At 45.1% G+C, this 72,089-nt stretch overlaps 1 protein-coding gene across 1 annotated transcript; it reads left to right on the top strand.

Annotated features, from left to right (window-relative positions):
* The first annotated feature begins 17,826 nt into the window (after nucleotides 1-17,826).
* Nucleotides 17,827-41,168, top strand: F2RL1 (F2R like trypsin receptor 1). Its single transcript, XM_068248899.1, has 2 exons — nucleotides 17,827-17,978; nucleotides 37,265-41,168. Exons 1-2 carry the CDS (start codon nucleotides 17,909-17,911, stop codon nucleotides 38,368-38,370), a joined length of 1,176 nt encoding a protein of 391 aa, XP_068105000.1. The 5' UTR covers nucleotides 17,827-17,908; the 3' UTR covers nucleotides 38,371-41,168.
* The last annotated feature ends 30,921 nt before the right edge of the window (nucleotides 41,169-72,089 follow it).

Below are 72,089 nucleotides of genomic sequence, written 5' to 3' on the forward strand. Positions count from 1 at the left end.
GACCGTGACTGGATCAGGCCTGAAAGAACACAGACAAAGAAACACATGCAAAACAGATGCCAACTGTCACAAACTGACAGGACAGGACTGGACACCTTTTATTTGGTGACTCTGAATGGAGTGAGCCTCTCATCCGTATTGTGTGCAAGGGGGCGGGACTAAGCACCGGAAGTGGGCGCATGGGGACTCCGGGGGTAAGTTCCACTTCATAAGCCGCCAAAGTCAGTATAACTTCGTAGAAAAACCACATGCATAACATCTTTAGTTTCTTTAAAGTGATCAAAAGCAAAGCCATACCTGCACGCTAATTTGAAGCCCCTCCCCCCCATTGCTGAACTTGAGAACAGCCCCCCTCCACATCCGGGCCGCGCAGCTCTTGCTTCTGAAGCATGGCCGGTGCGCAGAAGCACGTAGCTCGTGGCTCTGGTTTACTGCGCATGCGCAGACGGGCTGCGTCGACTATTGCGCGGCCATGCTGGAGGAAGAGCTGCGCAGCCCGGATATGATTAGCCACAATGCATTGTCATTAATCTTCTAGCTCAGCGACTAGGGACATCAGAGCAGGGAGGGAAGCCTCAATAGGATCCTGAGGCTTCCCTCTCTTTTTGGTAAGTATCTAATTCTGTGTACCTGAGCTTCAACTCAGGTAGTCTTTAACTACCACCAGAAAGTTATGCTGTACACTAAATGGCCAACATCAGAGGGCAAACTGGTATGTCTGTGTAAAACAGTGTGTTAAAATACTTACAACATGCACTTACAACAACTTACAACATGCACAACTGATCCGGTAAAGATTATTTTTCAATTGTGAATGGGAAGTGACTGTGTAACTGGACACACTTTCAATTCTAGAAGACATGACCAGGGTAGGGCCCTATTTGAGCTGACCTTATTAATTACCGTAACAGAAGCTATGACACCCAATTGGAGTTATAAGGCCACAGCTTTATTACAGTATTGACATTAAACATTAACTGAGCTGTGACAAGAAACACTGAAATAAAAAAGGGGGAGGGAAACAAAAACATATTACAATCACAAACATATTTCTATTAACAGATGGCGGGGCGCTTGAGCGCTCTGCAGGTCCCTTGACAATGCCCTCCCGTGCCGGCCACCAGCCTTCGGCTTACATTATCACATTATACATTATTGCATTATCCATTATTGCCATTATCCATTATCATTATCATATATATTCCATTATGGGATCCTTATTCGGCGCATTAATTGGTTATGCCAGCTCGGTGGGGAATACTTTCTCGATGTCCAACGATACGGCATTGTCAAGGACCCGCCTTCAGCTGTGACGAAGTCTGTAGGGATACAGCAAGTTTGCATTGTTATGGGGTGTTCCCAACACCCATCTTGTCGCTTGCTACCGACGAGCAAGCGGCAGTGGGAGGGTGGGTGGGAGAAGTTTGCTGTATCCACACGATCCCAAAAAGGAAGGCTGCTTGGCCAGCCCCCTGGTCTTATAGTGTCCTGGCCCTGGTTAGGACACTCCACCTTTCTTTCACACCTGGCGACCCTATTGTTCTTGGACAGTCCAGCTCAGAGCCCACCCGGTCACGCCCCTTCTCGCCCTAGCTTCGCCCAGCTCTCAGGTTACTTCCCCCTTACAGAGCAATTTCTTCAGTTGTAATGAGGGAAAGGAGATCCCTATTTAATGTTGTTTTAACTTTCCCACAGCAAAGCTCTGGCTCCACAACCCGTACATCTGGTGGTCAAGCCAGTTATAACATTTTCACATACATCAAGAAAACACCCCCATTAAAGGCTGAACGTCCATGAAAGATGCTATAACCAATATTTTTCTCAAAGCATTCAACCTGTGGGACTAAAATGTATCATCGTGTATTTAGTATGTCACAAGATTTTTGCAATACTTACTAAAATATTATTCTTTTCCTTAAAAATACAATGAAATCAGTACTGGCACAGATCAATGTTTCACTTTCTTAGTAAATGTAAAATATGAGACAGCATTGAAGATATTACACTTTGATACAATGTAAAGTAGTGTAGAGATTGTATAATAGTGTACATTTACTGTCCCATCAAAATAGCTCAACACACAGTTAGTATGAATGGAAGAATGTCCATTGTATTCTTGTTATGTTACTCATTAGCGTTACAAGGTCTCAGGTGTGAATGAGGAGCAGGTGTGTTAAATGTGATGTTATTGCTCTCACATCGGGGCATATTCCTTATGCCTAATGCGCTGAAACAATGGCCGTTTCTTCCTACTGCCGAGTGATAGTGCCATATCACCACCGTGATACTTCACTAGTGCGGCCACTACTACATTAATCAATAAACTAACGGCCGTGCTAGTGAAGCATCGTGGTAGCGATACATCACAATCGCGAGGCAGTGGGAAAGAATGGCCACTGCTAATGGTGGCCATACACTGGTCAATTTGCCATCAGATTCGACCAACAGATAGATCTCTCTCTGATCGAATCTGATCAGAGAGGGATCGTATGGCTACCTTTACTGAAAACAGATTGTGAACCGATTTCAGCCTGAAACCGATCACAATCTGTGGAGCTGCCGCTGCTGCCGCCATCCCCCCCCCCCCCCCCCCCCTGCATACATTACCTGTTCCGGCCAGCGCGAGTCCCCGCTGTCACTTCTCCACTCCGGGCTCCAGACCATTCCTGCAGCTACTGAACTTCCTGTCCAGGGGAAGTTTAAACAGTAGAGGGCGCTCTACTGTTTAAACTTCCTGCTGGGACAGGAAGTTCTGTGTAGCTGCAGCCGGTCCGGAACCCAGCGCGGAAAGAAGACAGTGGGGACCAGGGGACTCGCGGCGGCCGGAACAGGTAATGTATACCCGCTGTATTGCGTCGGTCGTTGGGCATTCGAACGCCGCTATCGACGCACTCCTGACCCGCCGGAGATAGAGAACAATCTTCCGCAAGGACGGATCGACGGGAACGATCGATTTCGGACGGAAATCGATCGTTCTGTCAGCGGTGTGCGCAGCGATTTTACAGCCGATTCGATCACTGTGATCGAATCGGCCATATATCGGTGGGAAAATCGTTAGGTGTATGGGCCCCTTAAGGAGCGCACGCTATGTTACCAGTAGGACAAGTAGCATGAGCGCAGGATAATTAAGTCACAGTAATTTTACATACAAGCGTAAGGGCATTTAACTTGTGCTGTTTCAATGCGTTAGGCATAATGAATCTGCCCCATTGTTTTCTTAATTTTTTTTCTCCTTGTAGAAATCTTCTGTTCATCTTCATCTTCTGTTTAAATTGAACCTGTGGGGTCCTCCAGCCTCATGAGCACCGTGGCCTCACTTGCTGTCCTCCTCGGCCCCTCCGTTAAGCCGCTATGACTCCCGGTAATCTCGGCCGCACACACAGCCCTGTCCACGCTCCTGTCCACTGGAGCATTATGCGCCTGCGCAGAAGTAATGAGTAGGCGATGAACGCTCCAGGGGACGGAAGCACAATGGGGCACGCGCAGCCGAGCTGTACATGTACACAAGCCCTTGACTGGCGGTGACTTAATGACTGAGTCGTACTGCCAGAACGTAGAGCTGAAGAGGAAGGTGAGGGAAGCCACGGTGCTCATGGGGCTGGAGGAAGCCCCAGGTAAGTATAAATAAACGCCAGTGTACCATCTCTGGTACACTTTAACCTCCCTGTCAGTTCATTGCTTTCTGGATTTATGGGTCTAAAAGTGGTACATTTTTTCAAGAATTTTAGGCCTCCAATTCTTAAATCATAACCCACCTAAATACAGTATATCAGAATAAAGGTCTTTAGACATCCTGCGTATAATAAAAGGCTAGAACACAAAAATGTTGAAAAAGTGAAACTGTACAAATAATGGCACCAGACTATACAGTATGTATATTTATATATATACCTAATACACCATAAAAAATTGTGGCTCTACATAAAGATGGCCTAGGCTATAAGAAGGTTACTAACACACTGAAACTGAGCTGCAGCATGATGTCACACATTACCCCTTCTCTATCTATGCCTAACAAAAAGCACTGAATCAGTTGCGTTCATTTATAACTGAAAGGATAACTGATGTGCAAGGTAATGGCTATGTTTCGCTATGGCCTCTTTCTAAAAAACACTAAAGCTTCTCACAATGCTGTGATATGGAACAACTGATAAGTTAAAACGCATCAGTTTTGTAGCGTACAGTTTAATAGAGGTTTAAGCCCCTCCACCCTCTCAGCAACTAATATTAATTTTCCCCCATAATTAGTTTGCAGTCCACCACCACTATCTATCATCGCTATCCTTTGCCTTCCTCCCTTTAACTAGCTATAGCACCAGCTAGCAGTACTACTTAGCAAATTACCACCATTACCGCCGATAAACGGGGTAGTAGCCGTACTTCATAATAAGGCTTGGTTCCCACTTGCTGCTGCGTGGCCAGCAGGAACGGACAGTGTAGTGTCTGCTCCAGCGTTCCAGTGTGATCCGGCTGCAGTCGCAGAGACGTTACCCCCATATTCTATATGGGAAACACATCTGCCTGTCCAGCATTACCAGCAGAACTGCACAGAAGTACACAGATCCATTGTAGTGTGACAAGTGTGAAAGGCTTCCATTTATAAAATAGGAGCCCTTCACTGTCAGTTTTGCAATGAGCAGGGAACGGACAAAAAATGTCCATTCTCTACTTAAGTTGGAACACAGCCTTAGGCTGCATTTCCACTTGTGCGGTGCGAATCGCCGCGGTAAAAATTCGAATTTCGCATGCGGGTCTATGCGGATTTTCACGCGAATTTGCATGCAAATTTGCATGGATGACGATATATGCGAATTTAACCATGGCAGTGCTGGTGTGATTTTCCATTGTTTCTATGAGAATTCGCATGAAAATACGCATGAAAATTCGCATACCCAAACCGCATGCGCATTTCCTATTAAATACATTGGCCTCAATTCACTAAGATCATGCTGGAGATAAGGCAAGAGAAAACTTACCTCCATACAGTGAGAGTTATCTTATCTCTGTAGTTAAGTTACCCCCTCTGTAGTTAAGTTACATCCTCTTTAGTTATTTTCACATGTGGTTAATTAACAGCCTGTCTTTAACTTTAGAATTCTGGAGTTATTTTAAGGCTAGAGGAGTTAACTTTAGGTTTGCCTGAGGTAAAATGTTTCCTGAATACTACATACCTTATCACCATGGTGATAACTCTAGAAACTTTATTAAAGACAGGAGATACGCTTAGTGAATTGAGGCCATTGGCCTCAATTCACTAAGATCATGCTGGAGATAAGGCAAGAGAAAACTTACCATAACACAGTGAGAGAGTTATCTTATCTATTCATTCCTTAAGTTACCTCCTCTGTAGTTATTTTCACACACAGTTAATTAACAGCCTGTCTTTAACTTTAGAATTCTGGAGTTATTTTAAGAATTAAAGAGTTAACTTAAAGACAGAAGAGTTAACTTTGTTTGCCTGAGGTAAAATGTTTCCTGAATACTACATGCCTCTTCACTATGGGGATAACTCTAGAAACGTTATTAAAGACAGGAGATAAGTTTAGTGAATTGAGGCCATTGTATGCGATTCGCATAGCGGTATGCGGTATGCGAATTCTGATGGCTCTGCCATGCGAATTTTTTCTGCACAGAAAAACGCAAAGGAATCCTGACAAGTGGAAACAGTCCCATTCACTTGTATTGCTATGCGAATTTGCATGCGAAAAACGCATGCGAATTCGCTATAGTGGAAATGGGCCCTTAAAGTACTCCTGAAACTTATTTTACTGCTTGTTTTTTTTTTTTTTAAAAGCCACCTTTACAGCAATGTCGCTGACCCGGAAGTACACCAGAAGTACTTCCAGGTAAGCACCACTGCTGTTAAGATGCACCAGCATATACAAGAGGATACTGCAGCAGGACGGCAGAGCTGAAAGAATTGAAGAGGGGGCGATGTGAGTAGGTGAGTTGTGCTGTAGCCTTTTTTTTTACCCGCCATCAACAATTAAGCAGGGGGGGGGGGGCATTGCAAGCGGGTGTGATCAGGTGAGGAAGGGGTGTTCTTAGGAGGAGAACTGCCACTTCCTCCCTGCCCATATATGACGTTCTTTATGAGTCAAAAATTTCCACTGAGTAGAACGGGAACAAGAGGGGCACTAGACCAAAATAATGGTGCTGAGACATATGTCACAGCACTACATATACAAAGATATATATAAAATGCAAACCCCCCTCAATTTAGGGGTACGGTAATCACAGCTGCTCCTACATAACGTCACTAATAGCCACAACTTCCACAGCTAATAATGAGCTTTCAAATATTGCTTAAACGGCAATTCTGCATTTGAAAACACTCAGCATCATGGAGTGACTTTCAACCTCATTACTTTGTACAATGTATGCGATAACTTGCGCATCATTTAATCCCTATATAGTAGTAAATAGTAGAAATAAAGCATAGTGATTGGAGAAACTGAGAAATATTACTTATAAAAAACAAACAAACTTAGAGACTCATCTTAAATTTGATGACAGCAACAAATTCCAAAATAGGTCACAGGCATATTTACCATTGCGTTGCAGAACCTTATCTTTTAATACCTCTGTAAACACTTGGGAACCAATTGCTCTAGTTTGAACAATGGAATGTTGTTCCACTCATGCCTGATTCTTTGCTCACCCCACTGGTTACAAATAAAATGAAGAAACCTCTTTAAAGCTAGGTACACGCCATACAATTTTCTGTTAGAAAGATGGTTCGATAGATAATTTCTGTGATGTTCGATCTTATTTTCGATCGTTTTTGTGGTTGATTTCTCATAGACGTGAATGGAAATCGATAGGAAAAGATAAGAGAGTCGAGTGGAAAATCGATGGGGCAGAAAATCGAATAGAAAATTGTATGGTGTGTACCTAGCATAAGGTTGGTCAAACATTCAAATCATTGGTTTAGACCCTGGATATCAATAGATTTGCACTTGCACACCATATCCCACAACTTCAGAAAAGCAGGATCTAATAGACTGGTCATCCCCAGCCTCCATCTCAAAACCGTTGGAGCTAGAGCCTTCTGTCATGCTGCTTTTACCCTTTCAAACCCCTAACCACATTTAGTAGACAGCTCCACGAGTAGCTTTGTACTACTGTGCAGGTGTGGATCATACTCGTGCATGAGCAGTATGGCACTTACAGGACCGTGGCCATGAGAGCATATTCGGAAGCTCTTGCCGGAGAGGGGTAAAGGGTCCCAGCGCTGTTTCGGTGGGGACGAGGACGATGGTGGAAGCCTTTGGAATATCCAGAGGCTTCCCTCTGCTGAAGTATCTATTGTTTCTGTTATAATCAGTTTCAGGTTCACTTTAAATTCATACTGAAAGGAAATGCATTTAGTCTGGCATTTATGGACATACAGCTTTGTCCTCTGTGACATACTCTACACTGCCACAAATTAGCGAGACACCTGCACTGGAAATAAAGTTCAGTGACAGTGATGCCAACTCATCCCTTTAATTACCGACACATCTAAGTTATACAGGTTCTGGAGCTACTAACATAATCAGTGCCTTAACTGCATCTACCTAGCCACGAAACCTGTATAATTCATATGTGTCAGTAATTTAAGGGATGAGTTGGCAACACTGCTCAGTGATAGACCAGTTATAGATTTCCTAGTGAAACACTCAAATATTGGTTCACGATCCCTGAGTACCACACCTTAAGCTCCGTAAACACATGGGGATCATCGTATGATCTGTCACCCAAAAGGATTGTATACTGATCCCTGAGAGGGAGGCCAGGTGCGGTGGCAGCATCAGGACACGATGGACACGAGTAGAGAGGTCATGAGGGGTGTCAGCGTCGGGGCATGATGGAGACGAGTAGAGAGGTCAGGCGCGGTGGCAGCTTCAGGACATGATGGCCACGAGTAGAGAGGTCAGGAAGGGTGGCAGCATCAGGGCACGATGGACACAAGTAGAGAGGTTAGAAGGGGTGGCAGCGTCAGGGCATGATGGACATGAGTAGAGAGGCCAGGAGGGGTGGCAGCATCAGGGCATGATGGACATGAGTAGAGAGGTCAGGAAGGGTGGCAGCATCAGGGCATGATGGACACAAGTAGAGAGGTTAGAAGGGGTGGCAGCGTCAGGGCATGATGGACATGAGTAGAGAGGCCAGGAGGGGTGGCAGCATCAGGGCATGATGGACATGAGTAGAGAGGTCAGGAGGGGTGGCATCGTCAGGGCATGATGGAGATGAGTAGAGAGGTCAGGAGGGGTGGCAGCGTCAGGGCATGATGGACACGAGTAGAGAGGTCAGGAAGGGTGGCAGCATCAGGGCACGATGGACACAAGTAGAGAGGTTAGAAGGGGTGGCAGCGTCAGGGCATGATGGACATGAGTAGAGAGGCCAGGAGGGGTGGCAGCATCAGGGCATGATGGACATGGGTAGAGAGGCCAGGACAGGAGGGGTGGCAGTGTCTGGGCACGATGGACATGAGTAAAGAAGTCACGCGGGGTGGCAGCGTCAGGACATGATGGACAAGAGTAAAGAGGCCAGGAGGGGTGGCAGCGTCAGGGCATGATGGGCACAAGTAGAGAGGCCAGGAGGGGTGGCAGCGTCAGGGCATGATGGACATGAGTAGAGAGGCCAGAAGAGGTGGCAGTGTCAGGACACGATGGACACAAGTAGAGAGGCCAGGAGGGATGGTAGCGTCAGGAGACAATGGACACAAGTAGAGAGGACAGGAGGGGTGGCAGCGTCAGGACACAATGGACACAAGTAGAGAGGACAGGAGGGGTGGCAGCGTCAGAACATGATGGGCATTAGTAGAGAGGCCAGGAGGGATGGCAGTGTCAGGACATGATGGGCACAAGTAAAGAGGCCAGGAGGGGTGGCAGCGTCAGGACATGATGGGCACAAGTAGAGACTGAGGCCAGGAGGGGTGGCAGCGTCAGGGCCTGGTGGTAGTGTTGGGCGAACAGTGTTCGCCACTGTTCGGGTTCTGCAGAACATCACCCTGTTCGGGTGATGTTCGAGTTCTGCCGAACACCTGATGGTGTTCGGCCAAACCGTTCGGCCACATGGCCGAACTAAGAGCACATGGCCGAACGTTCCCCGAACGTCCGGCTAGCGCTGTGATTGGCCGAACGGGTCACGTGGTTCGGACCCGAACGCGCTCTGATTGGCCGAACTGTCACGTGGTTCGGGTAAATAAATACCACGTCATATCTCCGCCATTTGTCTGTGGGTTTAGCTTTGGGTAGGCAGGCAGGGTAGTTCGCGCTCCAGCCACGCTAGCCAGGGTCCCCCCAGTCATTGTGTCGCTGCTGGGAATAGTAGTACACCGCTCGCTCAGCCACACTATATAGCATTCTGTTTACTGCCACTCTGTGTACCTCGCTCAGCCACACTATATAGCATTCTGTTTACTGCCACTCTGTGTCTGCTGGGAATAGTAGTACACCGCTCGCTCAGCCACACTATATAGCATTGTGTTTACTGCCACTCTGTGTACCTCGCTCAGCCACACTATATAGCATTCTGTTTACTGCCACTCTGTGTCTGCTGGGAATAGTAGTACACCGCTCGCTCAGCCACACTATATAGCATTCTGTTTACTGCCACTCTGTGTACCTCGCTCAGCCACACTATATAGCATTCTGTTTACTGCCACTCTGTGTCTGCTGGGAATAGTAGTACACCGCTCGCTCAGCCACACTATATAGCAATCTGTTTACTGCCACTCTTTGTACCTCGCTCAGCCACACTATATAGCATTCTGTTTACTGCCACTCTGTGTCTGCTGGGAATAGTAGTACACCGCTCGGTCAGCCACACTATATAGCATTCTGTTTACTGCCACTCTGTGTACCTCGCTCAGCCACACTATATAGCATTCTGTTTACTGCCACTCTGTGTACCTCGCTCAGCCACACTATATAGCATTCTGTTTACTGCCACTCTGTGTCTGCTGGGAATAGTAGTACACCGCTCGCTCAGCCACACTATATAGCATTCTGTTTACTGCCACTCTGTGTACCTCGCTCAGCCACACTATATAGCATTCTGTTTACTGCCACTCTGTGTCTGCTGGGAATAGTAGTACACCGCTCACTCAGCCACACTATATAGCATTCTGTCTACTGCCATTCTGTGTACCTCGCTCAGCCACACTATATAGCATTCTGTTTACTGCCACTCTGTGTCTGCTGGGAATAGTAGTACACCGCTCGCTCAGCCACACTATATAGCATTCTGTTTACTGCCACTCTATGTACCTCGCTCAGCCACACTATATAGCATTCTGTTTACTGCCACTCTGTGTCTGCTGGGAATAGTAGTACACCGCTCGCTCAGCCACACTATATAGCATTCTGTTTACTGCCACTCTGTGTCTGCTGGGAATAGTAGTACACCGCTCGCTCAGCCACACTATATAGCATTGTGTTTACTGCCACTCTGTGTACCTTGCTCAGCCACACTATATAGCATTGTGTTTACTGCCACTTTGTGTCTGCTGGGAATAGTAGTACACCGCTCGCTCAGCCACACTATATAGCATTGTGTTTACTGCCACTCTGTGTACCTCGCTCAGCCACACTATATAGCATTGTGTTTACTGCCACTCTGTGTCTGCTGGGAACAGTAGAACACCGCTCGCTCAGCCACACTATATAGCATTGTGTTTACTGCCACTCTGTGCACCTTGCTCAGCCACACTATATAGCATTGTGTTTACTGCCACTCTGTGTCTGCTGGGAACAGTAGTACACCGCTCGCTCAGCCACACTATATAGCATTGTGTTTACTGCCACTCTGTGTCTGCTGGGAACAGTAGAACACCGCTCGCTCAGCCACACTATATAGCATTGTGTTTACTGCCACTCTGTGTACACCGCTCACCCAGCACACTATATAGCATTGTGTTTACTGCCACTCTGTGTCTGCTGGGAACAGTAGTACACCACTCGCTCAGCCACACTATATAGCATTGTGTTTACTGCCACTCTGTGTACCTTGCTCAGCCACACTATATAGCATTGTGTTTACTGCCACTCTGTGTCTGCTGGGAACAGTAGTACACCGCTCACCCGCCACTGTATAGCATTGTGCTCTGTGTCGCTGCTGGGAATAGTGGTACACCGCTCACCCACCACTGTAAAGCATTTCTGTACTGCCACTGTACTGCTGCCAGTCAGCGTGTACTTTAAGGATAAGTGAAATGAGGAAGAAATCCGGTGAAAGAGGGAGGGGCAAGGGAAGAGGTGTTTCCCCTGACGGTTCACGTACAGGCCACAGGGGAGCACCCAAGAAAACCCACTCAATACCGCCCATGTTGTCCAGGACAACAACCCTCACAAATCCAAAAGAACAGGACTAGATAATAACTTGGATGACCTCTCAAGCGTCCAGCAGTGGGTTAAGCAGCACCAGCACATCACACACGAGGTCCGAGTCCTCAGCCAGTTACAAGGAGCCAGTGGGCACAAAGCTGACACAACTGGTAGCGACACCACGCACACAACTGCCAGATAACCAGTCCGATGAATTACCTCAGGACACAATGGGGTATTCGCAGGAGCTATTCCCAGCCCAACAAACTTCCACCTTTCAAAGGTCAATGGAGGAACAGCCAGAAATGTTGTGCCCGGATTCACAACCATTAACTGTGGGAAATGCACCGCGCACTGAAATGCAAGGCGAGTCCGAGGACTTTGAAACCCAAATCCCAGAGCAAGTTGGGCAGGAGGGGTTGCAATTGCAGGAGGTCGGCCGACAAGATCTGGAAGACGACGTTGGAGTGAGCTGCGCAGAGGTTGTTCTGGGGAGCTCTACTCCACGGCGGCGGCCCCCCACAATGATATATGACGAGTTTGAGGAGATGGAAGAGGAGGGTATGGACAATGTGGACATAGACCCAGATTTTGTTTGTGAACGAGAACATCGCCGTCGTCGCAGCAGCACAGATGAGTCTGTTGAAGAACCCACTGCTGCACGAGTTCGCCTTGTGCCACAAGGTAGGCGGCACGCAATTTCAGGCACCACAAGCGTGGAAGTTCAAGTGAGAGGCAAAAGAGGCGCAAACAGAAATCGCCAGCAAGGCAGGTGCTCCAAAGTCTGGGCTTTCTTTGAAGACTGCACTAAGGATGGTACTATGGCGATTTGCAAGGTGTGCAAGACCCGCCTGAGCAGGGGGAAAAGTATTAACAACCTCTCCACCACCAGCATGAGCCGCCACATGCTATCCAAACATCCCACTCTGTGGTCAAACGCGGCAGGACAGGTTACCAGCAACACTGCCTCCCTTGGGGTCACCAGACTCACCACCAGACCCGCCTCAGCAGCAGCAGTAGCCCAGCCATTGCGTGGTTCACAACATTCACAAACATCAGACGCTGACACTGTCACTTTCCGGAGTAATGCTCTTGAGCTCTCCCAGTGTTCATCAAACACAACAACCAACAGCCCTTCAGTGTGCAGCCCTACGGTTCAGTTGTCTGTCTCGGAGATGTTTGATCGCAAGAGGAAATTGCCAGCAAATCACCCCCGGGCCGTGGCAGTAACAGCCAGCATAGCCAAGCTTCTGGCCTGTGAAATGCTGCCATATCGAGTGGTGGAGACAAACAGCTTCAAGGGCATGATGTCAGTGGCCATCCCACGTTACGTGGTTCCCAGCCGCTACCACTTTGCGCGTTTTGCAGTGCCTGAGTTGCATGAGCACGTGGTCAGCAAAATAACCTGAAGCTTGAAGAATGCCGTTGCCTGCAAGGTTCACCTCACCACTGACACCTGGACGAGTGCGTTCGGCCAGGGTCGATACATCTCCCTTACCGCGCACTGGGTGAACCTTGTGGAGCCTGGCAGCGATTCCTCATCTGCTATGGCGCGGGTGTTGCCCACCTCGCAAACAGCTGCACCGCCGTCCCTCCCACTGGATAACAACAGCAGCACCTACCTCTCTGACTCCTTCTCCTGCAACGCATCTCAAAGCTGTACCTCATCCGGAAACGCTAACCCAGCACCAGCAGCAGTAGGATCGTGGAAGCAGTGCAGCACAGCTGTTGGCATGCATCAGCAAGCGTTTCTGAAGCTGATCGGCCTTGGGGATAAGCAGCACACAGGGGAGGAAATTTGGAGGGGAATAAAGGAACAGACGGATTTGTGGCTGGCACCGCTGGACCTGAAACCGGGCATGGTTGTGTGTGATAATGGGAGTAATCTCATTCGCGCTTTAAGGTTGGCTAAGCTGACACACATCCCTTGCCTGGCGCACGTGATGAATCTAGTAGTTCAGCGGTTCCTGAGGACATACCCAGGCGTGGCCGATCTTCTGTTGAAGGTGCGACGAGTGGCCAAACATTGTAGAAATTCCAAGCTTCTGTGGATCCGATTGGGCCAACATGTTGGACCTCTGCCAAGTCCTCCAAAATTTTGAGCAGTCCACGTTGTTTGTGAGCAGTGACAACTCTTCAGTCAGCATTACCATACCACTGCTGTGTTTACTGAAGAGGTCAATGTTGAAAATCAAGGAAACAGCTGTCATGATGCAACTGGGGGAATCTGAAGGAGAAAACGATCAGCGTGATGGTACCAACATCAGGCCATCCGCCTCAGGAAACGCTGGCCCCAGCAGCTATGACGAAGAAGAGGAGGAGGAACAGCTGGAGTTGGAGCAGGAATTTCATGCCACCACTGACGAGGGCCAGAACGGTGCACGTTGGACTTCCACAATTCAGCGCGAATGGTCAGCAGAAGCAGACCAGGAAGAAGGTGACAACTATGATGCATCACAACAACTATCACAACGCTCACAAGAGGATGATGAGGATACTGGCAGGACTCTGGCACACATGGCTCAATTCATGCTAGACTGCATTGAACGCGACCCACGCATTGTGCGCATTATGGACAACACCAATTACTGGGTTTATACCCTTCTGGATCCACGGTACAAACACAATGTTCCAAAACTGCTTGAAGAAAGAGTCAGACAGGTCAAAATGGAAGAATAGCAGCAGGCCCTTGTGGAGACTTTAGAGAGGAGACTGACATCCTCCCCCTCCTCTAGCCAGTTGTACGCCAACAGACTGACTTCCGCAAACCCAGGACGACCAGGAGGGCAGCAAACAACACAAGCCGCAGCTAGTGCCCAAAAGGGAATAGTATCGGCAGTGTCCTTGGAGTGGAAAAATATTCTGACACCCATGCAGCAGCCCACAGAACAGCAAGCGTGCGCATCCACCTCCAACACCGATCGCCTGGAGAAGATGGTCAAGGACTACATGTCAGATGGCGTAGCTGTGTTGAACAATCCATCTGCACCCTTCAACTATTGGGTATCGAAGCTAGACACCTGGCACGAACTGGCAATGTACGCAATAGAGGTGCTGGCTTGCCCGGCAGCCAGCGTTATGTCGGAACGCTGTTTCAGTGCTGCCGGAGGCATCGTCACAGATCGGCGTATCCGCCTCTCCACAGAAAATGCAGACCGTCTGACTCAAATTAAAATGAATCAATCCTGGATTGGAAACGACTACGCAACACTCCAGGACCCCAACCAAGTAACATGACCAATGAACATCTGTGATGGTTTAGCGTTGCCGGTCCCTTGTTACGGAACCTCTCATCTGTATTACATTTATGACTGCATGGTGGCAAAAAGCATTGCTATATCCGCACGCTATTTGTCCTCATGCAAGGCCTGGGATGTTGTGTCTCAAAAAGCGTGGCCTTCTCCTCCTGCGCCTCCTCCTGTTCCATCACGTGTGCTGCTGCTGGGTTAGCGTTTCCGGTCCCTGTTTATTGAACCTCTCATCTGTATTACATTTATGACTGCATGGCGGCAAAAAGCATTGCTATATCCGCACGCTTTTTGTCCTCATGCAAGGCCTGGCATGTTGTGTCTCAAAAAGCGTGGCCTTCTCCTCCTGCGCCTCCTCCTGTTCCATCACGTGTGCTGCTGCTGGGTTAGCGTTGCCGGTCCCTGTTTATTGAACCTCTCATCTGTATTACATTTATGACTGCATGGCGGCAAAAAGCATTGCTATATCCGCACGCTTTTTGTCCTCATGCAAGGCCTGGGATGTTGTGTCTCAAAAAGCGTGGCCTTCTCCTCCTGCGCCTCCTCCTGTTCCATCACGTGTGCTGCTGCTGGGTTAGCGTTTCCAGTCCCTGTTTATTGAACCTCTCATCTGTATTACATTTATGACTGCATGGCGGCAAAAAGCATTGCTATATCCGCACGCTTTTTGTCCTCATGCAAGGCCTGGGTTGCGTCTCAAAAAGCGTGGCCTTCTCCTCCTGCGCCTCCTCCTGTTCCATCACGTGTGCTGCTGCTGCTGCTGGGTTAGCGTTTCCAGTCCCTGTTTATTGAACCTCTCATCTGTATTACATTTATGACTGCATGGCGGCAAAAAGCATTGCTATATCCGCACGCTTTTTGTCCTCATGCAAGGCCTGGGATGTTGTGTCTCAAAAAGCGTGGCCTTCTCCTCCTGCGCCTCCTCCTGTTCCATCACGTGGGCTGCTGCTGGGTTAGCGTTTCCGGTCACTGTTTATTGAACCTCTCATCTGTATTACATTTATGACTGCATGGCGGCAAAAAGCATTGCTATATCCGCACGCTATTTGTCCTCATGCAAGGCCTGGGTTGTTGTGTCTCAAAAAGCATGGCCTTCTCCTCCTGCGCCTCCTCCTCCTGTTCCATCACGTGTGCTGCTGCTGGTGCTGGGTTAGCGTTACCGGTCCCTTTTCCTGGAACCTCTTCTCTGTATTACATTTATGACTGCATGGCGACAAAAAGCATGTTACCTGTGCAAAGAAACATGACATTTTCCACATTTAAAAGACAGTTTTTCCTTTGAAACTTTACAATCAATTTTCTCAAAAACTATAAGCTCTTTTTCAAATATTTTTTTTTCCTCTTGTACCCACTCCCAAGGTGCACATATCCTGCAAATTTAGGGTATGTAGCATGTAAGGAAGCTTTACAAAGCACGAAAGTTCAGGTCCCCATTGACTTCCATTATGTTCGGAGTTCGGCGCGAACACCCGAACATCGCGGCGATGTTCGGCGAACGTTCGCGAACCCGAACATCTAGGTTTTTGCCCAACACTACCTGATGGACATGAGTAGAGAGGCCAGAAGGGGTGGCAGTGTCAGGACACGATGGACACAAGTAGAGAGGCCAGGAGGGGTGGCAGCGTCAGGACACGATGGACACAAGTAGAGAGGCCAGGAGGGGTGGCAGCGTCAGGAAACGATGGACACAAGTAGAGAGGCCAGGAGGGGTGGCAGCGTCAGGACACGATGGACACAAGTAGAGAGGCCAGGAGGGGTGGCAGCGTCAGGACACGATGGACACAAGTAGAGAGGCCAGGAGGGGTGGCAGCGTCAGGACACGATGGACACAAGTAGAGAGGCCAGGAGGGATGGCAGTGTCAGGACACTATGGACACAAGTAGAGAAGCCAGGAGGGATGGTAGCGTTAGGACATGATGGGCACAAGTAGAGAGGCCAGGAGGGATGGCAGAGTCAGGACATGATGGGCATGAGTAGAGAGGCCAGCAGGGATGGAAGCGTCAGGAAATGATGGGCATGAGTAGAGAGGCCAGGAGGGATGGCAGCGTCAGGACATGATGGGCACAAGTAGAGAGGCCAGAAGAAGTGGCAGAGTCAGGACATGATGGACATGAGTAGAGAGGCCAGGAGGGATGGCAGCGTCAGGACTTGATGGGCATGAGTAGAGAGGCCAGGAGGGGTGGCAGAGTCAGGACACGATGGGCAATAGTAGAGAGGCCAGGAGGGGTGGCAGAGTCAAGATATGATGGAGTAGAGAGACTGGCAGGGGTGGCACAGTCAAGATATGATGGACAAACTGATGTGTCCTGTAATCAGGGGCGTAACTAGAGGGAAGCAGCACCTGCGCTCGCCGCAGGGCCCAGAGCTGTGAGTGGGGACGCAATACTAACTTTTCCTTCCTCCAATACAGGGAACTATACTTCAGATCAGGTGTGTCTGTGGCTACACTTGATATGGGTGCCCACACTTGTTTTATGAACCTTGTGAGATGGGCCCCAAGGCCGTGAAGGGCAGAAAGGCAAGGCAAATGAACATAGGGGGATCAAAGTTTTGCTGGAGGGCCCAATGAATTGTAGTTACGCCATACCTCCCAACTTTTTGAGATGAGAAAAAACGGGACATTTCACCCACGCCCCTGCCACACCCCTGATCACGCCCCCGACACACCCCTAGTCACGCATACCATAAAGATTTCATAAGAAAAATATATTAATAATATATGGTTCATTTTCCTTCGTATTAACATTTTAAAATTAGTAATATATCAATTTAAAGGATGGGAATAAGTTTAGAGTCAAACACATCTTTTTTAGTAGAGAAATATACATATTTACATAGAAAGAGGGACAAAGTCGTAAAGGAGGGACAAATGAGGTGGAAAGAGGGACAGGGTTCCCAAAAAGGGACTTCAAAAAGAGGGACAGTTGGGAGCTATGGTTACATCACTGCCTGTAATAATGCCTTCATACAAATGCTAGCCATCAGGGAATGCTCTCCCTCTCCCCATACCCCAGGTAATAACAAGCCTCAACCACACAGCAACTCTCCCTGTATAAGTTTCTCCACATCACCAGTGACCTCATTACCAGTACATGACATATCAGTGACCTGGAAACCCTCTACATACTTGTACAGTGACGTCAGGCACTCGCTGAACGTTATAGGTGTGGGACGTGATTGGCGTTAGTCCCGCCCTCCGCAGGTACTGGTTTCTGTGAAACCTGTGAAGAGGCGTGGCTCGGGCTCGTGACGTCAGGCAGCAGAGTATCCCGCAGCGGGGAGAGTTGCTGTTAGTTGTGAGCTGTGTTGCTTGGCTGGAGGAGAGTGAGGAATACTCGGCGGGACGCTATGGGGGGCCGGGGGCTCCTGCTGTGCGCGCTGCTGCTGCTGGCGTCCGTCTGCTTACCGGCTGTCATAGGTAAGAGTTATCACTGACCTCTCCGCTGTACTACAGATACCAGCATGCTGGCAGCCATAGGGAACGGGACGGCTGTGTTGTTAGACTTGTTGGGACACACCCTGGGGGCGCACAGAAGTCTGGCTGCTGCTGTCTCCAATGTCATGGTGCGTTACCTGTGCGTTCCCGGGTGGCTGAGCTGCTAATTGCACACAAAAGTCACAGGTTTGCGCTGTATCAGCCTGTATGCTTGCCAATTGCCATACACTTTTATAGATTTCCCCACAATGTTAAAGGACTTCCGAGGCCAAAAACCAAATGTAGTTTCCTTACCTGGGGCTTCTTCCAGCCCCTAGAAGTCATTTGTGCCCCTCCCCGCAGCGCCATTCATCTTTGGGGTCCTGCTGGGAGCCTGTAAGGATTGCGGACAGCGTCTTCTACGCATGTACGAGCGCCTGCGTGTGTACTGCTCCTGATGCCGTGCACAGGTGCTCCTAATGCTGGAGGTACTTATCCGTTAGCCGGGCGCATCCGGCAGGTGGCGCAAATTACTATTTCCCCTCCAGGCCGACATGGATAGTAGGGAAAGATGTAACTGGTGGAGTTTTGTCGCCACCTGCCGGATGCGCCCGGCTAACGGATAAGTACCCAGCTGGATTCTCCCGCTCGATTCCGCATTTAATTCTCTTATCTTCTGCTCGTTTTTCTGATCTTTTTCCATTTGCTTCAATCTGGAATCGAGCGGTGAAACGATCGGGCGGGAGATTGGACATGTCAAATTATCTATAGAGCAATCTTAATGGATCAAAATCGAGCCGTGTATTCCCAGCATTAAACTGAGCATAGACGGTACATTTTTTTTTTTTCTTATCAATCGAGCCGCTGATGGCTCGATTGATAATTTCCGACGTGTCCGATCACCGCGTGGATTGATTCCCGGCTCGATCCGTGAGGACGAGCGGTGACGCACCGGTATCGAGCCGCTGGCTCGATTCCGGCGCATAAACGTACCGTCTATGCCCAGTGTTAGAGGCTGCCAGCGTGACCAGAGCTGTGGCGAGGAACCCAAATGACTTCTAGGGGCTGGGAGAAACCCCACGTAAGTAAAACTTAATTTAGTTTTTGGCCTCGTAAGTCCTTTAAGGTGCCTACTAATTATACAATTTTGATTGTACAATATTACCAAATCGATGTAGTAGAAGGATAGACTGCATGTGAATGGATACTTTGTTGTCCCTCCTATTACATAGAAGTGGTAAGATTATATCATTAGTGCACTCCTTTAGAATGATAGTATCCTTTCTAAAAAGAACCGATTTAGAAGGAATTAATTCCTACCTCGCACTGTATTTCAATGTCCAATAGGCTCCTGCAGGAAATCCATTGAAAATTGTTCTGCAACATTGCAGTTTGATGCAGTGTAGCGTTATGGGCCACACAGTGTAGCGTTATGGGCCATCGATCTACCAATGCGCTCGCCCCTGTTTACTTTTGACCAATCTTTTTAAATGATCAAAATTGGATCTAACTTACATTTTGGGAATCGATTCTCAGCAGATAAACCGCATCTGCAGGGAAATGAATGGTAATATTGATGAGCGTATGGGTACTATTACACTGCAATGGGCTCTATTCTCAAAGAGCCAAATTTTCCGCAAAATTTTACTGCCAGCGGTAAACTCTGCATTTTTTCCACATTCACTAATATTTTCCGCATGCGGGAAAATAGATGCGGAAACAGCCATTATTCATGCGGGAATGATGCGGTAAAAAGGTTGCATGAAAAAGTGTTTAAAAAAAAAAAGTTAAAGTCCAGCAAGCACAGCCCTTAAGCCTCCACACTGGGATGCGGAATATATCACCTACTACTTGTAGGTGATAAAAAAATCGGTAATTAACAACTAAATGATGCGCCTGAACATTTTTGAGAATTAATCTTTTATTGCGGAAAATACCAACTTTTGCGGAAATTTTTCCGCATGAATCCCGCACTTTTACCACACTTTTTCCGCATGCGGAAAAAACATGCGGAACATCTTGAGAATTCCAACTTGACGGTATTTTGGGTGCAAACTTCCCGCATGTACTTTACCGCATGCGGGAAGTCTTTGAGAATAGAGCCCAATGAGTTATTATGGAGCACTTCATGGGCACGCAGAAGCACAGTGTATCTATTGAACAGGCTATGGTTAACTGGCTTATTTGGCTGCTAAGTATTTGTAGGCAAAACTTGGGTGCCTATTTGTAAGGTTCCTCCTGACCAGTCCTAGGGTTGCTTCACTCTCCCACCAATCCAGCATATTGAACTGGCTGGATTGAACTTGCCAGTGGCAGATGATAAAGACCACCTCAGCCAAGAATCTTGAGTGAATCTAGTGTGTCTACAGCAGTTTCCTGACATCTGTTAAAGATCTGACATGCACATTGCTTTCCTTACTTACCACGTCTGGTTGTAAATGGAGGATAGTAACGCATATGTACAGCAATGGCTATGTGCTGTCACCCCGTTTCTGCTGGGCAACAGCAGTCTCCCAGTGTGTCTAGCGAGGCGCTAGAATTTTGTATTCCAAAACAATCGTTCATGATCTTCTTGGGTGAGAATTTGGCGCTAGTATAGCTTAGGAGACCCATCAGGAAACCTGGTATGGAACAGTTCTTCAATCACAGCGCCCAGCATGAAGCTTTGTGACTGGCTGTATAGTGTGGGCGTAGTTTATTACAACCTATACAAAACCTAGCAGTTCCAGAGGGTGCTGTCCACCCAATCACGTTGGCTAAATTGCCCTATGAGGTTTCCTGCTGGGTCCCCTATGCTAGCGCTCAAAATCTTGTATCAGTACAGATGTTCAGTGATGTGTAGATAACCTTGTTGGTGATCTGTCTTGCTGCTTAAAGGATACCACAACTGACATGTGGCATAATGAGATAGACATGGGCATGTACAGTGCCTAGCACACAAATAACTATGCTGTGTTCCTTTTTTTTCTTTCTCTGCCTGAAACAGGTAAATATCAGGTATGTAAGTGGCTGACTCAGTCCTGACTCAGACAGGAAGTGACTACAGTGTGACCCTCACTGATAAGAATGTCCCCCTTTTTTATCTCTTTCTTGCTCTCAGAAGCCATTTTCTTCTAGGAAAGGGTTTTATAGTTGGAATTTCTTATCAGTGAAGGTCACACTGTAGTCACTTCCTGTCTGAGTCAGGACTGAGTCAGCCACTTACATACCTGATATTTACCTCTTTCAGGCAGAGAAAGAAAAAAAGGAACACAGCATAGTTATTTGTGTGCTAGGCACTGTACATACCCATGTCTATCTCATTATGCCACATGTCAGTTGTGGTATCCTTTAAGGGCTCGTTTCCACTATCGCGAATCTGCATGCGTCCAACGCATGCAGATTCGCACAAGTAATGCAAGTGGATGGGCCTGTTTCCACTGTAGCGTTGTTGAGGTGCGTTTTTTTCAGCGGTAAAAAAACGCACAAAAGAGCCAACGAATTCGCCTGCGAGTGGAATGCATGCGAATCGCCGCTAATGTATTTAATAGGAAATTCGCATGCGGCTATGGTATGCGAATTTTCATGCGAATTCGCATAGGTACCAATGTAATTCAAACAGGCAGTGACATGGTTAATTTCGCATATACCCTCACCTATGCGAATTCGCGGCAAAAACCGCGCAAAAATTCGCATCCGCATGCTAATTCATGGAATTTCAACAGCGGTGGAATCCAGGCGATTCTGCACCGCAATAGTGGAAACGAGCCCTCACTAATGGCTGACTTCTGCTGTTGGGCTACAGTTGCTGCAGTAGTGTGTCCTGCTCATTCTCCCCTCTCCATGAAATAGAACAAGCTGCTGGTAGTGGTCTAATCTATTTATTAAGCTACCTTTTTATATGTGTAATATGTGATGTTTTATAATGTGTATATACTTTAGCACTTTAGTTACCCCTGACGAAGTTTCCAATTAGGTAAACAAAACATGTAGGGTTGTGTGTTGGGTTGTTAATATACATGCATTGTGAGTTTGGAGGGGAGTCTGACCTTTATCCCCAACCCAATGTATCACTTTTTGCACTAAGGGGTAGTATAATCTGTTTGAACTATTTATTTTAACCCCGAATTTATTAAAAGCTACGTTTTATTGACAATAACCAATCTCCGAAAAAGGTTTATCTAGTGTTTTTTTATTTATTTTTTTAAATAGAACAAGCTGCTCAGAAGTCACAGAGCTTGCTGTACAATAATCAAACTGTCACTCATCAGAATGACAAATATTGGTCATCTGTACAGGTTTTAAAGTAACTTTATCACTGTTTTTAACTGTGGGGAAAAAGCCAGATACACGTGCTGGATTAAACTCTACTGTTAAGTCCCTTCTTGGCTGAGAATCCAGCGTATACAGTAATGGTGTTCATACACGGTACAATAAAAACATTACATTCCCCCCCCCCCCCATATTTGACCAAAACAATCGAATGAAAGTAGAAAAGAATCCTTTTTTTCCCCACCAAGAAAAACAAACGATTCTTTTTTTTTTTTTTTTTTCTTATAAAAAAAATCTTATCTGACATGTAGGAAAAATCTTTAGATAATTTTGTTCGATTCTGTTAGATCAAATACAATCAAAAAAAAGAAACAATTGTACCACGTATGGGCACCATAAGACTCGGATTTCACATAAATTCTGACTGACCGACAAGCACATTGTTCTTCTCTTCATCCTGAAAAATGCTCCATTGTGGCTGTGCGGCATTCCTCTGTTATTGTCTGTACAGCACTCGTCCCCAATTTGTCGCCCAGGGCAACAAGTCCTAATCGTTGTTGGCTATAGTAGTTGTACACCTGTACAAGGCTTTAAAGTGAACCTGAGGTGAGTTATATGGAGGCTGCCATATTTATACCAGTTGCCTGGCTGTCCTGATACACTGCCTCTTATACTTTCAGTCATAGACCCTGAACAAGCATGCGGCAGATCAGGCGTTTCTGACATTGTCAATATTAGCTGCATACTTGTGTCTGTACTCCAGCAGGGCTGCCAGGAAACTAGTATTGTTTAAAAGGAAATACATATGGCAGCATCCATATCTCTCACCTCCTGAAACTGTAGTTTGTGATTGATTGTTCTATGTGACACAAGTCTCCCCTGATTTCGGTGTCTTCCACTTTTACAGTCTGCTGCGTTTAAAAGTCCTCTTTCTCCAGTAACTCTTCTTTCATTCGGGAGGCTGAACTGCGTGTTTGTCTGGCAGTTCCACCTCCAGCTGCAGGTGCCTCTGGGCTGAAATGTGACTCCATGAGGAATGCCACCTCTCCAACGTCCATGCCAAGCGCAAGCAAGTGCCTGGCTGGTGTATAGGGCAGCTGACAGCCGGAGCATTCACTGACTTCAGCCTCCCTTATGATGGAGGCCTAGCCGCCTAGTCAGGTTCAGCTCTGTCATTTCTTCATGATCTTACAAGGGAATATTTACAACTTGTTTTTTTTTTTTTTTTTCCTAAAAACTATAGAAGTGGAAAAGCAGTTATTATTCTTAAAAGAGGGATAAGGGAGCTCAGAGCAAAGAGTATTACAAATTTATTAAACGTTATAACAATGTAAACAAACAAGCATCCGTAAAAATCCCCCCTAAAATCAAAGCACAATAGCTAGGCATCCAGCATGAGTCCCAAATAGGCAGAGCAGGGACAAGGTCCTCCAGCACCCAAGGCTGAGACACCAAAGTGCGCCCCTCCATCCCTGCCACCCCAGCCATCCCACACTGATTGCTATTGGGCTAAGAGGCGCCACAGGGCCCACAACCTCCTCAACACCTTAATATGTAGTTATCTGGCTTGCAGTCACTGCTATGTATCCCCTCTTCTTATTTCTTTCTGCTTCATACACAATTAGGAATGACAGCTGAATGAATTGTGCGCCCCCTTTCTATACTGCGCCCTGAGGCTGGAGCCTCTCCAGCCTATGCCTCGGCCCGGCCCTGCTAATAGGAGTGCACTTCCTATGAATACCAGGATCTTTGCATGCATAGAGATTATCTTCAGGCCCAACTTATGCGTATACAGTGATCACCGCTGCTCTGCTTAGAGTAAGCGAATCTTCCGATTCCCCCCGTGTGCTGTATATGCACGCCTCTGTGTTGCCACTTACGCAACCATTACTGACACTATTTGCGTGTCAAACCTCCCCAGCATCAGCCTGTATATCATAGGCAAATGTCTTATTGTAGCGGTTCACTCACGTGAGCAGCCTCAGAGGACCGGCTGCCAAACGATTCCTCACTTCCCGATGGGGTCAGTGGTGTGGCGGCTCTCTCCTCCATTTGACCGCTGAGTGCGGCGCTATGTAACATTCGGCGACCCGACCATAGGAGCTGTGACGCTAGGAGGAAGGTTGCGGAGGCACGGGGGGAATAACAACGCCTTCCAGCCGCGGCGGCGTCACTTAGCACGTGACGCGTTTCATCCAATCAGGATTTCATCAGACATATTTGTAGGTTTCAGGTTGATATCCCGTGCTTGATGTTTGTTGTCTTAGCAGTTATTATTATTATCCTTTAGTATTTATATAGCACTGACAGCGCTGTACAGCGTATTTAGTCTTGTCATTTAACTGTCCCTCAGAGGTGCTCACAATCTCAGTTGGAGGGATCAAAGACGATGGCATAAATCTCTACTGAGATAAGTATGTGACTTTTAGGCTAAGGGCCCGTTTCCACTAGTGCCACGCGCGGCTGCACTTCCTGGTCTGCGGGGACCCTGACGAATCCCATAAGTCATGCCATGCACGGGTATGGGATTCGCAGCCTCCCGCACGGAAACTGATGGCAATGTCGGCGGAATCGCTAAGGTAAGTTCAAAGTGGGACATTGTGACGTAATAGAGGCAAACCTGTAAGGGAAAAAAATCTCCCCTGGGGGAACCTCTGGATCCTAAAGAGGCTTCTCCCATCGTCCTCTGCAAACCCCTTCTGCCACTGGGACCCCAGGACAAAAAAAATCAATCCCCATCTCTGCTGCACACAGTAGCAGCTTCCGGCTTGGGCTCTGGTGGAAACAGCTGAGCCAGATCAGTACTGCGAGGCAGTAGAGCAGCCCTGATCATGCTTGGCTATTTCCTCTGGAGCACATCTGAAAGCCGTTACTGCACCTGTGTGCACCACTGACGAGCCTTGTTGGCGGATTTTTCATGGTTCCCAGCGCTGCATCAGGGGTGCTAAGGAGGAAAAGGAAAGCCTCATTTAGGATCCTGAGGTAAGTACCTGAACTATTGCACAGGACAGAAGGAAAACCTAAAGAAATGTGCCCTGCATGTATTTAACCAGTTTAACTTGTCTAATTCCCCCTCATTTGTGTCTAATCGCAAATTATAATCTGATCTCTCCTGTGTCACATGACTGCCTATGGCAGATAAGACCATTTGAAAGCGCAGGCTGTTAACAATATGCCGGCTTCCATGTATCAGGAAGTAGAAACCGTACAGATTTTCGGATTTGTATCAGCTGTAACAAATATTTTTTTTTTTTGGTTTAAAGGTTATTATGCTGTTGTGTATCTTAGAGCAAAAAGGACACTTGAGTTCAAGTCCACTTTAAGGCAGATAGTCTCTCTGCAATAGGATGTCTCTGTGACTTTCATAGTGCGTCCGGTTTGATGTGATCCAACAGACTAGTTTCCCAGCGCAATGCATGCATAACGTATACAGGTTCACTTTAACACACTGGGAATAATAGCATTTTATGTTGAGGACAGGGATAGTGATGAACATTGGTCCAGTGTTAGGCATGGAGGTTTTATTCAATAAACTGTTGCCAAGATCTCTGTGCTTAGTTTCACTCGTGGCTATACTAAATGTACCCCTGAAGTTGGAGGGCTGGTTTAGAGTGTGGGCGATTGTGCTGAGCTTGCCGATCGCCAAAGTACTAGTGAAGGGTCAGCCTGTGAGGGTGTGCACATGCTCACATAGCGTTTCCATTTTTAGATAACAGAAATCTCGCTGTTTGTACAATTATTATTTTTTATTTTCAGAACAATTCTGCTTAAAGGAATGTTAGGAAAAAAAAAAACACTTAAAAATCGCTATGCAAAATCGCAATTGCTTAGTGTGAATTTGGCTTAAATACCAACCACAAAACTTAATTAGATGTGATGCCTACTGATTAACATGAGCTGACAGCCCTAATGCTTTTTTTTTCTACATTGCACAAAAATGCCCATAGGGTGAATGGAGTCTCCTTATCAGCTCTTTGCCATTATTTACTGCACTGACAGTGCCAACACTGAGAGTCAGAGCCAAGCTGCTATTGCCAGGGCAACATGTACACACTGCAGCCTTCTGAGCTTCCTTTGTAATTTGTACATGAAGGAAATGATTGTCAGAAGGGCAAGTTCTGCTGATGGCACAGACCTGGGTTGTGTATTGTGAAACTCCTGGTTAGAACCTGTGCCAGTAGTGTTCATATCCAGGTGACTAAGCCAAGTTCAGACTCTAATAAAGCAAGGCATACAAGGGTCCCTAACAGCCAACTCTGCAAGCTGAATCATACGACCCATATCAGAAATTGATCGGCTGCGACACCACATTGCACTCTCAGCAGAAATCTATGAAACATCGGTTAGACCACAAGCGTTGTCACTTAATGGAGGTCAGCATGATGCGGCCCTCTATTGATTCCATGCCCACTCACCGCATGTTTGATCTCACTTTCTATTGCTAACAGCCCAAAATTGATTAAACGTTAATCAGATATGTTGGGGGCAATACATTTCCAGCAGATTTAATCAAAATGATTATATTGACCTGAAAAATCATGCGAGTACCTAGTTTAAAGTGTACCTGAGATAATGGTAAAAGTGTTATACATACCTGGGGCTTCCTCCGGCCCCCTCTGTGCAGATCACTCCTACGCCAGAGCGATCTGCACGGAACTCTGTAACAGGAACTCTTGACAGACAATTAAAGGTGTTGGGGAAAGCTGCATGATGGGGGATGAAGCTTGAGGCCAAAAACAGGCGTAGCGCGGTATTCCCCATCTGGCACTGGGCCAAGCAGTGATGCACACTTGCGGTCACTTCCTGCTTCGGGGTATTTGAAAGTGCACAGACCCGTATTGTAAAAAATATGCTTCCAAGCATATGCACCACAACGTCGCGTTGGTAATTTTAAAAACAAAATCCCCGAGGCGCCATAGACTAACATGACTTCCGGGCTGACACAGATCGCCGCAGAAGCCGTGCAGTTCTGGACCTGCGTCGGGGATGTGGCAAAAACGTTACTTGCACCGCGCTGTACCATGGCAGTATTAAAGTCTCCTCCATAGGTAAGAATACCGAACTGACCCAGTGTGACAGGGCCCTAAAGGATCATCACAGGTCTGCTGAGGTCACTTAATGAGCCACCATGCCAGTTCTTTAAAGCAGACCTGAACTCTGAACGTTTTAGATTTTTAGAAGTATTAGAGCAGAAAGGAAGTTCTGAGTTCAGGTCCACTTCAAAATGTGACAAAGAGGAGATGTTCCACTGAATATAACTGGTAATCCGATGAATTTAGTAATGGGAGGGTCTGGGAACGCATGGAGACTGATGCCAGATGATTCCCAGTAAATAAAAATGACAGCATTTATAGTTATGACGATGTCAGGTGTGCTACCTGAAAAATAGGGCATTGTTCTGTCATACAGGACAGAGGTGAGCCTCTCTCAGGGAATGTTATTACTGTGGATTATAAACGCTTCATTCACTAAGAATATAAGAGCCTGTTTGTTTCAGACCATGTGATTAGGTGAGAAATACCTTTTTTTTTCTCCTGAAAATCTTTTACATCCACTTTTGCAGATACTGCTGTGCTCTGTCCTGTGGGTTGTGGGCAGGTAGCAGCATGAAATCAGAGGGAGTGTAAGATTCTTATTTGTACTCAGACCCCACAGTCTTATAAAATTATAGTATTTAGAACTTTGTACATTTGCTATGATATTTGATAGTATGGTAATTTTAGACTGCTGGACTCTTTACTGGAGACAAATGTTCTTAACTTTTTCTACCATTGACTATTAACCACAGGTGTTGCACGCAAGTCCTCAAGGATACAGTGGTTTGCAAAAGTATTCAGCCCCCTTGAAGTTTTCCACATTTTGTCATATTACATGTTATTGAGGACTGGAGTTTAAAGAGGAGCTGTTAGGTATAAGGTCTCAGAGAAAAAAAACACATATATCAGTAGCTAAAGATTGGCTGTACTTACATTACATATGCATTTCACTGTCCACGTTTGCAAATACTATATAAAAATTCTGTGAAATCCAGAGAATGATGCTCCTGACAGCTCATGGCAGGTTCCGTGTTTGTCTGTCTCCTCAGAAAACGTACAATACTACTGTGCAGTGAATATTAATTAGCCATTTGGCTAGGAACAATAGTGGACTCCTGCAGTGTACTCTGCCCGAGATTTATTAGTGCTGTGCGCTGCTGCTGTTGTAACTTGACCCTGTAACTTCTCACTAGCAGCCGAAGAGGAGGACCCAAGCAGCCCCAGAATGCTTTGTAGTATGTTATGCGGCCTGTCGTCCTTTTTAAGAGCTTGGGTCTAACATCCTTGCTGTTCAGCACACATCAAAAGTAAGAGAGATTTTTTACTTCAGTATTGCCTTTTTGGCTTCCTTCTAAACTGTTTAACACAGGAGAATAGAGGTTTAAATTAGCTTTTGCAGCATGACAGTTACTCTTTAACAACCCTGATTCCAGGGATGTGGAGTCTGTCCAAAAATCATCCGACTCCTCAGTTTATGAAACTCCAGTCAGACCCGAACTAGTGGAACAGATTACTTTGAGATGTACAGTTTGTCCCAGGGAAACAAACAACCCAACCATTAAAAAAATCGAATTGTAGATTGGGCTAACACTTCCATGCTGAAGGAGAAGATGCTGAGAACAGTCTGTCTAGCTCTGTGGGACAGTTTCAGTTGGTGGTATGGTGATTTAAAGAGAACCTGTACTGAGTAAAATTATTTAAAATAAACACATGAGGTAACTTCAAATGAACATTACATAGTTACCTTGCCATCAGTTCCTCTCAGAAGCTCACCATTTTCTTCTGACAATAATCCCTTCCAGTTCTGACAACATTTTGTCAGAACTGAAATATATCAGTTGCTGTCAGTTATATAACAGTTGCTGTCAGTTACAGCTGAGAGGATAACTGATGTGTCCATGTATCCCTATGGCTCAAGTTGGCAATGTTACAGTTTAACTGTGTGCTGGCCAGGAAGCTGTTATGGGGTGATGGCCATTTTCAAAATGGAGGACGGAGAATTCCATTGATCACAGTGGACAAACAGGATGCAGGAGAGGAAAAATAGATTGAAGAGTAGACTACACAGGAGGTAAGTATGACTTGTGTATGTTTATTTTGACTTTTAATTTTCAGTTCAGGTTTTCTTTAAGGACCAAACCTACATTTCCCTATCTCATTCATGATGAATGCTGATAGCTCCTGTTTCGTGTGCTATTATTTTTTTTTTTTTTTTTTTTTTTTTTTTTTCAAAATCTTTTCCCTATAAGTGAATTCAGACCTGGTTTTGCATCTTCCGGCATTGCATGAATCTCAGCCACTCCCCAGGTTTATGCTGTCGTCAATCATCGTGTGGTTTATTTTTAACTCGGCATCATTGGGCTTATCTGTTGCACAGTAAATACAAAGTTCACGTGTGCTGTTATATGTAATAGTTGGCAGCTCAACAGATTGTTCTGCTCTTAACATGCTGAACTCCGTCATCTATTCAGTTGACGGCAGGTGACATGTTTGTAGAGGATGACATTATCTACACTCGATCAGATCATACATGGGCACAGACTGCTTTACACCTGCCATGTCTGTGGCCACAAGATGGAGCGGTGGTAGCCATGTGTCATGCTGCTTATTAAAATACAGGCATTTACAGCAGCTCTGGAAAACCTTCCATGTGTTGCACCTGTGTGGAGTGTGATAGGTGTTAGGGTGGGGAGGGGCCTTATGCTGTATTGCATTTTGGTTTCTCCAGTGGTGCTGGGTCACATTGTAACTTAATTGGATAGATTTTGATACACTGCTGGTGGTCAGTTGCAGGATGCACATCACGGGCTACAATTGTTGCTTCCAATGAACGAGGTTCCCTGATCCAACCTTCTACTTACGGGAAGTCAAGCGATTGTGGTACTTTGCATGGGAGTTGTCGGAGATCTTAAAGATTTGATCTGCCGTGACGGTCATTATCGCTGCGCGTGCCTGTACCCACGACGTGAGAGCTCGGAAACGAATGCTCTTTGCTCAAAAAATTGCGTATCATGGGAAAAATCGTCGTAAGAATTTGCGTAGTGGGTAAACTACCTTTAGTCCTGACTGGTCCCAAAAGTCAAATGCTCTGACTATGGGCTTCATTGGACCCGCCTTGTAGAGCTACTCTGGTTGCATCTCCATTTTCTTCTCTGCTGACAGCTGCTCATGCCTCCCCTTTTGCTTCTGGCAGCTCATTCAAATAGTTCTGCACTTTCACTCTATTATCTGTGCCAATTTAAGAGTAGGGTGATGTATTTGGGGGAAGGAGCTGGCACGCATTCCTTCTATGGGCACAAATAGAAGATGCGCTGCAGCTTCCATGGCTACAGCAGTCTAGAATAGCCTGGAACATCCTGCCACTGGTCACCACTACGTTTTGGATGTTTTGTTATTTTATTTCATTCCGGCCAGAAAACTCTTGAGAGCTGCACGCTTAGAAGGCCACCCCTAGTGTGGTATTCCTCGCCAAGTACTGGTTAGGTACTTGCTCCAGCCAGTACTTAACTAATCCTGCAAACCAATAGTTGCATGATGCTATGTTTTTTTTTTTTTTTTTTTTTTTTTTTTGTTTTCTCCCAATACTATCTATAGATTCAGGTATTTCAGATTGCTTGCCGCTTATGTTGGGTTACACCCCACAGACTGTTTAATTGTAGCTGTCTTGGGCCCTCTGGCAGTGTTTCCATGCTGTAGATTTTCACTTCCTGCTGTAAACTGGATATTCTGGTTTTATTTTGAATAAAACATTGATATTCAGAATAAGATACTGTTTATGGTCTGTAAGCTCAGTCGAACACACTGTAGATTATCTTTCAACTTCTCTGTGGTTCTATTCATTTCTTAGCTATAATGTGAATGACTTCCTGACCTGTGCAGAGTCTGCTTCGTTCCGAAAATGAATTATAGGGCACACGCCTGCCTGTCCCCAAAACTTATTCTAAACCGATGGCCAGGAGACAAAGTGGTAATGTGCAATAAGTGATGAAACTCCTCTAGCGCTTGACGGCCTGTTAATAGGGCCTGTCCACACTCCGTTCCCAAGGAGTGCAAATAATAAGTTACACGATTGAAGATTCTGGGGCTCTTTCTGCTCCCAAAAGTCCAGGGTTCCCAGCTCACCCTGACTGAAACCTTCAGAGAAATGCATAAGAACTATCACAGATGGAACTCTGTAGTGCCCTGGCTGGGTTCTTACCACTCCTAGTGGTGTCACCTGCAGGCAGTGTACAGTTCCTTCGGTTCCACGTCGCAGCATACCGCCATAGTACACGTGGCTCCTGCCGGGTCCAGCATCTCTCCTGGCGTCCTGCTGTTAGCTCAGCCTGCTTTCTGGTTACAGCAGTCAGATAATACAATACAATACAATACAATACCATTTGTAAAGTGCTATTCTCCCATAGGACTCTAAGCGCATATACAGTATGTCTCAGATCCATACAGAGTTGCAGGCTAGATTGTTACAAATCTGGTGGCACACCATAAAAATATGGGGAAAGAGTAGTGTTGCTAGATAACACCAAGGGGTAGCTCTGGAGGGTCTTGCAGAGGTTCAGAATAGGACCTAGGCTTTTGTATATACAACTGCTTTACACTTGGGTTTGAGGATTAAAGTGAACCTAAAGGCAACCAAAAAAATGAGATGAACTCACCTGGGGCTTCCCTCAGCCCCCTGCAGACGATCGGTGCCCTCGCAGCTCCGGTCCGATGCTTCTGGACCTGCCGGCGACGACTTCCGGTTTGGCCGTCACCGGCCGACAGGCATGGGAACGCGAGTGATTCTTCGCGTTCCCAGCCTGTATATCGCCCCCTATGCTGCTATTGCGGCCTCCTGGCCGCAATAGCAGCATATGGGCGATATACAGGCTGGGAACGCGAAGAATCGCTCGCGTTCCCATGCCTGTCGGCCGGTGACGGCCAAACCGGAAGTGTTCGCCGGCAGGTCCTGGGCCATCGGAGCGGAGCTGTGAGGGCACCGATCGTCTGCAGGGGGCTGAGGAAAGCCCCAGGTGAGTTAATCTCATATATTTTTTTTTTTTTTTTTTTTTTTTTTAACTTTAGGTTATCTTTAATAACAAAATTGCTGGTAAGCCTGAACTGGGCCGAGGGACACAATAGGGTCCCCTTCCACTGAGTCTATTCGCCCTAGCAGTGGAACCGCAAGTAATTTTTTTTGTGACAATCAAGGGAAGTTGGAGATCTTTTGGTTGGTAATTTAGAGAAGGTATCGTTGTATGCTGACGACCTCCTACTCTGTCTCAGAAAAGATCTGTTCTTTTCTAAATTCATATATAGTAGTAGAAATCATCCTAATACGTTTTGCTAGAATCTGGAACAAATGGACCAATATTAGATAACAGGCAAAGTCCCTTTGGGCGCTGGCGAGCCAATCTAGCTCTATAGGGCATTTAGGCCTCTCTTGTGGAGCATGGATGTATGTTTATATAGGGAGTCATGGATCTGGGTGCTCGGAGTAAATGCAAGTTTATAGGACAAATAAAGTGAGAAGAATATGGAAGCAGCCATATTTATTTCCTTTTAAACAATACCAATTGCCTGGCATCCCTGCTGGTCTATTTGGCTGCCGTAGTGTCTGCATCACACCAGAAAAAAAAGCATGCAGCTAATCTTGACAAATCTGTGCTTGTTCAGGGTCTATGGCTAAAAGTATTAGAGGCAGAGGATCAACAGGATAGCCAGGCAACTGGTATTGCTTAAAAGAAATAAATATGGCAACCTCCATATCTCTCTTGCTAGAGTTGTCCTTTAGGTTTAGGTTGCTGGCCGGTTTTGTAGCACTTATGGGGAGGAAGAGCTATAGTCTAGACTTCAAATGACCGAATCTTGGGTTTGCTGGGCCATGTTGCACACGGTGGTTCAGTGACTGGTCTGCACTGGATGGATTTGCCAAGCTTTCAGACCAAGAGGGTTATGTCAAAGCCAGGGTACTATGCCACAGAAGATTCCTATTTTGTTGTGGGGTTAGGCTCTTCAGGTCTTCTGCTTGCACAATAGATTTCATAACAACTTGCCCACCAGTGGTGTCTTCTTTTGTCCTTTTTCATATACCCCACCCCTTGTTTGTTGTTTTTTTTTTTTTTTTTTTTTGGGGGGGGGGGGGGGGGGGTTACTGTATCTCAGCTTTTCAGTAAGCCAGCACCTATTCAGTAGGAGACTTTGGGCAAGACAGTAACACAGCTACTGCCTATAGAACTCATCCTAGTGGCTACAGCTCTGGTGCTTTGAGTCCGCCAGGAGAAAATCGTGTTCTGTGTCTTGTCTTATTTTCCTTGTTGTTTTAGCTGATTCAGGACCACCACATGTTAGAACTATGCCACACTTGTGGCTGCCTAAGGGCCCATTTCCATTAGCACGATCTGATGAGTTGATCGCGTCCGAAATGAAACCAATGCAAGTCAATGGAGCAGTTTCCATTGTTTGTTTGTTTTCCGATGTGATGTGACTCGTAGGCAATTATATACTGCCGCATCTGGAATTCCAGAAGTGCCTGCGGCTCTGTGCAATGCAATCATCACATTTTGCTATTGGAAAAGACAGCTGAGTTCCGTATATTGGTCAGGAGAAGTTTTCAATGGCTCCTGACCCACCTGATCACAGTGAACCAATCGCAATGATCTGAAAATAGTGCAATGAAAAAGAGGCTCTGGTCCTTAAAGGACAACTGAAGCTAGAAGAATATGGAGGCTGCCATATGTATTTCCTTTTAAACAATACCAGTTGCCTAGAAGCCCTGCTGATCGATTTGGCTGCAGTAGTATCTGAATAGCACCAGAAACAAGCATGCAGCTAATCTTCTCAGATCTGACAATATCAGAAACTTGTGCATATGCTTGTTCAGGGTCTATGTTTAAAAGTATTAGAGGCAGAGCCATCAGCAGGATAACTGGGATTGTTTAAAAGGAAATATGGCAGCCTCCATATCCCTCTCCTTACAGTTGGCCTTTAAAGGGGTCAGAGCCTGCAGTACTAGTCAGAGCCTGCAGTACTAAAGTGGTTAACTACCATTATGGGTTATGTGATGGAGATGTATGTCAATATATGGAAAATTAAATAAAAATGAATACATAGTGAACGTACTACCCACCTCAACACACAGTTCACATCATGTGACAGATGCACCTTTCTGGTGTATTGAGTGTTGTGGTTTTTTTTGTTTGTTTTTATGTGCCAGGAAAAGATTCCACCCGTATATTGCTGCGCCTGTCGTGTCTCCACAGGCCTTTGTCATGATTGGGATGTCTCACATTCCAGGAGTTGGATGCAGCGCAGTCAGTAACCACTATGGCAGAGTAGTTGTGTAACACAACCCTTCACTTGTTGCTAGACTCCTCACTAAGAGTTAGTCAGAGAAGAAACCGACAGTCATCCGTAGTCACGTCTGTGAACCGCGCTCACCTACATATACATTTCACAACTCTATTTATATGCTTTATGGGAATTTCCAGTGTTGTTGCAAAGCAGTCATTTCAGTTGAACTCTCTCTTGATTTCAGGTATTAAGACAAGAAAAGACAAATAACATTTATATTGCGCTTTTCTCCTGGCGGGCTCAAAGCGCCAGAGCTGCAGCCACTAGGAAGCGCTCTATAGGCAGTAGCAGTGTTAGGGAGACTTACCTAAGGTCTCCTACTGAATAAGTGCTGGCTTACTGAACAGCCAGAGCCAAGATTCGAACCCTGGTCTCCTGTCAGAAGCAGAGCCCTTAACCATTACACCATTAACCCTTTCCACTCTGAGTTCTTTCCTAAAGGAAGTCGTTTCTGCTCAGTAGTTGTTTTTTTTTTTTTTTTTTTTTTAAGAAATGCGCTCTCCCTTACTCTTACTCTCTCTCTCATTTTAACATGGAACTTAACACCGTAACATGGTATATCTTATTTTAAAGAACACATTATAACGTTTAATTTGATACCTTATACAGCACCACGGAATATGTTGGCGCTTTATAAATTAATAATAATAACTTATTTGGACAATTTGGCATCTTCTATTGGCTGGTAGCAGAGGAGAAAGCCAAAGTATGGTAAATTGAAAAAAAAAGTTTCCTGGGTGTTATCCCGGCCTGCGTGAGCAAGTTTCGCAATAGGTGGTTTTATGCCCGCCACCCGGGGTCTTACTGTCCCTACACGCAATGCAATTTTTGGTATTTCAATCGGGCATATTAGCAATAAAATACTGGCTACTATTTACACCCTCCCCCAGTCCATTCCATAGGATGCCATTCATTCTCTGTGCAACTTTGCAGGCAATCTGCAAGGAATCTGCAAGGAATCTGCATGGAATCTGCAGATTCAAATCAGGAACCATTTTTTATTTAAAAAAAAAAAACAGAAGTGGAATTTACACGTAAATGTCACTTCCTGCCGGCTTGGATCTTGGATTTCCGGTTTGGAGCTGGGGGGCACTGACTGTGTGGGCATGTAGATTTACATGCCCACTAAGGTGAGGAGCAAGATCGGGGTTTTCAGGGGGGTCAAGGTGCGCTGCAAACAGCGCTTGAACAAATGTCCCGGGACATACGAGTGCAACGTGGAATTCGCGATGTCCAACATATGAGCGCAAAGGGCTAACAATTTTTGTTTTGTTTATTTTGTATGTGTGTATAGCACAGGGTTGTCAAACTCAAATACAAAGTGGGCAAAATTGTACATTGGGACCTAGTCACGGGCAAACTTCAATGCCTGCTGGTTACCTTCCTCCCTAATAAGGTTCCCAGGTGTGCAAACTTCAATGCCTGCTGGTTACCTTCCTCCCTAATAAGGTTCCCAGGTGTCAAATAGCCCTCTCCAACCCCTGTACAGTTCCAGGGTGTCTAGAGGCCCCCACCCTCCCCTATACAGTTTTCTGGTGTTTAGTGCTTCCCCCCCCCCCCACCCCATATGGCTTCCCTGGTGTTGTAGGGCTTCACCTCCAATAGAGCTTCCCTTGTGGTCTAGAGTGGGCCAAACATAATGCAAAGTGGGGAAAAAACTTTAATGGCTCAGAGGTACAGATTTGGCCCACGGGCTGGAGTTTGACAGGTGTGGTATAGAAGATAAGGATTGCTGCTTGCCTAAGCAGATGCCAAGGGAATCAATGAAAGCCTATGAGAGCAGATAGTGCCTATGCTCACTAGGCTGGTCCCTGTGTTCGGTTTTCTAATTTTCCTCCCCTGCCACCATCACATTCATTTCCACCGCTGCTCGGTCTACTGCAGGGGAAAAGCACCAGTATACAGATCCGGGCCCCATCCGAAGCATCAGGCTACTATTCCATGGCAACAGACCAATGGGAAACATTCCTTTCCCAGCGAGAATTCTCATTGGTTCACTGAGTAATGGACTGTTGACAATCCTTCCCGGTGTACAGGGAGGACTCCCATTGTTTTTTTGCAATCCTATGGGAGCCTGATTCTTTTCCTGGGGTTCCTGTCTGTATGTCGGCACTACTCCCGTAAAGTGAAGTAGCTAGGCCAGCAGCGACGGTGGAACTTAATGTGACAGCGGGAGGAGAACCGGATGGCTGACGATGCAAGCAGACCGGATGCACAATGGAAGGTTATGCAAATGACGCATGTGGATGTGATGGAAAATGGCATATCCTTAGCAGAGCCTCCTTGAAAGGAGATCACATGATCAGTGCATGTGACCTACTAAAGCCCAAAGCAATGGCTTCCTATAGCTAAATCTTCCTCACAGCCAGACGGCTATCTTGTTAGGAGAAAGTCGGCAACAACCACCTCCCATATTTTCCATGACTTGTAATTTAGTCACACTGCACATGAAGCTTTTAACAAAAGAAAGCTTCCAACCTTATTCCTTTGTATATGCATGGCAGAAGTGAAATTGTGGAAACTAGGTACAGACATTTACCTAAATGGCAGTTGTGGTAAATCTCATTTTGTGGTTTTTGTTTTCTCTTTTGCAAGGATGTTTTTCCATCTGAAAATAAGTTGTGGTCTCTACAAGATTTGTTATAACACTTTTTCTTTCTTTTTACTACATAGGTGAAAATACAACCAGTAAAAAATCGGGAAGAAATTTGATCGGGAAGGAAGAAGGGATTATCAATGGCACTGGCATAATTGGATATTCGGTGGACGACTTTGCAAAACGTGTTCTTACTGGTGGACTTACCAGGGTCTTCCTCCCTGTGATCTACATCATTGTGTTTATAGTTGGGTTGCCTAGTAACGCCATTGCATTATGGGTGTTCTTTTTCCGCACCAAGAAGAAGCACCCAGCTGTGATTTATATGGCCAACTTGGCACTGGCTGATTTATTATTCATCATCTGGATTCCACTCAAGATTTCTTATCATCTGAATGGCAACAACTGGATTTATGGAGAAGGCTTATGCAAAGTGCTTGTTGGATTTTTCTATGGAAACATGTACTGTTCAATCCTATTCATCACGTGTCTCAGCGTTCAAAGATACTGGGTCATTGTGAATCCTATTTCTGTCTCCCGGAAAAAAACGAAAATTGCCTTTTTTGTGTCCGGCTCAATATGGGTTGTGATAATTCTCTGCACCGTACCACTGTACTTGTACAATCAAGCGATCTACATTACCAATCTCAACATCACCACCTGTCATGATGTCCTGCCACGCAACGTTGTAGTTTTTGATATGTTCAACTACTTCCTATCTCTTGCCATTGGGCTTTTCTTCTTCCCAGCTATTCTCATGTCCGTTGCCTACGCACTTATTATAAAAACTCTAAACGCTTCCATCACTGATGAGAGCATCGGTAAAAAGAGACGGAGAGCCATCATGCTCATCGTCACCGTACTGGTCATGTCCCTGGTGTGTTTCCTACCCAGCAACATTATGCTGTTGGTAAACTATGCTACTATCAAAAACACTGGAGTTGGCGATGGCTATGCTTTCTACATTACTACCCTTTGCCTTTCGGCGCTGAACAGCTGCATTGATCCCTTCATTTACTACTTTGTGTCCAAGGACTTCAGAGACAACGTTAAAAACACCTTCTTATGCAGAAGCGTCAGGACTGTGGAGAGGTCAAAGATCTCCTTCAGCTCCATGAAGTATTCCAGAAAGATCAACTCCTATACTTCCAGTTCCAATAGCACAAAAACGAGCTCATGCTAGGAAGTATTACACAATCTAAAGACACTGGAACAAAAACAGTCTTGAAGGCGTTAGAAGAATGTGCTTTGTTTCTTTCTGTGTGAGCATGCTGGCCCATCCTTCACAGAAACGTTGATCGGAGGCTCATCCAACACAGAAACTGGATGGAGGCCCATCCAACACAGGAACAGTGAACATTTTATAAACCAGAGGCCCTTCCAACACAGAAATTGTGGCTGGAGGCCCATCCAACACAGGAACATTTTATAAACCGGAGGCCCATGTATCACAAAAACTGGACAATTGTATACATTTTGGCCCATCCAGCACAGAATTGGTGTACACTTCATTCCAGACCACAAGCATTCTAGTGTTTAAAAACTTTAAATGTTCATTCTAGTGCATCAAGTCTCAGCTTTAGTGTAAATGCTTTAATAATTGTGTTCTGTGAATATATTTAAAGTAAATCTGTCTCAGACTTGACATAACTAGAGGCTATTTGTAAATACTGTGTACTAAAGAAATTGCTAAAGTGAAAATGAGTTGAGCTCCTGAGTTTCTGGTGAAGCCACCACCCATCACATTTAAAGGGAACTTAAAGTGAGAGGGATATGGAAGCTGCCTTGTAAACCGTATCAGTTGCCTGGCTTTACTGCAGAGTTCTTGGCTTCAGTGGTGTCTGACTGAAGTCAGAATCTGCCTGCTTGTTCATGGTCTATGGCAAAAAGTATAAGAGGCGGAGGATCAGCAAGACTGCTAGGCAACTGGTATTTGTTTTAAAAGGAAATGCGTATGGCAGCCTCTCACTTCATGCTCCATTTAAGGATTTGTATTGAAACTCCAGTGAAGAAAGTGATTACGGCAACTAGGCATGGGTCAATGGGATGCAAATCTGAGAGAATGCAGGATTTTGTATGCAGCTTGAAAATGGACCAATCAAATCCAGCCAACGTGGAAATCTATTGATCCTTTTTTCAAGCTGCATACATATGCATATACAATTTGCATAACCTTGCATCAACTGAGAATTATTTGCATCTCATTGACCATTCCCAGTAGCAGTGTTGACTTGTATATTAAACTTTTTTTTTTTTTATGATCTTTTGTGATTAGGTTGTTGACCAGGTGCATAACGTGTATTCTAAGTACCCTTTGATATTTCATTGCAGTAGTGTCTCACAATGCGACTTTTCTTTTATATAATCAATGCAGTAGTCTTTCCCACTTCCCCAAACCAAATCCCAACAACTGTAGCACTATACTGTATTGTACCGTACATACTGCGAATGGGCCCTGACTGGTGTGGTGAATGGACCCATGCAGTGTACTGTGCTACACTGCACACATTGTGAATGAGTCCTGATATGCAGTGTACTGTGCTGTACTGCACGCAGTGTGAATGAGCCCACGCATTGTACTGTGCTGTACTGCATGCAGTGAGAATGAGCCCACTCATTGTACTGTGCTGTATTGCACGCAGTGAGAATGAGCCCACGCATTGTACTGTGCTGTATTGCACGCGGTGAGAATGAGCCCACCCATTGTACTGTGCTGTATTGCACGCAGTGAGAATGAGCCCACGCATTGTACTGTGATGTACTGCATGCAGTGAGAATGAGCCCACTCATTGTACTGTGCTGTATTGCACGCAGTGAGAATGAGCCCACGCATTGTACTGTGCTGTACTGCATGCAGTGAGAATGAGCCCACTCATTGTACTGTGCTGTATTGCACGCAGTGAGAATGAGCCCACGCATTGTACTGTGCTGTATTGCACGCGGTGAGAATGAGCCCACCCATTGTACTGTGCTGTACTGCATGCAGTGAGAATGAGCCCACTCATTGTACTGTGCTGTATTGCACGCGGTGAGAATGAGCCCACCCATTGTACTGTGCTGTATTGCGCGCAGTGAGAATGAGCCCACGCATTGTACTGTGCTGTACTGCATGCAGTGAGAATGAGCCCACTCATTGTACTGTGCTGTACTGCATGCAGTGAGAATGAGCCCACGCATTGTACTGTGCTGTATTGCACGCAGTGAGAATGAGCCCACGCATTGTACTGTGCTGTATTGCATGCAGTGAGAATGAGCCCACGCATTGTACTGTGCTGTATTGCACGCAGTGAGAATGAGCCCACGCATTGTACTGTGCTGTACTGCATGCAGTGAGAATAAGCCCACGCATTGTACTGTGCTGTATTGCACGCAGTGAGAATGAGCCCACCCATTGTACTGTGCTGTATTGCACGCAGTGAGAATGAGCCCACACATTGTACTGTGCTGTACTGCATGCAGTGAGAATGAGCCCACGCATTGTACTGTGCTGTATTGCACGCAGTGAGAATGAGCCCACGCATTGTACTGTGCTGTATTGCACGCAGTGAGAATGAGCCCACGCATTGTACTGTGCTGTATTGCACGCAGTGAGAATGAGCCCACCCATTGTACTGTGCTGTATTGCACGCAGTGAGAATGAGCCCACACATTGTACTGTGCTGTATTGCACGCAGTGAGAATGAGCCCACGCATTGTACTGTGCTGTATTGCACGCAGTGAGAATGAGCCCACGCATTGTACTGTGCTGTACTGCATGCAGTGAGAATGAGCCCACGCATTGTACTGTGCTGTACTGCATGCAGTGAGAATGAGGCCACGCATTGTACTGTGCTGTATTGCACGCAGTGAGAATGAGCCCACGCATTGTACTGTGCTGTATTGCACGCAGTGAGAATGAGCCCACGCATTGTACTGTGCTGTATTGCACGCAGTGAGAATGAGCCCACGCATTGTACTGTGCTGTATTGCACGCAGTGAGAATGAGCCCACGCATTGTACTGTGCTGTATTGCACGCAGTGAGAATGAGCCCACGCATTGTACTGTGCTGTATTGCACGCAGTGAGAATGAGCCCACGCATTGTACTGTGCTGTATTGCACGCAGTGAGAATGAGCACACGCATTGTACTGTGCTGTATTGCACGCAGTGAGAATGAGGCCACGCATTGTACTGTGCTGTATTGCACGCAGTGAGAATGAGCCCACGCATTGTACTGTGCTGTATTGCACGCAGTGAGAATGAGCCCACGCATTGTACTGTGCTGTATTGCACGCAGTGAGAATGAGCACACGCATTGTACTGTGCTGTATTGCACGCAGTGAGAATGAGGCCACGCATTGTACTGTGCTGTATTGCACGCAGTGAGAATGAGCCCACCCATTGTACTGTGCTGTACTGCATGCAGGTTGAATGATTCCTGATAGGCAGTGTACTGTACGTAGTGTGAATGAGCCACGATTATCCATCATTGAGATGAACCCGTAATGAAGTGAACAGTATCTGGCAAGTACGGTATCTAATGCACTGCTTCAGCTGTAACACCAGTGCTGGTCCCCTGTGGCGATCCAGTCATTCTCTCATGGCAAAACAGTTCTGGAAACAGTCCCAGTGTTTATCATTCGAAGTCAGGCAGCAGTTTGAGAAAGTTTATTTCGTTATACAAATGTGTCCTGCCTGAATAGTGAGCATTATTACAGTTCATTCGGAGATTTCAGCAGTTTCGTACCCTGTGCAGTTCTGGATTAATTACTCATCCTTGTAACTAACTGTGAATTTTCTGTATGTTTTAGCAGTAATATTTTCAGCACTGTTTAACATATGTATATTTTTGTATTTAGCATGCATATGATTTTTTTTTAAGACTATAAAATATTTTAAAGTTCATTTTTGTGTTGAAGATTTATTCACATATAGCAACTGTGCCATTTATTTGTAATGGTTTCATAAAGTATGGACCCAGTAATGGGCTGTTATAGTGGAGCTCCGGGTAAAAGAGCCATTGAGTTTGCTTTGCCCTAGTAAGCCATTTTTTATTGCACAATAAAGAGCCACATATATTCTGCTATTCTTGTCATCCTGTAGCCTATGAAAACTTCAAAATGTCCCACTCCATTTGTTACTGGTATCCAGACTGGACTGCAGTTAGCCATAGACTTCTCCAGCATCACTGTACACCGCACTTGGGGAGGGCTAGAGAGGTTTGGTGTAGGACACTGTACGGAAGAGCCTGCTGCACACTGAATAGGGACTGTCTGCAAAACTTTCTATGATTCCTTATCAGTGGCTAAGCAGATGCTGTCATTAGAAGAATTGTGCAGAGAGAAGAGTTTTTTTCTGGCCTTAGTTGTCAGTCTCTCAGGAAGCTTCTCAGGAAAAAAAGAAACTTCTCCCCCATGGGGCCCCCCTACAGCTGCATCCCTTGCAGGGCATGCAAGGTTGCAATTTAAAGGATGCTTGAAGTGAGAGGGATATGGAGGCTGCCACATTTATTTATTTTCAAACAATGCAAATTGCCTGGCTGTCCTGCTGATCCTCTGCCTCGAATAGCTTTAGCCGTAGCCATTAAAAAAGCATGCAGTTTGACTGGATTTGCCACATGCTTGTTTCAGGTGTGTAATTCAGACACTACTAATTGTGCATGCAAGGTAAATCTTTTATTGAAACACATCTGTATCTCATCTGTAATTACATGAATGGAATGCCCAATACACATGATGCACACAGGAATCTGGCGATTATTTCTAACTTGTCCAATCGGCTCCTGAACAATAAAGTGCTCGATTGTTAGGAACTTATACAGTAATTGGAAAATCGATCGCTTTATCGATCTGGTGCACTTTGTACATGTACACAAGATACAAATTGCATCTTGTGTACTCAGAATTATGTTCCATATTATGGCATTCCTAAGATCATCAACATGTTTTGAAAGCTTTAATGTTTTTGTTTGTTTGATTTTATTTCTTGACTTGGTCAACAAATGGTTTGAACGTTATACCTTTTCTTTCTTGATGCCAGAGAATAGACTGCGTTATGTGCTGAGCAATCCAGGTGTCTCTTGGATAACAGAGTTTTAAGATAAAATATGGAAAATGTTCTGGAAAGAGCACATAATTACTCATTAAACACTCAAAGTATTTATTTAAACTGATAACGTAGGAGAAGTATTTATAGATGACACATTAGCTTTCTTAAACATCTGCCAGCTGTCTAGCTTAGTGTTTACGTCAAACATCACTTAGAAATTACAACAAATTATGAGTAAGAAAAGGAAGAACAGGCGTTGTTGGGCCATTTTCTGCATTTGGTAATGTTTGCTTTCCACCTGAGGCCTGGAACCCACTACAAATCGCTATCGCTTATCGCAATCGCTAGTGTTTTGTATGAGCGTTTTGTAAGCAATTTCATGAGCGTTTTCTGACGATTGTTAGCGATTGGTAGCGATTTTAAAAAGTGTAAGCGTTTTGCCAGCGATTGTGTAGCAATTAGTGTTTTTTAATTTGGATTGGTCCTTTCAATTAATTTACATTTTTTTACGGTGTGCAGTAATTTCAAAACGTTAGCAAAATCGCTCTGTATAGGTTTTGACAAGTGATTACGTAAGCGTTTATATACTTTACATTGCAGAAACGCTTACGCTAAACAGTAAAAATGCTGCATGTCCTGCGTTTGCGATTTTGGTAATCGCAATGGCTCCAGTGGAATTTGGCCCATCCATTAACATTAGCTGAGCGTTTAGGGAAATCGCTAGCTTCCCTAAACGCTCACAAAATCTCTCTAGTGGGTTTCACCACTTAGGCCAGAAACCCACTAGGAGCGATTTTCTAATCGCTAGTGATTTGAAAAAGCTCTTGCTAATGGAATGCTATGACGAATTTTTATAAAATCACATCGCTCAAGTGGGATAACACCCATAGCATTACATTAACAAGCGTTTTCAAATCAAAAAGCTCTCAGAAAATTGCTCCTAGTGGGTTTCTTTGCATTTCATTGACCATCCTTGATCAATGTTTATGTAATATTGTATTGTCGCCTTTAGGCCTGGAACCCACTAGCAGTACATTACTAAGCTATAATTAAGCGCTTGTGATTTGAAAAAATGCTCTTGCTAATGATGTAGTGTGATCCCACTAGAGCTGTGTCATTTTATAAAAATTCCCCATAGCCTTGCATTAGCAAGAGCTTTTTCAAATCGATAGCGCTTAGAAAAGGCTCCTAGTGGGTTTGAGCCCTTAGGCAAGGTTCACAGTGGCCGGTGCAGTTTCTGCAACAGCGGGAATGCAATGCAAAAAAGCAGCGCCGCACATTATCTACGCATTGCGTTGCATACAATGAAATACAGTGAAGCATTAAGTCAATAGAAAGTATGCTTCTCTGTCACTGTTAACTCACATGTTTTGTGGTAAGTTTGTTACGATGGCGTTATACCACAATGCACCCGCGGTCCTGTGAACATGGCATAGGTGGTGCATTGCAGTGCACCAAGCCATGTTACAATGCAGCCGTTGCGAGGTGAAGATAACATATGCAGATTTATGTACCTCAGCTCTAAACCCCCCCCCCCCCCCCCCCCCCAGTCACACACCATACTATTTTTTTTTTTTTTTTAAATTTCTTTCCAACTTTGCAATCAATTTTTCTGACTGATTATAGCATTTCTAAATTCTGACCAATGTACCACACACTCATGTTCAATTTTTCCCCAATTATGAAAAAAAATGATTGAAAACTCAGAGATTTGGTTGGGTTTTTCATAAAAATTGATCAGAAAAAGCAGCCACCCAGTATGCTCCCGGCAATGAGAGCGTAATTGAGGATACGTGCGACCAGGACTGTGCTGTTGATGGCCACTGTTCCTGCACAGCCCTGGCCGTGCGCGTCCTTGATCACACTCTCATTGCCAGGAGCATCCTGGGTCACGCAGGCGCAGTGGGTCAGCGAAAATGAAACTGGGTGGCTGCGGGGGACTGGAGGATCGGTATGTCACGGCGCTGGGCGGCCGCAGGGGGCTGGCAGAAGCCCCAGGTAGGGTGAACTGGATTTTTTTTTCATAGACTTTAGGTTTCCTTTAAAGAGACCCTGTAACAAAAAAAAAAAAAAAAACAAAAAAAAAAAAAAACCACGGGGGATCCTTACCTCGGGAGGGGAAAGCAGCCTCAGGGTCCTAATGAGGCTTCCTTGTCCTCTAAATCTTGGGGGAATCCAGCTCTGGCTCAGCTAAAAGTCCCTCGACAAAGCCTGACAAGGACTGCGCAGACGTGGCAATATTTACCTACTGCGATCCAGCGGTAGGTAAATAAAACTGCTATAATAATAAAGACCCCAATGTAAAATGCTTTGAATAATTGATAATCAAATTATTTACACATCAGTTTCATGACAGAAAAGACAGCGCTGCAGACCCAGAGGCACTTCCGGCCCTGCTTCTAGCCCAGTGCTGAGAGTGGGAGAAAGTCAATTGCTCAGTGCTTTATTGCTATTTGTTCTCAAGGGCGAGGCAGCAGAATGACCCATGTTCCCTTTACTAGTAATGGATGTAATAAACGCTAAAAGCCAGGTGGTGATCTATTCAAATACATTCATTGAAACCCAAATGCTTGTGCATTTATATCTGATACTGAATAAGGAAAACAATGACTATGTATTAATTTTACCTACGGTAAATGATAAACCTGTCACTGGGAAAGGGCATTTGGAACAATACTTCCACAGGAAGGCTCGACTTCTGATGACCTGAGAGGCATTTTCACAGTGATGCACCTAGCCAACAGTAAATATGTTGCCACCTGTGAAGAATGTACATTATCTCACTAAAGTGAGGTACTGTAAATATTTTTGTAAAAACTTTGGTACTTGTGTATTATCCCGTCTAGCCGGACAGCTCGTCCGTTAGACAGGCTTAAAAAGTGTGCACTCTGTTTCTTTAGCAGCTGATTCGTCACAAATCCGCTACTCTGGTACACTGTGCAGCGAGAAAAGCTGTGCAGAACATCCATTACACACAAGTGATGAAAATATCCATCCACTGCACACTTTTTAAGCCTGTCTAACGGACGAGCTGTCCGGCTAGACGGGATAATACACAAGTACCGTTAAAACTTTTGTCAGTTTCCTGTTTGTGAACCTTGTTGCAATGTGGGAAATAACTGTTTACAGCGGTTTCCAACTGCCAAAAACCATGCAGCAGCTACATCACCTGCCAACAGTAAAATGTTAACTGGAGTTCCTTTTTAAAGAGAACCTGTACTGAGTAAAAAATTTTAAAATAAACACATGAGGTAACTTCAAATGAACATTACATAGTTACCTTGCCATCAGTTCCTCTCAGAAGCTCACCATTTTCTTCTGACAATAATCCCTTCCAGTTCTGACAACATTTTGTCAGAACTGAAATATATCAGTTGCTGTCAGTTACAGCTGAGAGGAGAACTGATGTGTCCATGTTTCCCTATGGCTCAAGTGGGCGATGTTACAGTTTAACAGTGTGCTGACCAGGAAGCTGTTACGGGGTAATAGCCATTTTCAAAATGGAGGGCGGAGAATTACATTGATCACAGTGGACAAACAGGATGCAGGAGAGGAAAAATAGATTGAGGAGTAGACTACACAGGAGGTAAGTAGGACTTGTGTATGTTTATTTTGACTTTTAATGTTCAGTTCAGGTTTTCTTTAAAGAAACCTGAACTGAAAATTAAGTCAAAATAAGCATACACAAGTCATACTTACCTCCTGTGTAGTCTACTCCTCAATCTCTTTCTCCTCTCCTGCGTCCTATTTGTCCACTGTGATCAAGGGAATTCTCCGTCCTCCATTTTGAAAAGGGCCGTTACCCCTTAACCGCTTTCTGGTCAGCACACTGTTAAACTGTTACATCGTCCACTTGAGCCATAGGGAAACATGGACATTACCAGGCATATCAGTTGTCCACTCAGATATAACTGACAGCAACTGATATATTTCAGTTCTGACAAAATGTTATCAGAACTGGAAGGGATTATTGTCAGAAGAAAATAGTGAGCTTCTGAGAGGAACTGATGGCAAGGTAACTATTAAATGTTCATTTGAACTTGCCTCGTGTTTATTTTAAATAACTTTACTCAGTACAGGTTCCCTTTAAGTTTGCTGTCCCATCAAAATAACTCAACACACAAACTGTTGAGTGTAACTGTCCAAACTGCTGACAACAAAAGTGAGTAGCCCTTTAACCATTTCAGCCCGCGGGTATTTTTCACCTTATGGACGAGAGAAATTTTCACCTGTCAAAGAAAAATATGGAAAAAATTCATTATTTTTCAGTTTTCAGCCATCATAGTTTTAAAATAATTCACGCTACCATATTTAAAATCCACACATTTTATTTGGCCATTTGTCCCAGGTATTGCAACGTTAAAACTTTATTCCTAGTACAATGTATGCTGACAATATTTTATTTGGAAATAAAGGTGCATCTTTTCTGTTTTACATCCATCACTAATTTTTAGGCCAATATTTAATAATTATATGCCCTCTTGTCATAGATATTATTTTTTTTTCCCCCTAAAGTCAGTAGGTGTATTTTACTATTTGGCCACAAGATGTTCCTGCTGAGCAAAAATCCTATTAGCGTACTTTGTATGCCAATAGGATACAATGTATCATTACATTGCAACTAGTGACGTAGGCTTCCATCGCAAGCCTCTGATCATAGTGGCGGTGGGGAGATTATGGATGGAAATATTGTTTCCATTCGTTTATTTAATGACCAGCGGCGGAAACCGGCGTAAATCATTGGCGGGAGAGTGCGGCGGCTCTATGTAAAGAAATGTAAATGTTCTTGGCGGACATACTCGAATTGGCACAGGGGACTTTTGTCCTCTGCAGCCAATCCCCCCCCCCCCCCCCCCCCTGCTAGCAGCAGCACGATCGTGGGCATCTGCCCGCACGACCGCCTGCCGACCACACAAACTGCAGGGTCGTGACTCTAGCTGCTGCCACTGCGGACGTGAAGCTCACGTCTGCGCGGCTCAAATGGTTAAGAATGTCAAAATTCTGCCTCCCCAGGGTCATGCTACTAGTTAGTGTTACAAGGCAGAGCCGGATAATCCACAAGGCAATTCTAGGCAGCTGCCTAGGGCCTGGACAAGATACTAGGGGCCCAATGGATGCTAGCCACCACCATATCTAACTAAAAAAAAAACAGGAGACCATCAACGCTGGGCAAAAAGAGCTATCTTGCCTAGGGCCTCATTTCATCTTAATCCTTTTCTGTTACAAGGGGCCATATCCTATTGCTGAATTCGCCAGCGCTAACTCTAAATGAGTTGTAGAATACACTTTGATGTGTCTTATAGCTTGGACCCATGTCATGTTAAAAAAAAAAAAAAAAAAAAAGTAGGGACAAAACTGAATTCGTAATTTGAAAAAACTTAATTTTCAAAATTATGATCAAAATTTTGGGAAAACTACTAGAGCCTCTTTGGCCCTTTTCTTAAAGTGTATCTGAGATGGTACACTGGGCTTTATTTATACTTGCCTAGAGCTTCCTCCAGCCCCATGAGCACCGTGGCTTCCTTCGCCTTCCTCTTCGTCCCCTCCGGTCTGGTGCTTTGACTCCAGGGCCCATATGCAATTCACTTTTTCTCCTTCATTTTCTCCTAGGAGATAATTTTTCATCTTCTATTTACGTAAAATAACTTTTTTCAGCATTTTGCAATTGATAAAGTATTCTACAAATTATTTTGAGCATTTTTTTGCGTGAGGGTGGTTTTAAAGGTTTGAAAATACCACCTAAGAGAAAACTAAGGAGAAAAAGTTAATTGCATATGGGCCCTGGTCTTCAGTAGGGGGGACACAGAGGCATGTCATGAGGCAGAGAACATGCCTGTGTCCCATCTGCCAAAATTATACACAAGTTGGTAACTTACAAAACACCAACTTTTGTTCTCCACCAAAATTATTCAGCAGATATTACAAAACTGCATTCTATAGCACTACGCAGGATACAAAAACTAAAGGTACTGCCATATTCATTGCAAAGGATACCCCTTTTACCCTTGTAGAGGAGTTTGGAGACAAGTCTGGACGCTTTAATTTGATTAAAGGCCTACTTCTAAATCAAAAAGTCATAATAGGAGCATTTTACGCCCCAAATTCTCAGCAGATAACTTTTCTCCAGAACTTTCTCTCCAGGCTAAACGCCTTTGCAGAAGGCAGTATTATTCTGGGGGGAGATTTAAACATGGTCTTGGAGCCCTCTCTGGTTTCGTCTTCCCAGAAGTCTCCTCTCGAATAAAATTCTACGTAAATGTAAGGTGCTTTTACATGATATGCAGCTGGTGGATGCGTGGAGACTCCATAATCCTGCACAAAGGGACTATACCTTTTTCTCCTTCCCGCATAATTCCTATACCAGAATAGACTGTTTTTATATCACACAATTTACGATCGACCTCGGCCTCCCCTGGCATAGGTAATATAACTTTATCAGACCATGCTCCGGTCTGGATTGAACTGAATTGGGGGGACACCAGATCTAGACCTCCCACTTGGCGAATTAATAACTCCCTGATACAGGATAAGCAAATCTTCCAAAAACTTAAACGGGAGCTGGAAGAGTTTTTTCAGGTGAATGTGACTGAGGACATGTCCCCAATGACCATATGGGAAACACAGAAATGTTACGCACGTGGTATATTGATACGAGAAGATGCCAGGCGTAAAAGGGAAAGGGAAAAAGATATACAAGACTCCCTGTCACTTATTAATGATTTGGAATCTAAGCATAAGGGGGACATGGCCTCATCCACGTTGTCGGCCTTATCAGAGGCTAGAGAACGCCTTAGATCTCTACTGTTTCATAGAGCCAAATTTGCTGCAGAGAGATGCAGACGCACATTCTATGAATGGGGAAATAAGTGTGGGTCCCTGTTGGCAAGGGCTCTGAGGTCCCAGCAATCCAGCAGCTACATTTCCTGTATTAAGGATAAATCCTCTACTCTGCATCATGATTCTAAAAACATCTCAAGAATATTCAAAGAGTACTATTCTGGTCTATATAATCTCACCTCCTCGGCACTCAATCTCTCCACGGACAGCAAGCGAGACAAGATCAAATCCTGAGGGATTCTCAAATGCCTCGGCTGTCACAAATTGATACTAAATCATTGGAGGAGCCTTTCACGGGGGATGAGTTGGAGATGGCTCTTTCTCAAATGCCTGCAGGCAAAGTGCCAGGCCCAGACAGGTATTCCTCAGAATACTATAAAAAGTTCAGACATCTGCTTTCACCTCACCTTTTGAGAGCCTTTAACACAATCACAGAGCCTCCACTTGATCAGCACTAGTTTTCCTCTCAGATGCTAGAATCCCACATCACTGTCCTACATAAAGAAGGCAAGGATCCGGCACAATGTCAAAGCTACCGGCCAATTTCCCTCCTAAATGTGGATCTTAAGCTGTACTCTAAAATACTAGCCAATAGACTAGCCCCCTTACTCCCTAAGCTCATCCATTTAGGCCAAGTGGGCTTTGTCCCAGGCCGTGAGGCTAGGGATAATACTATCCGCATTGGTACATTGAGGAAAACGCTGTGCACCTTTCTCTTGGTCAGCCTTTATTGGGATCTTCTGCCAACAGCCAGCATACATGACACAAGAAACAAAGATTGCCAAACCTGGGTCCACAGAGGTGCGGAGGTGAGTAGGGGAGAGGTGACCAGGGGTTGAATGGACGGCACTACAGCCGTTTCACGCCGTCTGGCGCTTGCTCACGTGCATACGCCCAGGACGTATGCACGTGAGCAAGCGCCAGACGGCGTGAAACGGCTGTAGTGCTGTCCATTCAACCCCTGGTCACCTCTCCCCTACTCACCTCTGCACCTCCGTGGACCCAGGTTTGGCAATCTTTGTTTCTTGTGTCATGTATGCTGGCTGTTGGCAGAAGATCCCAATAAAGGCTGACCAAGAGAAAGGTGCACAGCGTTTTCCTCAATGTACCAATGTGCTTTAGTTTGTGCTCTGCACTAATCATAGCTTGCTGCACTTCTCTTTGCTGGGACTGTTACTCCATGAACACAGGTGCAGTTATATGGGGTGAATTTGCTGCAGATACATAGGAGCTTGCCCTACCCCCCACCTATTCAGTTGAGTGCCAAGTGATTTTCCTTTCTCAAGTGTACCATAATACTATCCGCACCCTTGATATTTTGCACTGGGTGAGGTCTCGGTCCACTCCCACTCTTCTTCTTTCTACCGATGCCGAAAAAGCATTTGATAGGGTGGACTGGGACTTCATTGAAGGCACTCTCCGCCATATTGATCTGGGTATTATGATGCGTAAAAGGATCCTTGCCTTATATTCCTGTCCCAATGCAAAGGTGAAGGCCAATGGAGTCCTCTCGGACTCATTCAACATTCTAAACGGCACCCATCAGGGTTGCCCACTTTCCCCTCTGATATTCGCACTCTCCCTCGAACCATTTTTATGCACAATCCGTAATAATGTAGATATCAAAGGAGTTGAACTTCCGAGATCCCATCATAAGGTTGCTGCTTACGCAGATGATATGCTATTTTATCTCTCCAATCCCCACATATCTCTCCTCAACCTTCTGCTGGAATTCCGGAAATATGGGTCTCTTTCGAATATGTCAATTAACTATGACAAGAGTGAAGAGATGGGAATCCTCCTCCCTGGCCCTGTAAAAGCTAACATCCAGGATAACTTCCCTTTTCGTTGGCCTTCTAGTTATATGAAATACTTGGGGGTTCACATCACTCCAGACCCAAAAGATCTGGTCGCTAACAATTTCCTCCCAGCTCTAGAAAGAATTAAACAGGATCTTCAAAACTGGAATAAACCACAGTTTTCCTGGTTTGGAAGGTCTAATATTGTAAAGATGACAATCATGCCCCAGTTGCTCTATCTGTTTCAGGCCCTACCCATCTTTATTCCAACCTCATTTTTTAAAGAAATCTCTCAGACCTTCTCTAGATTTATTTGGAACGGCCGTAAATCCAGATTAAAATACCAGATTCAGACGGCCCCTAAGGAATTGGGGGGGGTGGCCGTTCAGAATTCTAGACTCTACTATACAGCTGCCATCTTAATACGCATTATTGATTGATATCGGCATGGGGACCATAAGAGATGGGTTGGGATGGAGGGAAAGCTTATAAAAGATAACTTAGTCGTTATTCCCTGGGCCTTTAGGAATGGGAAAATCCCAGACCCCGCTGCCTCGTTAATTGCACATACCGTTAACACTTTTACTAAATATAGACACCTTCCTCAGATATCGCCCTGGCCCTCTCCCCTTCTTCCTATCCTAGATAACCCCTCCTTCCCACCAGGCCTTTCTTCAAAGAGTTATCCAAGTTGGAGGGGAGGACTTGTTCTGCGTGCCCATCATTTGCTTGTGAATGGGGACTGGGCCCGCCTCCCAACATTGGAGCAAATCCTCGGTACACAGAAACTAGACCATTGGAGTTGGACACAGTTTAGACATTTCCTTCTGTCCCAAGGTACCAAATCTAGCTTTACAAGACCCCTTACCATCTTTGAGCGAACATTTCTTAGTGAGGGCCAGATAAAAGGAATGATCTTATTAATGTATTCTTTGTTAAACGACCCTCCCGATCCTTCGGCCCCATTTCGAAATAATTGGGAACAAGACTTGGGGACTACATTTACTACAAAACAATGGGACAAAATTTTGATATTTGCCCATAAATCATCTATCTCTTCTAGGTCTCAAGAATCCGGATATAAAATCCTAACAAGGTGGTATTTGACTCCAGCCCGATTACACACCATGTTCCCTAACTCGTCTAATTTCTGTTGGAGATGTGGACAGGACATAGGCACTCTGCTTCACATATTTTGGTACTGCCCTAAACTCACTCAATTCTGGTCTGAAGTTAGAAGTATTATGCATGACCTGACTGATTTCACTCCTCCTGATAATCCAGCTTTCTTTCTGCTCCATCATAACTCGTGGTCCATCAGAAGATATAAGAAAACCTTAACTAGGCATCTGGTTAATACAGCTAGAGCTTTAGTTGCTAGGCACTGGAAATCAGTGCAACCGCCCACAATCAGAGAATGGCTCAGTTTGATGGGGCAGACACAGCAAATGGAGGACTTAACAGCAACGATACATGACAGGCATGAGCAATACTGGAAAACCTGGTTTGGCTGGTTTGAATTTAAAGAAACGCAGCGTTACCGCTCACTCATGATTAGCTAACGGATTTGGGAACAGTTTTAATTTGACAGAATTGGAGGCCTATCCCAGCCTTTGCCCTTTCTCCTGGCGTGTGGGGAATGCTTGCCCTTGTGCTGGGGCTCCCCTTGGCCTGCCCCTGGGTCCTCGTCATGTCTTCCCACAACTTTAGCCTTTTTGCTTCTCTTTCTTTCATCTCTTTCTTGTTTGTCCCTGTCATATAACTGCCTTGTCATGAGGGGGGAAGCCTGTTTTTGTTGCAGAGGTCTGTGTATTGTTAGCAGTTATGGTTTTCCTGGTGTATGTTCCCTTATGGGCCCAGGAAGGCCGTCCTTCCAGAAACTTTTAACAGACCTACTGTACTGATCTGATAACTAGCCTTTTACAAATTTTATTTGTTAATCAGGCAACCTCCTGCTGCATCTGTACACATGTTCGCCTCTTTGACTCTTATGTTTATGGAGCCATTCTGGCTAATGGCTCTTTATATAAGCTTATAATGTGTAGCCATTGGACTTTTCTATGCTAGTCATTCACTTGTCTTGATGTGTAATGATATGATATATATGACACGTGTGTCCTATGTTTATGTAAATTCTCTGTCCTTATTTTTCTTTTCGAAAATAAAAGAATCTTTAAAAAAAAAAAAAAGGTACTTATCCGTTAGCCGGGCGCATCCGGCAGGTGGCGACAAAACTCCACCAGAGTTACATCTTTCCCTACTATCCATGTCGGCCTGGAGGGGGAATAGTAATTAGCGCCACCTGCCGGATGCGCCCGGCTAACGGATAAGTACCAAAAAAACACCAACTTTTGAATAGCTCTAGTTGTTAGCTTAGCTGTTAGCAAAGACTAACAATACATACAATAAAGCCTAGGCCGCACAAAAAAATAAAATCTATGACCACATAAGACCCTTCATGTCGCACAGCAGTGGTGGTTGAATCACACACCTGAAACAAGCATGCAGCTAATCCAGTCTGACATCAGTGAGAGCACCTGATCTGCATGCTTGTTGAGGGGCTGTGGCTAAAAGTATTAGATACACAGGATCAGCAGGGGAGTCAGGCAACTGGTATTATTTTAAAAGGAAAAATCCATATCCTTCTCAGTTTAGGTGCCCTTTAAGGTTTTATGACCCAGGCAATGGTTGCAGTGATTGCTAATGAATATCAGGTAATGCTGCTTTTTTGCTTTTTTTTTTTCCAAACTCAGTCAGGTGGGTTTCCTCCAACAGATCTAAAAAAATATTCTTTGGTGGAGCTCTCTTTATGTTGGACATTGATTGCCTCATTGCTTGGTTGCTTCATTTTCTTTGTCTCTCTTCTTTTTCTTTAGGGTCCGTTTCCACTATTGCGTTGCGGAATCGCCGGCGAATCACCGCAGTCAAAATCGCATGCGGATGCGATTCCGCATGCGTTTTTTGCCACGATTTCGCATAAGTTAGGGTAATGCGATTTTAACCATGTCACTGCCTGTGTGAATTAACATGGGTACCTATGCGAAATCGCATGCGAATTCGCGGTAAAAACGCATGGGGAAACCGCATGCGATTTCCCTATTAAATACATTGCGTGCGATTCGCCTGCATTCCACACGCAAGCGAATTCTGAGGGCTCTTCCGTGCAGAAAAATCCTGCACAGAAAAACGCACAGCAAAACTGACAAGTGGAAACAGGCCCATCCACTTGTATTGGCTGTGCGAATCCACATGCGGGCAACGCATGCGGATTCGCAATAGTGGAAATGGGCCCTAAATTTATTATTGCTATATCTTACAGATAAGTTCAGTTTCAGATTTTAGATGAGGTTATCAGGCAAAAAAAAAGAATGTATCAGTGACATGATAGTATTGACCTAAAAAATAAAAATAATAATTAGGTACCATCTCACTAGTTCTATGTGATCTTGGTTGGTACATCCATCCTCTCAACCATTTAATCTCCTTGTTTCATACGTACATACATATTTGCTGTCTGCATCATTCTCCCTTGTCATGCCATTCTCTTATTTCATACATTTATTTATTATTTATTTATTTATTGTATTTATAAAGCGCCAACATATTACGTAGCGCTGGACATTAGTTACGGTTACAGACAATATTTAGGGGTGACATACAGCAATATGACAATACAGTAATACAAGAAAAACCAGATCATGCAGCACAGTAAGAGTACAAGGTAATGCTTAGTCACTGGAGTGGAGCATGGAGATTAGGCAAGTTAGGTTCACTCAGATGCATAGCATGGGTGCACAGTAATGGAGGTGCATGATCAGGTAGGACACAAAAGGAGGACCCTGCCCGAAGGCTTACAATCTAGAGGGAGAGGTAGGGACACGAAAGGTAGGGGACCAGAGTTCAGCTGTGGGTTTAGAGCAATTGTGAGGGGTGGTAGGCCAGAGTGAAAAGGTGAGTTTTGAGGGCCTTCTTGAAGATGTTGAAGGAGGGGTGCTGCCCTTACGGGTGGAGGTAGGGAGTTCCATAGTGTTGGAGCAGCTCTTGAGAAGTCCTGGAGGCGTGCATGGGAGTGGGTTATGCGGGGGGCGTACACACATGCATATTGTCAACCTCATTCTCCCCTGTCATACACCCTACGCTTTATCCCTCAAGAAACATATTTTTTTCCATGTTTCTTTCATGTTCTCACTTTTCCTGGTTCTGTCTGCTTCTTCCTTATAATTGTCCATATTTTTCCATCCTTCTGCAGTCATGCCGTTTGCAATAATTGTACCGATTTCTTTGAGTATGTTTGTAAAATTGTTGGCTGTTGGTGAGATAGAGACAAAAAGTACCGTATAGATCAGGGATGTCATACCGGTCCTACGAGAGCCGAGGTCCTCACACATTTTTGATACAGCTCAAATTAATTGATGGGTCTGAATCAGGAAAGGTGTGGTCTGTCAGGTAGAACACATTCCTCTCTTTCTCAGTCCATCCTAAACACTGGCATGGATCTGGCCCTTCAGGCCTGGAGTTTGACACCTGTGGTATAGATAAAGGAGTCAGAGTGAATTTTCTTTCTCCATATATTTTACCAAATTCTATTATTTCTTCCCAAAATGTATATATAATTGGTCAGCTCCACCACATATGGATTTCTGTGCCACTTTATTTTCCACGTTTCCGGCAGGTATTTAAATGTTTAGTAAATTTTGCTGCTCTTTAACCATAAATATTGTCATAAATATTTTATAAAACATTATTGCAGCCACAATTAAAAATGTTCAAAATTTCCAAAAATAAATTTAGTTTTTAATTTTAAAAAAGGCAGAATATTTCTCCTCTTCCACCCATTAACTCAAGTGAGTGGCCAGCTAGAAAATACCAGCAGTTGTGAACCCTTTAGTCTGTGCCTTAACCAAACCTCTTGTGGAGTATGTTCCTCCCCCTTGCGGTGCACTGTTGACCCAAACTTGAGAAACAAGGAACTTCTCTCCACCTCTGTGATCTCCAAAAAGTACCAGTTCATTTAGTTTGAAGCTTATAATCCCACCTGGTCACCACCTTAATAAGTTCATTTCTGACCCCACACTTAATCCTACAAACTGTTAACTGTATGCATCCATACCATGTAAAATATGAACTGAAACACTTACCTAACTTTTACTTTAAAGGTCCGTACACACGCCGGACTTTAGGCAACGACGGGTCCGTCGTTGCCTCCCGCTGGGTGGGCGTGCCAGCGACAGTCCGGCGTGTGTACGCTCTGTCGTCAGACTGATACGGCTGTTCCTGAGCGATCCGCCGGGCGGATCGCTCAGAAACAGCCGTATCAGTCCGCCGACAGACTGTACACACGCCGGACTGTCGCTGGCACGCCCACCCAGCGGGAGGTGACGACGGACTCGTCGTTGCCTAAAGTCCGGCGTGTGTACGGACCTTAACTTTAACTTTAATTATTAATACCCGTTGCAATCATCAAGGTCTATTTACCATATTCTTGGCATTCTTTTCTTCATGTGTGTTTTTTAGTCCAAATAAAATGAAAGTATACAGGCAGTGCAAGCTCGGGGCTGTCATTTCTGCCTTCATGGAAGAATATTACACAGAAGAAGAAAAGTAGAATTTAAAAATAGAAGCTATTTAAAACAAAACTTGTACTAGTACATGTGTTTTAGGTAATTAAATCATTTTTATGTGGTGAGGGTGTTTTTAATTTACTTTTTAACCCTTTGTACTGAATAAGCAGAGAGTCGGACAACTTTTACTTGCTAACTTATATGGTATAGCAGGGTTAGTGATCTGTTCAACTTCACCAGATTGTACTATGAGAACCCCATTCATTCACTCCACCTCCTTTTTTTATTTTTATTTATTTATTTTTTTAAGGTGCCATGGAGACGGGGAAGAACCTCCTTTAATCAACTTCACCTCCAAGGGTTTTTTCCCTTAAAAAACCAGAGCAATTTTCACCTGTCCGCACACCTTCCATTCTTTCACCTATAACTGTATTACTACTTATCACAACAAAACAAACTATATTTTGTTTTGTTTTGTTTTTTGCCACCATTTAGGTTTTCTTTGGGGGAGGGGTACTTTTTGCTAAGAATTACTTTATTCTAAAGGTGGCCATACACTGGTCGATTTGCCGTCAGATCGACCAACAGATAGATCCCTCTCTGATCGAATCTGATCAGAGAGGGGTCGTATGGCTGCCTTTACTGCACACAGATTGTGAATCGATTTCAGCATGAAATCGATTCACCATCTGTGAACCTGCCGCTGCTGCCGCCACCCCCCAGGCCCCCGCACACATTACCTGATCTGGCCAGCGTGAGTCCCCTGGTCTCCGCTGTCTTCTTCTTCACCCTGGGCTCCAGCTTCACTGTACTTCCTGTCCGGGGAAGTTTAAACAGTAGAGGGCGCTCTACTGTTTAAACTTCCTGCCAGGACAGGAAGAAGTGAAGCCTGCCGGACCCGGAGCCCAGTGCGGAGAAGAAGCAGCGGTGACAGCGGGAACTCGCGCCGGGCGGATCAGGTAATGTATTGTCGCTAGCGTCGGTCATTGGTCGTCGGTCACCCGACCCGCCAGCGATCAAGCAAAATCTGATGGAAATCGATCGTTCGGTCAGCGTTTACACAACGATTTCACAGCCGATTTGATCACAGTGATCGAATCGGCTGTATATCGGCGGGAAAATCGGTAAGTGTATGGGCCCCTTAAATGTGTTGTAACAGGAAAAAAAAAAGGTAACAATTCAGCCATTATAGTTTTAAAATAATACATGCTACGGTAATCAAAACCTACACATTTTATTTGCCCATTTGTCCCAGTTATGGCACCATTTAAAAAATTTTCCCTAGTACATCGTATGTCACCAATATTTTATTTGGTAATAAAGGTGCATTTTTTCAGTTTAGCATCCATCCCTAATTACAAGCCCATAATTTATAAAGTAACAGTAATATACCCTCCTGACATACATATCAAAAAAGTTCAGTCCCTAGGGTATTTATGTATTTTTGTAATTGTATATTATTTTTTATTTTATTTTTTAACCCAAAAATGTTTTGGGTAACTATTGGGGAGTGTGGGAGGTAAGGAGTTAATTTTAAAAGTTAAAAAATGTCATTTAATTTTAAAAAAAAGTGTGTGCATGTAATTTTACTATTTGGCCACAAGATGTCCTTGCACATATCTTCTGTATGCGTGGTATCACTACGCAAAGCATAACTAATGCGTGGATGTGTGAGTATCGGCTGTGTGAATGGCGGCGCCGTCTCATATATGGCTGCGGTCATTCACATGGGGACTTAGATCAATGAATGGGAACTATCTTCCCATTCATTGATCTCCTGGCTAACCACAGGCAGCGGTAACGATCATGGGAGTGTGGGGGGTGGGGCGAGTGGGGGGGGGTCTTTCACGGAGATATGGCATTTGCAGGGACGTAGTTACTTGTCCCGGGGGAGCGAAACTGGTTAATCTTTGGGGTAAGATTGCTTACAACTGTCTCAGGTTAGCAGGACATAACTAGTATAATTAGGTTTTCTTTGACCGGATGACTGTGAGTGGATGATCTCATAAGAGCTAACAGAGCTGTTACAGATCAAGGACTTGTTTAAAGGCCTGCCATAAAATGTATAAGAAAATTAAATGATCTCAGCCTTGCTCCGTGTAACAAAACAGGTTGCCCAATTTACATACTAATGACCTGTCATCTGTGCAAAGATTCCTGATAAATGTTAGTTTACTCAAACCAAAAATACATATTAGATATGTCTAATCCTCACATACTGGTAGTGTGACGACATACAGATCCTACAAGGCTGATAGCGCTATTCTAGGAGTCCAAGCATCGGTATCCTGTGCCACTCGGTCACACAGATGCTGGGAGATGCCTGAACACTCATCATATTTTACTGTTTCTTTTCATTTTGTGGGACACCAAATGTGGGTATTCTGCATGATATGGGTTAATTATGTAGTATAATGTGTATATCAATTTCCATAAACAAATACATTTTAGTATCCACAGTTAAAAATTGAGCAATAAGTACAGTAAAACCTCGGATTGAGCGTTTGTTTGCAATACAGGCAAAAAATGTTTATGAAATGTTTTTACTTGATAAGCAAGCAACGTCTTGATATACAAGAACGGAACATATATGCGCGTTACGTCATCACAACTGAGCCAATGGTTCTTCTCCCTTTGGCGCTGCAGGACTGTACTTAATTGTACTTAATCTGAGTGTAGGGACTGTACTATCTCACATTTCCATGAAATCCTCAAAATTAACTGTCATTTGATAAGTTCCTTGTTAAAACCATGCAAAAAAAGGTTGGTGTGAGCCAACAGATGGCAATGATTCTGTTAGTTATAGTGAAAGTCTTGTTTACATTTTTATTCTATACAGCAAACCTCCCAACATTTTGAGATGAGAAAGAGGGACATTTAAGCCATGCCCCCGCCATACCCCTGATCACGCCCCCGTCACACCCATAGTCACACATACCATAAAGTTTTCATAAGAAAAATATGTTGTTTTATAATTCAAACCACACTGGTCCTTTGTATCCTGGTTCATTTTCCTTCATAGTAACATTTTAAAATTAGAAATATATCAATTTAACCACTTCCGGATTCTCGGTGCGTATATATACGCCCCTGAATCCTGAAGTTTATTCCATGCCATGTCAGTTCACGGAGGAAGTCTCCGTGAACACCCTGCGAGCCGATCAGCGGCTCGCAGGGTAAATGTAAACACACGGGGAAGACCTTCCCCGGTGTTTACATGTATACGGCGCTGCTGCGCAGCAGCGCCGTAGAGGAGATCGGTGATCCCCGGCCTCTGATTGGCCTGGGATCACCGGCATCTGATAGGCTAAAGCCTATCCCATCAGGCGCAGGACGGAAATCCGTCCTGCGCCGCTCACAGGGGGAGGGAGAGGGAGGGAAGGGGAAGGAGGCCAGGAAGCGCTGCGGAGGGGGGCTTTGAAGAGCCCCCCGCAAGCGCAAGCAGCCGGCGGCGATCAGACCCCCCCAGCAGGACATCCCCCTAGTGGGGAAAAAAGGGGGGAAGTCTGATCGGCCTGGCTGCTAGCTGATCTGTGCTGTGGGCTGGAGAGCCCACGCAGCACAGATCAGCACAACATTTCATGGTATAGAAGTGGTTAAAGGATGGGAATAAAGTTTAGAGTCAATCAAACACATTTTTTTAGTAGAGAAATACAGTATATATATTTACATAGAAAGAGGGACAAAGTCCTGAAAGAGGGACAAATGAGGAGGAAAGAGGGACAGAGGGACAGGGCTCCAAAAGAGGGACTGTCCCTCCAAAAGAGGGACAGTTGGAAGCTACGTATACAGTACAGTGCTTTTTTAATTTCTTTATATCTGTTTTTGGATTGTGGGACGAATCATCTGCGTTTCCATTAATAAGGGAAATTTGCTTTCATATAAGAGCGCTTTGGATTATAAGCATGTTTCCAGAACTAATTATGCTGACAAACCAAGGTTCCGCTGTAATGGTAAGCATGCTTTACTTGACATGCTGGATAGCCACATTTATCTATAAATGATTTCAGTTGATCTACATTTTTATATCTTTTTATTGAAAATGTTTAAAGGGAACCAGAGACGAACCTATGCTAAAAATAAAAAAAAAAGATGTTATACATACCTGGGGCTTCCTCCAGCCCCATAAGCTTGGATCGCTCCAACGCCGCCGCCCTCCGCTACCTCTATCGCCGGTATCGGGTCCCGTCACTTCCGCCGGATGCGGCCAGTCTTCTGCATGCACAGGGGCTCCCTTCCGCTTTGTACGCATGCGCCTGCGCTGTTCGGAGGGAGCGCACTGCGCTTGCGTCGACTGGCCGAAATGACAGGACCCGGTACCGACGGACAGAGGCAGCGGAGGACGGCGGCGTGGGAGCGATCCAGACTGATGGGGCTGGAGGAATCCCCAGGTATGTATAAATATGTTATCTTTTCGTCTCTGGGTCTCTTTAAGGCAACAATAGAGTCATGGCATGTCTTATTACAAAGCATACTTTGCAACAGGAAATGATGTGTACAGAAGAGAAAGAAAACTATTTATAAGCAAGAATAGTGTATTGTAAATTTTAGGTTTGTTTTTTTTGCAATTTTTATATTTTTTTTATTAACTCTGTATCACTTCCTGATATAAAAAATAGATCAAGTGGAAGGGGGTATAGAGTGACAAACCTGCATTCACACAGGTTCAAATGATCAGCTTATCACATGATCTTCTACATCAGCCAATCATAGGACTTCATTTATGGAGCTGCTCTCATTGGAAGTTTGTTGAAGCTGTGGGAGTCAGACTAATAAAGTAAGCCAGTTCCAGAGGTGTTAGTATGGCAGAAACTAAGGACATGCACAATCATTTTTCAGGGGACATGGGCATTTACTGTTAACCAATAGCAATTGACATGGGCATTTACTGTTAACCAATCCTTTTAATATAGGAGACCAGAGTTTGAATTTTGTCTGGATCCAGGACCTATCTGGCAAGGAGTCCTTGGGCAAGGTTACGTTACCTAAGGCTCCAAACAACAAATGCAAATCCAAACAATGCTCCAGCACCCAATGCAGCTTATGACCAGTCTCGGTAAGTGGTTGATCTTTACTCTGGGTTGTTAGATGCACTAGGAGACAAGGCCTAAATAATAAGTGCAGAACACTGGATAATATCTGTGCATACCTATACAGGAAGTATCCCTGCATCCCACCAATACAAATATATCTCACTAAATGTATTGGGCTTCATAGGCCAACTCCAGCTAAAGCTTTTACATTATTTTTCTTTTGGATAGAGTTGAAAGGAGATTAGAATGACTGTAATTATGCTTCTCCTGTCATCACAACACGATGAGCTCTAATTTGCACCTATGACATCAGATAGGGAAATAGTGAGACAAAGCAGAAAGAATCGACTGGCGTTGTTCCATTTCCTGTAACCTACCAAAAATGAATTATTCAAAATTATCTTTCTCTATCAGAGGCGTAGCTAGGGTTTTCAGCGCCCGGGGACAAAGACTATTAATGCGCCCCCCCAAAATGAAGGTTGCGGCGCGGCGCGCCAAGAGGGGGCATGGCCACACAATTAATGTGGGTGTGGTTATGAGTGGAGCCGAATGTACATGGAGGTTAGCAGGCTCACGCTCACCCACCCTCCCTCAGTATGTACCTTCCAGCATGTTCCAAGACAAATTCAGCAATCATGAGCCCCCCCCCCCCCCCCCCCCATTAAGACAAATTCAGAAATCAGGAGCAAACATGAGGCCCCCAACATGACCAACTCAGCAATCATGAGGCCCCCAACAAGACAAATTTAGCAATCATGAGGCCCCCAACAAGACAAATTCAGCAATCGTGAGGCCCCCAACGAGACAAATTCAGCGATCTTGAGGCCCCCAGCAAATCATGAGGCCCCCAACAAGACAAATTCAGTAACCATGAGGCCCCCAACAAGACAAATTCAGCAGTCATGAGGCACATACACAGACAGCATTTCACATAAATAGGCAGAATTAATACCTTAATATGGTAGACACCTCTCACCTGGCAGCAGTTCCCCAAAATACACTCAATCTGACAGCAGTGGTTCCCCAAAAATAGGTAGCCCCAGGTCTATAGGTGTCCCCAGAATAGGTGGCCAGCAGTATACATGTCCCCAGAATAGGTGGCCAGCAGTATAGATGTCCCCAGAACAGGTAGCCAGGGGTAGAGATGTCCACAGAACAGGTAGCCAGGGGTATATGTGCCCAGTATATGTAGGCAGGGGTATGTGTCCCCAGTATATGTAGCCAGAGGTATATGTGCCCAGTATAAGTAGCCAGGGGTATATGTGCCCAGTATATGCAGGCAGGGGTATATGTCCCCAGTATATATAGTCAGGGGTATATGTGCCCAGTATATGTAGCCAGGGGTATATATGCCCAGTATATGTAGCCAGGGTATATATGCCCAGTATATGTAGCCAGGGGTATATATGCCCATTATATGTAGCCAGGGGTATATGTAGCCAGGGGTATATGTGCCCAGTATATGTAGCCAGGGGTATATATGCCCAGTATAAGTTGCCAGGGGTATATATGCCCAGTATATGTAGCCAGGGGTATATATGCCCAGTATAAGTTGCCAGGGGTATATATGCCCAGTATATGTAGCCAGGGGTATATATGCCCAGTATAAGTTGCCAGGGGTATATATGCCCAGTATATGTAGCCAGGGGTATATATGCCCAGTATATGTAGCCAGGGGTATATATGCCCAGTATATGTAGCCAGGGGTATATATGCCCAGTATGTGTAGCCAGGGGTATATATGCCCAGTTTAAGTTGCCAGGGGTATATATGCCCAGTATATGTAGCCAGGGGTATATATGCCCAGTATAAGTTGCCAGGGGTATATATGCCCAGTATAAGTTGCCAGGGGTATATATGCCCAGTATATGTAGCCAGGGGTATATATGCCCAGTATAAGTTGCCAGGGGTATATATGCCCAGTATATGTAGCCAGGGGTATATATGCCCAGTATATGTAGCCAGGGGTATATATGCACAGTATATATAGCCAGGGGTATATATGCCCAGTGTAAGCTGCCAGGGGTATATATGCCCAGTATATGTAGCCAGGGGTATATATGCCCAGTATATGTAGATATAAGTTGCCAGGGGTATATATGCCCAGTATGTGTAGCCAGGGGTATATGTGCCCAGAGTAGGTAGCCAGGTGTCCCCCTCCCCAGCAGGAGGGGAGCAGCGCAGAGAAGAGGAAGAGCTGCTCTCCCTCCCTCGCTGTCCCCTCCATTAATGTCCGGGTGGCTGGCAGCGGCGGGCGGAACTTACCTCCGTCTCGTCGCAGCGCCGGATGGATTTGCTGCTACTCGGTCTGGTCCAGACCAGAGCAGCGGCTGCGCACCCGAACTTCCGGCACTGGAGCGAGACGGAGGTGAGTTCCGCCCGCTGCGCCAGACACCCGGACATTAATGGAGGGGACAGCGAGGGAGGGAGAGCACCCTAAGGTGAGAGAAGGGGGGGAGATTGCCCCCTTCTCCACTGTCCGCATAGCTCTCCCTCTTCTCTGCGCTGCTCCCCTCCCCAGAAAAAAAAACAAACAAACAAAAAAACAAAGCAGCTCAGCTGGGAGCCCTTAGGGACCCGGCGCCCGGGGGCACTTGACCTACCCCGACCCCCCCTATCTCCGCGCCTGTTCTCTATTTAAGAGATTTGCACACTACCTGATTAGACAGGAAATAGTTTCTACATTTTCTACATGGGACATGAACAACAAAAATCTTAAAGTATACCACGGTTCATATTAAAGACTGTTCTTTTAAGCTAAATACTCACCTGATGATGGATCAAGGAGCTTCACAGCGACCCCTTCTGACGAACATGGTTCCCCGATCCATCTTACTGGCCATGGGTACATGCGACATCGCGCAATGGCACACAACAGGTGCAAACGAGGGTACAAACGATCGCGGCGCTGTGCGAGGGAGTCGTCAGGGATCTTAAAGATCCGATCCGCCGTAATGGTCATTATTACCATGTGTCGCAAAGCTTCCATCGACTAATTACGCACTCATACACCCCTCACGAAATTGTGGAAATTATCGTTTATTGCTCCAAAAATCACCAATTCTCGGAAGACTCACAGAAGGAATCACGAGGTGGATAGGAGCCTTTACTTATCAGGGGTTCTTTCCAGTCCCCATAGGCTTGTAAGTCCTTCACCGTCCTTCTCCTCGCTCAGCTGTTCGGCTCACTACAGCAGCCCAGTTGAGCTGTGCTGGGCATGCACTGGCCCAGTATACATACATCTTTGATCTCACTCATATGGTCAGGAGCATTCTGCTCATGCACCACTTTGAGGCTTGATGTAGTGCGCATATGCAGAGTACTCCTAGTACAGGGAAAGTGGCTGCTGTAGCGGGCCGAACAGCTGAGCGAGGAAGAGGAACGCGAGGACAGTGAGGGACTTACAAGCCTACAAGGGCTGGAAGAAACCCCAGGTAAGTAAAACAGTTAGTTTCAGCTCTGGTATCCTTTAAAGAGACACTGAAGCGAAAAAAAATAATGATGATATTATGATTTGTATGTGTAGCACAGCTAAGAAATAAAACATTAGGATCAGATACATCAGTGTAATTGTTTCCAGTACAGGGAGAGTTGAGAAACTCCAGTTGTTATCTCTATGCAAACAAGCCATTAAGCTCTCTGACCAAGTTAGTCGTGGAGAGGGCTGTTATCTGACTTTTCTTATCTCAACTGTAATTGAACTGTTTACTTTTCCTCTGCCAGAGGAGATGTCATTACTTCACAGACTGCTCTGAAAGACTCATTTTGAATGCTGAGTGTTGTGTAATCTGCACATATTATAGAATAATGCAATGTTAGAAAAAACACTATATACCTGAAAATAAAAGTATGAGAATATTTTCTTTGCTGCTAATCTTCTAGTAATTATTCATAGTACACAACCAATTCACTATATCATATTTTTTTTTTCGCTTCAGTGTCTCTTTAAGGCTGTAAGTTTTTTCGAAACTCTACAATTACAATAAAGATGAGATTTGTTTGTTTTTGTTTTTTTGTTTTTTTTACTATAAATGGAGTTAAATAATAATAGGTATTGCTTTTACTGCCCAGAATCCTTCTAAAATTAAACTATTCTCAGTACGTGGAACCACACACACAAAACTGCAGGTTTAGACACCGTATATAGCCTGCACTGGGAGAAATCTGAAATGATGACGAAATTCCTTCCAGACTACATTTCCACTCTCCCCTGAGGAGGAGACGCATGTAAACAACTCATATCACTTGTTACTTCATTTCTAGCCTTATAAATATGTGCTAAATAAGCATGGATGCATACTGTATATAGTGATTGTAGGGAATTGGGAAAATACATTATTTCTACTTTGCTCTAAAAGATTCCTCACAGCTTGAACGCTACTATCCCAGAATTTTTTTTAGCAGAAGATCACTGAAATGGTTAAACAAAGCACTTTGTCCTGCTATTGAGCTTCAAATCCACTTCCAAACTGGAGATAACAGTATATTTGTTTGCATTCCAATGTTGGAACATTGTAAGTAAACACAGTGTAACAAGTGAAAAAGAGCTCTCTGTGAAGCTCAGAACAGCTAATTAGAAGATGTTAATATATAATAAAAAAAAGCAATTTGAATAAAATGCAATGGCGGGTTTCAGGGCAAGATAAACTACACTTTGGAAACGTGTAATTCGTAAACAGACAATATTACTTATGCACAAAAGCAAATATGATAACTGTATGAGTAATAAAAATTTTATTGAATGTTATGTCGGAGTTTCAGACCACTTTAAGGTGGATTGAATGTACATTGTATGAACCTTAAAGTGGACCTGAACGCTTGCACAGGACACAAGGAAAACAGAGAGAAACGCACGCTGTATGTATTTAGAGAGAAGAGCCTCTCTAATGCCCCCTCATCTTAAAGTAATCACAAGAATAATTCAATCTCTCAGCTGTGTCAGCACAGACATTTGCCAGTCCTCCGCAGACACAGCTAATATGTAAACACAGGATGTTAAACTTGTCTGCTTCCATGAAAGCAGGAAGTAGGCACACTTCAGATTTATTGCATTTATTGCGAGTTCGTAAGCTGTAACAAACAAAATGTTTTTCATTAAAGGTTATTATGCTGTTGTTTACAGAGCCGGATTAAGGCTAAATGGGGCCCTAAGCAAAGTAACTGATTTGGGGCCCCCCATCATGTCGTAATAGAATCAGAAGATGCAGCTGCACAGCAACATGCCGCACACCGTGGCAGCCGAGCTACTGGTTGCTATGGGCAACAGCCCACTTTCCTCTCTGGGTGCACAATGCAGGGAATATCAGCGGCAAAATGCAGAGTGAGAGATGAATAGCTGGGACATTTGGACTCAGTGGCTGGGGCACCCCTGTGAAGAGGGCGCCAGATATCACAGCAGCAGCACTTTCCCCCTGCATCTCCAGCCTGGCAATAGCAGAAAGCTCTGGACACCGCCAAACCGGAAGCCGTTCCCCAGACAGCATTACATAACCACCCCCACCACCGAACAACCCATTTCCTCCAAAACTAGACAGCCACCATGCAGCCTCCATCCCAGTGAATACGATAGTCCAGCAGAGAAGGCAGCTGCAGTGGGGGGAAATGACAGCACCAGATGACTCACAGTCACCTATTGCGATCCAAGCAATAGAGGTCCCGTCATCCGGAGCCCATCTGTCTCCTCTAGAGTGCTGCCGCTCTGTTACTACTACTATTACTACTTCCTACTTCTTGTCTGATCTGAGAATCAGGAAGTTCAGAGCGAGCGGCTGCACTGTAGAATAGACTGGTGGGTTTCAGATGACGGGATCTCTATCGCTTGGATCATGGATAGGTGAGTGAGTGTTTGCCATCTGCTGCTATCATTCTTGCTGCAGCTGTGGTTCTCTGTGGGAAGGGAGGGAGGAGTGGGCAGCGGCAGAGCACACAGTATCAGGAGGGGGACCTTGAAGTAGAGCCTGGCTCTGAAGACAATCAGTAACGCACGACATCATTTGACAAGACAAGACAAATAACATTTATATTGAGCTTTTCTCCTGGTGGACTCAAAGCGCCAGAGCTGCAGCCACTACGACGCGTCCTATAGGCAGTAGCAGTGTTAGAGAGACTTGCCTAAGGTCTCCTACTGAATAGGTGCTGGCTTACTGAACAGGCAGAGCCGAGATTTGAACCCTGGTCTCCTGTGTCAGAGGCAGAGCCCTTAAAGGGACTCCGAGCAGTGCCTGTGGGTATGCCTTTAAGCATATCCACAACTAATTAATTACATCCTCACACCTACCAGCATGATGTTTGTAATTATATCCCCCTGGGTTCCTTATATTTCATTGCATTGTGCTGAATCGAGCTGCCGACTTTGGAGAAAAGTAGTCCTGTGTAATACAATGTAACTATGGAAAGATGCATATCATTTTGAAGCTCTCTTTCTTCTCTTTCCAATGATAGATAAACTGCCACCCTACGCCTTTTAGTTTAGTTTAGTGCCGTGGCCGCAATTTCGATCGTGAAAATAGCGAAAACTAAAAGGCATAGGGTGGCGGTTTATATATCATTGGAAAGAGGAGAAAGAGAGCTTTAAAATGATATGCATCTTTCCATAGTTACTGCACTGCTCAGAGTCCCTTTAACCATTATACCATCCAGTCACCGCTGACAGGATGGCGAGGGCTGGTTTATGTGCTGATGGGGCCCCTTTGACTCTGAATGGGGGCCCTAAGCGACTGCTTTTTTTTTGCCTGGTCGGTAATCCGGCCCTGGTTGTTTACCATTTAGAGCAAAGAGGACGTTCTGAGTTCAGGTCTAATTTAAGGCACACAATCTTTTGCAAATGAACATATATAAACCTTGATGCTACTCTGTTTCCATTGCCATTCCAATGTGTATGGTGTTGTCCTTGGTCTAGCTAAGGCTAAACAAACTGGCGTATGTGAGTAGTCTTTGTTAAAGCAAGTGTAAGGGCCCGTACACATTGCCAACTTATGTCACCCATTGGGGATCAGCAGCTGATCCTCTTCGGCAACATCGCTGAGCGGGGCCACACACATGTGTGTCAGACGTGTAACTGATGACGCGCTGTGTTGCTATGCAGGGGGTCAATAGAGGGATGGAGATCGGCGCATGTATGACGTCACAAGGTGGGCAGGGGAGCAGCTTGAACAATGGGATCGGCAGGTGGATCAGAGTCGCTGGGGTTGAGTGGATCTGTCCGGTGGATCGCTCGCGGGTTGAGTGTCAGCTGAGGCAGTCATTATCGGGGCCGCCTCAGCCAACTTAAGCCAGGCATGTGTACGAGGCTTACAGTGTACCTAAGATTATCCACCCGGGGAGACGGCAAGGAACTTAGTGGCCTCAAGGGGGCTTAAGGAAGCTCCAAGTAACTATAGAACCTGAGATATCTGTCCTCTCAGGTTCACTTTAAGAACAACCTATCTCCATGTAATGACCTATCTAAGCAGACATGTTGGATATCTTGATGCCCTTTCCTTGCCACAGACCATCACCACAGTGCTATGGATATATTTTGCCATTGCTCACCAGGCTAGTAGCTAATGTCCAAAGAGTATCAGATGAGCCATGAGGAATTGGTATCCATGACGCCAATAATCAAGATATTATAAGATAAGAATAACTTATTTTCTTACTAAAGTTCTATAATTGTAACTGTTAAGGTCAAACCAACAGCTGTGTTTTCTGTAACTGATCCATTTTCCTGTAATGCTCATTATGTTATCTTAGTTTCTTCATAATAAATATTGGAAACTCCTCAGTTTAAGGAATTCTTTTGATAATGTTGCAAAAATCAGTTTTCTTGTCTCCTAATTAACTAGGTGTCTGTCTGAGGTGACTTCATGATGACTTCATCATCTATCATGATGAGATACACAACCTGGCAAGTTGCTGCATTCTTTATCTAATCCTCAGCTTGTTGCAGGGATTCACAGCATCAGAAGCTGGGCTTGTGCCATTGCAGCAAATATTTAATGTTAACAGAACTTTGCCATTCACTGAAAGCAACACTGATGGCAAAATGTAAATTGCTCTTGCAACCCATGCCAGAAATAATGCCAAATAATCGGCTTTCATTTTACACAGAAATAATAATTGCTTTGTGCCATACTAGGGATAAGCCATGTCTCAGTATTCCAAGGTTTTACTTTCAATTTGTTATATAGACCAACTGTGGGCATATTGAGCTTGATTCATTAACCATTTAAGGACCACGGCTTAAACCCCCCTAGTGACAAGGCCATTTTTTACAAATTAGGTCACTGCAGCTTTAAGGGCTCGCTGCAGGGCCGTACAACTCAGCACACAAGTGATTCCCCTCCCCCCCTTTCTGCCCACCAACAGAGCTTTCTATTGGTGGGCTGTGAATGCTCCCCCAATGTTTATTTTTTAACAACTATTTATTTGTTTATTTTTAAAATAAATTGTGGTACTTTTTAAATTATTTTTTAACATACCCTCCCTCTCTCCCCCCGCCAGCCAATCAGCATGATCGACTGTCATAGGCTTCAGTCTATGACAGCCGATTGCTTCCCGGCTGTCCCCAGTACAGCGCTGCCGCAGATCGCAGTAAATAGATGGCTAGACGGTTTCTCCGTCTAACAGTCTCCTAGCGGCGATCGCCTCTGGGAGACTGATGGTGGAGCAGAGCTTCGTCATTCAAGCGGAGAGGCGCGCGATCTCCTGCAAAACCCCACCCCAGGACTTCACGCCAATTGGCTTGGAGTGGTCGTGGGGCTGCCGCTACGTTGGAGCGGTCGGCAAAAGGTGAAGCTGCACTGCTTAAGCAGCACAGCTTAAATAGAGCAGGGTGAGTTAAAATGTCATTGCACACGCTACAAGCAGTAGTGCTGAGTAGCGTGCGCACTGGTAACTCGCATGCACTGCTTTTAATTAACACCCGTTCCTATAATCCTGCCCTGAGCCCCGTCGGGGCCTGTAGCATTTTAGGACAAGATCTCCAAACTTTGATTGGCCCAAGCACAGCTTAATGAATCAAGCCCATTGTGTTATCCTGTGAAATGCTCTGTATTTTAAATCAGTTTATAGCTAATTTGAAGTGACTTTTAATTAACTTTGGCTTACTTTAGCAGTGATAAGAGTGAGACTACTCCCCAGAGCCTGCAACTGACAGGTAGCGAAAGTTGATTTAGTAAACTACGTACCCATGTTTTGATTTTTAAAATGATTTTTCCCGGGACCAGCAATTTTTATGTGCGAAGTTGTGACATGGGTAGGTGTGCGCGATTAAGCAAATGACATTTTGTGGCGCGCAGCGATTATGACCGTCACAGCTGATCGGAGCTTTAAGATCCCCAACGACTCCCATGCAAAGTTCCGTGATCACTTGATATTTTGTTCACGCTTGTTGTGTGCTGTCACGTAACATGTTCCCACGGGTAGGAAGAGGGATCGGGAAATGCTTGTGTCACCAATCACCGTGCTACATGCATACGTACGGTTACGCCGCCGGTCAGTTGGGCGCAGGGTGAGTGGAATGACTACTGAAATTCCCAGGGGTTTAAAAAACGATTCCCCATCTGAGTCGTAGCAACTCGCAGGGAGAAATAATTTGGGGGCCGGGGATTGCAATTACCGTTGCACGGGGTGCACACTATAGCATGACTGCTACAGCGGCGCCCA

The sequence above is a fragment of the Hyperolius riggenbachi genome, chromosome 1 (genome assembly GCF_040937935.1).
Source record: "Hyperolius riggenbachi isolate aHypRig1 chromosome 1, aHypRig1.pri, whole genome shotgun sequence".
Classification (NCBI taxonomy): domain Eukaryota; kingdom Metazoa; phylum Chordata; class Amphibia; order Anura; family Hyperoliidae; genus Hyperolius; species Hyperolius riggenbachi.

Excerpts from the sequence above, each read along its gene's own strand:
- F2RL1 (XM_068248899.1), top strand. The coding sequence starts at position 17,909 with ATGGGGGGCCGGGGGCTCCTGCTGTGCGCGCTGCTGCTGCTGGCGTCC. Across the intron at positions 17,979-37,264 it reads CTGCTTACCGGCTGTCATAG|GTGAAAATACAACCAGTAAA; the intron begins GTAAGAGTTATC and ends TTTACTACATAG.